We start from the raw sequence: 72,089 nt of genomic DNA on the forward strand, positions 1-72,089 counted from the left end.
TTTCATAGGGTTTCATTAATCATGTATGAGGTGTGGCCAAGGGCCAAACACCATTTTGTTCTAGGTTTCATATTTTAGTTCCACTTATAACATTTTAAGGCATTTTTGGCAGTTGAGAGGTCATATTTTGCATTCTCGACATTTTAAAGCCACAGACCATTGGAACGCTTCTTTAATGTCTTTTTACGTTTGCGTGCATGTCCACATTGCATAAAACTCTTGAGTTTCAACTTTGGAACTATTTTTGGGCAATTTTATAAGTTTTTATGCAAAAACCATGCGTTGGGGTATCATTTGAGGTTCCTTTCGTTTAAACTCGTTTGGATGCTAGTTTGAGTCCATAGGATGTTTTGAAATTTGTTCGGATCATGTAGAACGCATGTTGAACCCTAGGATTGGCCCAAGTACCATTTCCACACATTACAGTGTGTCGGTCGGCTGGTAAAACCCCATCAGCCGGCTGACAAAGCCATCGAGACATTCCAGTAGCTTTTTTTAGGATTTTAGGCGTTTCGGTCGGCTGACCATGGGGTTTTGGCCGGACGACGGTTGAGTTTCGGCCGGCTGAAGGTTACATTTCGGTCGACTGATTTTCTCTGAACCACCCCTTCTCAGCTTCTCTTGGACAGCCTTGTTGTTCCAACTTTGGAAGACCATATCTCTTTTATTTCTTATTCAAATTGGTTCATTCTTAAGTCTAAGTTCAAGAGCTTGAAGTTAGCTTTCCAACGGTACCAACCATTCATCAAAACTCCACCTGTAGTGAGAGTTATTCCATTTCTAGTAAGATAGTGTCGTGGTATGTCTTAAACGGGAAATGCCACTTTGTTTTAATTTCATATCTTTTCCGTCCGGGCTCAGAATCAGGCAATTCTTGAGTCTAACTTTGTCCATTTTTTGTTGTCTATCCAATGGTGTGCACGGTGGCACCCATTTCAGTGTGAAATGACCATTTTGCCCTTGGTTTATTTCTTTTCGAGTTGGGTATTCTTGTTTCATTTGCATAGCTCATTTGAGTTCTGTGGCTTCATGGGGAGTCATATTGGCACCTTAGGGGACGATGTACATCTCTCGAGGCCATTATTTTATCTTTTGCTTCCACATCTTGGACCCGGTTCGGGTCATCACAGGACACACTGGGTTGAAAAATTCAGGGTTGTCACAAAACATATTATGAGTAAAGTATAAATGTGATGACTTGGGAGAGTGTTTGTGGGTGTGTAGGTGAGCGAGGCATGGCAAGTTATAGATGCACAATTTATATTATTGGGTGTAAAAAAGATAAATGTTATATGTTAATTCAATACCTTTTTATAACACGTGTTTTAAAATCGTGATGGTCATGAACCCATCATAATTTCAAAATTAAATATGTTTATTCTGAAATAGTAACAATATGGGTGACCCCTGAGAAGTCTCTAATTCAAGGGAGCCAAAAGCGGAGCTGACCTAGCCGAAAACGTGGCCAACAGGACGTTAGGTCCCAAATTGGAGAGTGGTTACAAATATTGTGGTTGTTACAATAAAGCTAATATAAAGTTTTAACGAAATAATAATAACAATAACAATAATAATAATAATAATAATAATAATAATAATAATAATAATATAGTATGATTAATAATAGTAATAATCCACAAAGTTTTGAAAAAAAATAAGAACATAAGTTTTGAATTGAAATTGGAATTGAAAGCTTAGTATAGAACATACTTATAGCAGTATGAACTTTGAACTTGGACTTTGAATAACAAGATTGGAAAATAAAGATTGAAAAAACAAAGGAGAATACAAAATAAAATTCTGAATTCTGCTCTCTCTAATTGCCTCTGCCTTTGCTGGAGTTCCCTTGATATAGTTAAGGCTTGCCTGAAAAAAGGAACCGGATCTGAAAATCCTGGCTAATTTTCTTCTTTTAAGAATTTTTAATTTTGTTTATGCTGACATGTTATCTTAACCTTTGCTGATAATTTACTTTTTGTTATATATGTGTGGGGTCCACGACTTGATAATGTCATCAATGAAGACATTCATGTTGTGGTGTATGGAAGAAGCTTGTTTGTGTACACTGAAAGCCATAGTAAGGCTTGTATGGGAAGCCACGAATTGAATGCCTATAAATAGGCATTATATGTATGAACTGATGGTGTGCAATAAAAAAGGCAGCTCTCTCTCTCATTCTCTATTGTTCTCTCTCTTTATCTGTGTGCGTGTGTTAAACTTTCTCTCATCAATATTACTCTATATGCACACACATACATATTCATTTCACGTTATCAGCACGAGGCTCTGTCAACTGAGAAGAAAATTCTATTTTTCTTTTTCACTTCAAAGGGTAAGAAAAATAATTATGTATAGTAAACTGTTGTTGTTTAAATTTTACATATAAATAAAAATGTTGAGTCTGCAGTCTCGCAACTATTTATTTATTTATTTATATTAGAATATTTTTGTCCATTTTTAAGAAGTAAATTGCTGAGCCCGAAGTCTTGCAAATACTAAATTATTTAATTTGCAAACTCGAAGTTTTGCATATATTAATATACTCTTTGTGAGCTTAAGTTTCACAAATATTTGGTATTCTTTGCAAATCCGAAGTTTCGCAAAATTTGTTGGCCTGAAGTCCAAATGAATCTGAAATTCTTTGACCTGAAGTCATTTACACTGAGTACCCTTACAAATCTGAAGTTTTGCAAAACGCAGAAATAGAAATTATATGTGCCTTTTAGTGTAAACATGTTTTGTTTTTTGTTTTTTTTTTTTTGTTTTTTTGTTTTTTTGTTATTGTTTTGTTTACTGAAAGCACATGATTAACTTTTGATATTATATATTTACTGACAAATCATATTATAGTGACTGCAGTATTTTTATAATCTCAAATTGATTATTCTTTTTGTGAAATAATTCTAACTATGTTATTTTATCATTTATAGTTCATAATGTCAAATCTTACCAAGCTTGAATTTGTGGCACTTGATATCTCGGGCAAAAACTACTTGTCATAGATCCTTGATGCCGAGATCCACTTGGATGCCATGAATCTCGGTGAAACAATTAAGGAAGAAAATAAAGCGTTCCTGCAGGACCGCGCAAAAACCATGATTTTTCTTCGCCATCACCTACACGAGGAATTAAAAACAGAGTACCTCACGATTAAGGATCCACTTACAGTGTGGAAAAATCTGAAAGAACGATATGAGCATCAGAAAACTGTGATCCTTCCAAAAGCTCGCTATGACTGGATCGACCTGCGATTGCAGGATTTTAAAAGTGTAAGTGAATACAATTCAGCCTTATTTAAAATCAACTCACAATTGAAATTATGTGGAGAAAAAATCACTGATGATGATATGTTGGAAAAAACATACTCCACATTTCATGCTTCAAATGTGCTCCTGCAGCAGCAATATAGAGAGCGTAGATTTATCAAATATTCTGAGCTGATTTCTTATTTGTTGGTGGTTGAACAGAATAATGAGCTTTTGATGCAAAACCACCAGTCCCGTCCCATTGGATCTGTACCATTCCCAGAAGCGAATGTGTCATCATTTCACGGCCATGGACGTGAACATGGACTCAGACGTCGTGGTGGTCGTGGATATGGTCGTAATAAAAATAATTATAATAATCGTGGTGGTCATAATTCCTTATTGGTTCCCAGAAGGAACTCCACACCGTCCTACTAGAAGTGGAATTCAAATGCGACTAAGCAGGCAAAAGAAAAAGCTTTGCAGAACAAAGCTCCTGAGATATATGATGACATGCCTTGCTATAGATGTGGAATGAAAGGTCATTGGTCGTGTACCTGTCGTACGCCCAAACATCTAGTTGATCTTTACCGTGCCTTAATGAGTGATAAAGGAAAAGGAAAAGAAATTGAAATGAATTTTATGGATGACGACTTGCCTGTTGATATTACTCACCTTGATGTTTCTGACTTCTTTGCTGATCCTAGTGATAATATTAATTATTTGATTAGTGATGGAAATGTCCATACCAATTAATGCATCCTTCTCTAGCATGTTATCCCTTGTGTGTTTTAGCTTATCTGTATCAATATGTCTTTATTTAGGATGTACTAGTATGTTTTTATTTTGGTTATCTTGCATGTAAATCTAGTTTGTATTTCAAGTTTGAAGTAATGAAATATATATTTTGTGTATATGAAGAAGCATGGATCTGACTAAGGCATTGACTGTACCCAAGATAAATGATGAAGATATTTGTCTGGCAGACAGTGCAACAACGCATACTATACTCCAAAATAGAAAATATTTTTCAAGTATAACATTAGTTGAAACTCGTGTCAATACAATATTAGGTCCAGCAAATCTAATTGAAGGCTCCGGAAGAGCTATCACTGTGTTACCATGTGGAACACAATTGCATATTGATGATGCTCTATACTCTACCAAATCCAAAAGAAATTTATTAAGTTTTAAAGATATACGTCTCAACGATTATCATATTGAGACTATAAATGAACGGGGCGTTGAATATCTCTGTATTACATGCCAGAAGCATGTATTAGAAAAATTCCCTGCTTTATCTTCTGGATTATATTATACAAATATAAGAGTAATTGAGTCACGTGCAGTGACGCACCAGAAGTGCTCTGACCCAAATATTTTTATACTTTGGCATAATCGCCTTGGTCATCCTGGGTCAACAATGATGCGCCGAATCATTGAAAATTCACATGGTCATCCACTAAAGAACCAGAAGATTCTTTTAGCAAATGATTATCCTTGTACCGTTTGTTCACAGGGAAAATTAATAGTCAGACCATCACCTTCCAAGGTTGTCGTTGAATGCCCACCATTTTTACAACGAATTCAAGGGGATATATGTAGATCAATTCATCCAGCGTGTGGACCATTTCGGTATTTTATGGTCTTAATTGATGCATCAACACGGTGGTCACACGTAAATTTACTTTCTACTCGTAATGTTGAATTTGCTCGACTCCTTGCTCAAATAATCCGATTACGAGCACAATTTCCGGATTATCCAATCCAGACTATCTGTCTTGATAATGCCGGAGAATTTACATCTCAATCATTTGATGACTATTGCATGCCAATTGGCATTCTTATTGAATATCCTGTTGCACACACTCACACCCAAAATGGTCTTGCAGAATCTTTTATCAAACGTCTTCAGTTAATAGCTAGATCATTACTCATGAGAACTAAACTACCTGTTTCTGCTTGGGGGCATGTGATATTACATGCAACATCACTAGTTCGCATTAGACCAACTGCATAGCATAGTTTTTCACCACTACAACTTGTGATAGGTCAACAACCAAGTATCTCTCACTTACGAGTTTTTGGTTGCACTGTATATATTCCCATTGCACCCCCACAACGCACCAAAATGGGTTCTCAACGACGACTTGGTATTTATGTAGGTTTTGATTCTCCATCTATTATTAGATATCTTGAACCTATGACAGGTGATGTGTTTAAGGCGCGGTTTGCTGACTGTCATTTCGATGAGTCTGTTTTCCCTCCATTAGGGGGAGAAAAGAAAAAGCCAGAAGAGCAACGAGTTATTAATTGGAATGTCTCGACTTTATCTCATTTAGATTCTCGCACAAATCAATGTGAACTAGAAGTTCAAAGGATTATTCATTTGCAAAGTATTGCAAATCAATTACCCGATGCATTCACTGACACAAAGAAAGTGATGAAATCACATATACCAGTTGCAAATATTCCAGCAAGAATAGGTGTCCCTGAAGGATAGTCTGTCAGTGTTATTGTAAATGCATCTAAGACACGCCAGAAGTGTGGTAGACCAGTCGGTGCAAAAGACACTATTCCCCGAAAGAGGAAAACACAAGAGAAATCAAATAAAGAAATTGGCGCTCCTGAAGAGGTCACACTTACAAAAGGAACAACGAAAATGATTGATCAATCTAAACTTTATAAGCAAGTAGCCTCAGAAGATATGCATGCCCCAGAAGTGGCACATGCCTCGGAAGAGGCACTGGTACCTGAAAATAATGAGATCTTAATAAACTATAGAGAATTGTGGGATAGAAATACAATTATTATTAATGATATATTCCCCTTTGCAATTGCTCTTGATATTGCAGGTGCTAATGAGAACCATGAACCTCAAAACATCGAAGAGTGTCGATGTAGAAATGATTGGTCAAAATGGAAAGAAGCAATACAGGCAGAGCAAAACTCATTAGCAAAACGTAAAGTATTTGGACCTGTAGTCCAGACACCTGAAGATGTCATGCCTATAGGGTACAAATGGGTATTTGTAAGGAAATATAATGGGAAAAATGAAATTGTAAGATACAAAGCCCGACTTGTAGCCTAAGGTTTCTCACAAAGACCTGGTATTGATTATAAAGAGATATACTCTCTTGTGATGGATGCAATCACATTTCATTTTTTGATCAGTTTGACAGTCTCAAAAGCATTGGATATGCGTTTGATGGACGTGGTCACAGCTTATTTATATGGATCACTAGATAGTGACATATATATGAAAATCCCTGAAGGATTTAAAATGCCTTAAGCAAATAGCTTGAAACCACGTACCATGTATTCGATCAAGCTACAATGATCCTTGTACGGATTGAAACAATACGGAAGCATGTGGTACAATCGACTCAGCGATTATTTACTAAAAGAAGGATACCATGCATTTTCATCAAGAAATCAAAAATTGGATTTGCCATTATAGCTGTATATGTTGACGATCTAAATCTTGTGGGAACTCCTGAAGAGCTCACCACGGCTGCTAATTATTTAAAGAAAGAATTCGAAATGAAAGATCTTGGTAGAACAAAATTTTGTGTCGGCCTGCAGATCGAACATTTACCAAGTGGAATTCTTATCTATCAGTCAACATACACTGAAAAAGTCATGAAGAGCTTTTATATGGATAAAGCTTACCCCTTGAGTTCTCCAATGATTGTCCGATCACTTGATGTTAAGAAAGATCCTTTTCGTCCTTTGGAAGAAGGCGAAGAAGTTCTTGGTCCTGAAGTACCATATCTTAGTGCAATCGGTGCTTTAATATACCTTGCAAATTGTACCAGACCTGATATAGCTTTTGCAGTCAACTTACTAGCACGGTATAGTTCTGCACCAACTCGAAGACATTGGAATGGAGTCAAGCACATTATGCGTTACCTTCGGGGAACAACTGATATGGGGTTGTTTTATTCAAGAAAATCAAAGCCCCAGTTGATCGGATATGCAGATGCAGGTTATCTTTCTGATCCACATACAGCCCGATCACAAACAGGGTACTTGTTTACTTGTGGTGGTACTGCCATATCATGGCGATCTATAAAACAGACCATGACTGTAACTTCCTCAAATCACTCTGAGATACTCACAATTCATGAAGCAGGTAGAGAGTATGTTTGGTTGAGATCTGTTATACAGCATATTCGAGAATCATGTGGACTCTTCTCAATCAAAGATAGTCCAACAATATTATATGAAGATAATACAGCCTGTATTGCACAGGTAAGAGGATGATACATAAAAAGTGACAGAACCAAGCACATTTCACCAAAATTCTTTTCCACACACGAGCTCCAGAAGAGCCGTGATATCAATGTTCGGCAAATACGCTCTAGTGATAATCTAGCAGATTTATTCACTAAAGTGCTTCCAACTACAACATTCAAGAAGTTAGTGGACAACATTGGAATGCGTCAACTAAAGGATCTTCAGGATTGAACTAATGAGGGGGAGCAATTGATCAAAGAAATATTAGCATACTGTACTCTTTTTCCTTCGTCCAGGTTTTATCCCACTGGGTTTTTTTGACAAGGTTTTAATGAAACAGTTTTAATCTATGCAATACCATACACAAGAATACTGTACTCTTTTTCCTTCACTAGGGTTTTGTCCCACTGGATTTTTCTTAGTAAGGTTTTAATGAGGCATATTCTTAGTGTAGTTTTGTGAACCCCAATGGGGAGTGTTATATATGTGTGGGGTCCACGACTTGATACTGTCATCAATGAAGACATTCATGTTGTGGCGTATGGAAGAAGCTTGTATGAGGCTTGTTTGTGTACACTGAAAGCCATAATAAGGCTTGTATGGGAAGTCACGAATTGAATGCCTATAAATAGGCATTTTATGTATGAACTGATGTGTGCAATAAAAAAGGCAGCTCTCTCTCTCACTCTCTCTCATTCTCTCTCTCTCTATCTTTGTGTGTGTGTTAAACTTTCTCTCATCAATATTACTCTATATAAACACACATACATATTCATTTCACATTTGTCTTCTTTATTTTTCTTTATTTACTAATTTCTTTTTTTTGGTGATATTTTGAAAGTTGTACAGTAGTATTTCTTTGTGAATTGATGTATCACTCTTGTATTCTTGTCTTTTTTGAAAAAATAAAAATATTGTCATGTGGTTGTGTTTTTATCTTGTCATGCTTATCTTATGTTGGGATTCATGATCATGTAGTTTGATTAATGTCAATTGGATTGTGTGTGTTTGGGTCAGCTTCTAACTAAATTTGGGTCAAGAAAATTACACTACTTAGTTTGAAAAAGGTTAAGAAAGAAATTTGGGTCAAGAAGTTAATGGTCTCCACATTTTCTCATCATATATGGTGATAATGAACCAACTGCTCAACAAACACAAAGTTGAGACTCACCTAATAATTTGTAAGAATCCCAAGTTACATATTGCTGTACATCAATCGGTAAGTCGATTCCTAAACTGTTTTTCAAGTATATAACATCGTTATGCATTTTCATAAATTAACTGATTTTATTAATTTACATAGATACATCCAAATTTATTGTATCACCGTTGCGACCGAGATCGCCACCTAGTGCTATTATATGTATATACTCTATATCACAACATGTATAGATATTGGGTCCCTCCATTAGAAGCCAAAAGGCTATGTTCACACTCCACCAGAATTACAGATGTCTTGAGAAGGACATGTTTGACTCTTGGGAGTTTTTATGATTTGAGATTACACCATAAAAGAAGATATTCGGTGGCCAAAACGAGTGTCCAAACAGGATTGCATGTGATGTAATCATTCACAGCTAGCATTTTAGGAGTAGTAGTAATTAAACACGCAAAGGGTCTGCTAAACTTGGTGGGTTTGGCAACTACTTCTATATTTTAGGGTATGTTTTAGGTGTATCCCAACTTTCATAGGAACATAAAATCCCTTATTTTTGGAGATATATCTTCAAAATTGTACAAGAAGTTATAATAAATTTCAATTTACATATATATATATATATATATATATATACATATATATATATTCCATTCAAGAATATTTGATATTAGTGGTTAAAAGGTGGAGACGGTGCAAGACTTGAACACAATATTTTAGAACATTTTTTGCTGTTAAAATATTCTTTTGTATAAAATTTACGGTATGATGTGTAAATTTTTTTTTTTCATAAACTGCCACATCTTCAATGTGTAAAATTATTGTATATTTTACACAACTTTTTTATACAACTCTTTCTTTCTCGTTCTATTAATGAATCAACCCTATATTAAGTAGGTTTGTAAAAATTATGTGGCATTCATGTATAATATTGATTGGTTTTTATTATGGATATATTTTTACGCAAAAGGTATAAAATAACCACCAGACCTAAAAATAAATAATCTAAATTTTTTGTGTAAATCTATTATGATACATCATATTTACACAAATAAATAAATAAATAACACAACAGTTGGAAATGCTCTTAGACAAGAAGAGCAACTCAATAACTCGAGCAATATAGCACTTGCCAATTTACATATATTCAAAGAGGGATTAAATGAATCTAGCAATTTAAATGTAACTCCATCCAAAATTAACCTTAATAAAAGGGTAGGATAAGTATTCCACAACCAGACTTAAATAGAATTTTGACACTCTATTTTATGGTTGTCGACATGTGTTTGGAGGGGATTATTGTTATTGGATGTAAAATAAATTCTCCAAATTTATTCAAAGTGTCATTTATTCAAGTTAATTTTTTGGAAAAAGAATTTGAAAAAGACATTAGGGTTTGGATTAATTTACTTTATATATAAGAAACTAAAATTTTCAAAAATTCATTCAAATTGAGTGGATGTTGATATGTTAAGTGGGTAAGTTAAAATTCCACTTGATTTTTTAAAAAATGAAAAATAAAATTGTCATGGATTAATTAGAAACTTTGGACTTTGACCTAAGTTCAATTTTGGAACTCTAACTACTATTTGAGGGTTTTTTTTTTTTTTTTAATTTTTTTTTAAACCTTGGCATAGATTTAATGAGTTGTTGATATGTTAAATGGGAAAGCAAAACGTTCGATTAATTAGAATTTTGGAACTTAAAAAATGTTATTTGAGTTTTTAACATTGACAAAAAAAAGCCCACACTCAATTTTGCACCTATGAGGCCACAAAAACTTTGACATAGATGCTCTGTTTGTTTCGAAGTAATTTTTCTTTTTTTAGGTAATATACATATATATATATATATATATATATATATTTATTTATTTATTTTCATCTGTGTTTGTATATATATATATATATTTATTTATTTATTTTCATCTGTGTTTGACAAAAGTTTAGGTGGAGTCTATCAAGTGATACGTGTAAAATAACTTGCAAAAAAGTAACTAATAAATTATTTTTGTTAAATTTTAATAATTTTTTCCTTTATAAATATTTTACGACAATTAAACATAAAAAAAAAAAATGGGTACAAACAAATGACTCCTTTATCCGTAATGAAAAGTGATAAAGTACTACTAAGTTACAAACTCACAATGACATTTAATAGTTTATTAGAAGATTAAAAGTTTATTAGGTCGATCATTAATTTTTGTATAATTATACTTTTATTGAAAGAACAACAATCATATAAACTTCAACATTCAACTACTCCGTAAGGTGTCGGCAAGTTCACAATTTTTCAAATATCAGCGGGAGATGGACACATAAGAAATAGTATTACAGTACTATTGTATTTTTTCCTCCTAAAATAAAAAATAAAAATAAAATCAGAATAAAATCTCAATTGACTTAAAGCATTTTCAATCGTTGTATGTGTGTGTATATATATATATTTGTGTAATTCTGATGTGTCATAATGGATTTACATAAAAAAATTTAGATTAATTATTTTTAGTTTTAAAGTTGTTTTATACCTTTTTGTGTAAAAATATATTCCCAATAACAACTAACTCGTGTTATGTATGGACTTCACATAATTTTTATAAAACTACTTAATATAGGTTGATTCATTAATGGAATAAGAAAGAGAAAAGAGAAAGGAAATATGCTGATGTGGCTATGTAAAAAGATTGTATAAAATAAATAACAATTTTACACATTGATGAAGAGCATCTCCAGCCGTTTGTTAAAATATTCTTTTATGTAAAATATACACTGCCATGTATAATGTCAATCAATTAATCAATGTCATGTCTAGATCCCACATAATTTTTACAAACCTACTAGATATTGGAAAGAAAAAGAGAGAGGAGAAAGGAAACATCATACGTGACCGTGTATATTTTACATAAAAGAGTATTTTAACAAACTACTGGAGATGCTCTAAGATATATTGCCACGTCAACAATGTATAAAATTATTGTGTATTTTATACAACCTTTTTACATAGTTATATCTACATATTTCATTTCTCTTTCATCTTTTTCATTACATTAACTAATTAGCTTTATATTAAGTAGGTTTGTAAAAATTATGTGAGATCCAGACATGACACTGTTGGGTTGTTATTGAGAGATATATTTTTACATAAAATGTATAAAATAACCACTGGAGGTAAAAATAAATAATCTAAATTTTTTATTTATTTTTATTATGACAGAGCAGATTTAAAAATATATATATAAACACAACGGTTGAAGATGCCTTTTAAGAGACTGTTGGAGGTAAAAAAAAAAAAATTTACACATTATAGGTAACAATGTATATTTTATATAAAAGACTGTTTTAACATATTGCTGGAGATGCTCTGGTATTAAGAGTGAGAGTTGATGACATAATGAAATAAATATGTCATGTGTGAAATTTGTAAAAAATTAAATGTGATGACCATCAATTAAACCATCAAATATACTAAATGAAATGAATCTCATTAAAAAAAACCCACGAAAAAGACCATCTCCATTTGATGTATAAGATTCCGAAAAAATAAATAAATAAATAAATAATAAAAAATAAAAAAATAAATTGATGTATAAGATGACTTGTCATGTACCAGAACTAAAATATCATAAAGAGTATTTTATTCGATGAATCAAATTGAATAGTCACGCGATAAAATGCCTAAAAACATTAAATTCCTCGTGATTTTCTTCTTAATTGATATTAAAATTAAAATTTAAAACTTCCAGTGGTAGTACCGTAAATTTGAAGAGAATTTAAGGGCATTATTGGAATTGAAATTTCAAAAAATCAATGAACTTAGCTGGTGTGAACACACAAAGTCCATCGGAATGAACGGGGAAGTGAATGATTCTCTGCAACCGACAATTGCAATTGATATTTGCAACTGCCAATTAAAACATTCTGTAAAATATGAGCTATCATATATATATATATATATATATATATATATATGTATGTATATATTAAATACAATATTGACATATTAAATACAATATTTATATAATCAATGAATCAACACAAATCAAACTTGTATAAGTTGGCTAGTTTAGTATATATATATATTTTTGGGGTCTCAATTGGTATTTCAATAAGAAATAAGAATCAATTAAAAGTTGACTCAATTCCAATCAATCTTAAATCAATTTACATTGAATATAGTTTACCTCAACCCTTTTTTTAAAACTTTTTTTTTTGAGTTAAAACTACCTTTATTTTTGTTGGTGCCTACGGGTTAGGAATTAAAAAGGCAAAAGAGAAAAAAAAAAAAAAAAAAAAAATCAATAGACTTTTTATCCTTTATATTAAGTGTCTAAAATAGGCAAATATCTGTAAATATTCGACTCTATTCAATCTTTTTTTTAATTTTTTTATTTTTTATATTGAACTTTTTAATTCAAAAAAATTATTATCAATAAACTTTTATCTCCTATAAGTACTATAATACTGATCAAGGCTTTGTAGTCCAGGGATATATCCTCTATCTCTCAAAGTGAATGACAAGGGTTCGAGTCACCAAATGAATGAATTAAATGTGTAAGTGGTGGGCACGTTTCTTGCCAATAATAATAATAAAAAATACTTATAAGTACTAATATTTAGCCATATTGTAAGATGTTGTACTTATCCTACAGCTCTAAATTCATATATATTCTCATAAGTTTTTTATGAATTACAATTTTGTTAGGTTATTATTCATATGAATTTTAATGCTAAAAAATATTATAATTACACAAAACAAATTGAAAAAAGTATTTGTTATAAAACTCAAAAAAACGAAAATAAAAAGAAGTAGAAAAATTTTTCCTAGTGTATTTGATTATTACAAAAAATTTCAAAGAAAAATTATGAAAATTCACAATTTTATGATTTGAATACCATGAATGAAAACTAGGGAAAAAAAAAAAAAATTACCATGAATGATGAATCTTACCATAAAATTATAAGGGCATTATTGTAAGTTCATAAAATATTCTCAAAAAATCAAATTCGTTCTATGTTTTTTATTTTTAGAAAGTTTCTATAAAAAAATTAGGTGGTTAAGATAAGTAATTTTCTCTCAAAAATTTCCTTTTCCTCCTAAAAAAAACTTCTAAATTGTTCACAAAAAAATTATTTCCTTATTTTCTCCAAATTAATGAGAGAAAAGAAGATTGTAGTGATCTCGAAAGGTTTCAACCGCAGAGAACCACAGCTCTGGAACCGTGTCCCTAACCGAGTGCCGACCCCCTAAATTCCTGAAATGACCTTTAAATACCCAACTTTCCGCCCTCTCAAACACTCTCTCTCTCCAGTCTCTCTCTCTGCATCGACTTGTACGAAAAATATAAGCAAAAATCCAAGGAAACATTCCATATCAAATTCCTCTATAATTTTCAACATTCTCATTGTACTATATACTATATATAAAATCACATAAATACATATACATATATATATATATATGTATGGGGTTTGGCTTGTCTGTTGGATTGCCGGCGGTCAAGTGAATTTGAAGCGATTTGGCTATGATCCAAGGGCTCTGTTTTCTGACTTTCAGCTGAGTTTTTGAAGGTTTGTATTTGGTCTCTGCTTTTTAATTCTACAGAGAGAGAGAGAGAGTATTGTCTATTGCGTCATTATCATAAAAATTAAAGCTTTTAAAAATTTGAGAGACTTGGTCCCATCTCAGATATAACTGCCAATAAAGATTTGAGACTGTTGTGAAAAACATACTCATACATACACTTATTTGTTTGTGTCTGTGTGTGTGTGTGTATATATATATATATATCTGTTTCTGATGTTCTATACAAGTTATCTGAAGCCGTTTAGTGTTATTTTTATTATTTTATTATTGCTTAAGGATTAGTAAACGAGTATGGTGATTTGTTTATATTGTATGTTAGTGTAGCAGATACGTCTTATATGTGAAGAAGAAGTCTCTGGGTGTTTGTTTATCTGCGATTTTCTTGTGTTTTTTGCTCTGTTTGGTGCTCGGGAAAGTTTGGGTTGTTAAAATGGTGCTTGATAACCTTCGTGTGTGCATCTCGAGATTATAGGTACCCTTTTGATTGCTTTATACTGTATTTGAACCATTTTAGACTTTAGTTGTGTTTTGGTGGGAAAAAGTTGTGCTTTTAGGTGCAAAAGCAGCCTTTTCTGATTTCATATTGAGAATTTTAGTGTGTGTGTGAGAGAGGGGGAGAGGAGTAAATATGAGGAAAAGATTCTAGAGAAAGGGAGAGGGTTTTATCAGGATTTTTGTTCTTTTGATCTGCCCAAAAAATGTGTCCTTATTCCAATTTCAAAATTTCTCAATAGAGTCTCACTTTGCATTTAGGATAAAATATTAGCTTACAGCATAATTGTAGAACAAGAGAGTTTGAGGATTGGAAATTGAACTTTTTTGAAATATTGACTTTGGTATCTGTAACAATTTTGCTGATAAGAGTTCTTCATTTTTGTTTTCCTCTGAAATTTCAGGTTCTGGTAATATATATTCTCTTATACAAATTGACAAGATAGTTCAATCCCCCGGAACCACAAGGGGGCATGGCTTCAAATAGTTCCGGTGCTGGTGATTTATATCCTCCCAAAGTGACTTATGGGAGGAGGACTACATCTGGAAGATATGTCAACTATTCGGGAGATGATACGGATAGTACTACCAGCGGTTTCCACAATTACACGGTGCAAATCCCGCTTACACCCGATAATCAACCTATGGATCAACCTATGGATCGATCCATTTCCCAGAGGGTTGAGGAGCAGTATGTGTCGAGTTCTCTATTTACTGGTGGGTTTAATAACCTTACTCGTGCCCATTTGATGGATAAGGTGATTGAGTCCGGAACTAGCCATCCCCAGATGGCAGGTGCAAAAGGGTCTTTGTGTGCTATACAGGGTTGTGATGGGAAGGTGATGAGTGATGAGCGCGGTGGAGATATACTCCCGTGTGAATGTGATTTCAAGATATGCAGGGATTGTTATGTTGATGCTGTGAAAACTGGTGATGCGATTTGTCAGGGATGTAAAGAGCCTTACAAGGCCACAGATTTGGATGAGAATGCTGTAGATAATAGAGGGCCTCTACCTCTGCCATCCAATGTGGGGACGTCGAAGATGGAGAGGAGGTTGTCATTAATGAAGTCGACATCAAAGTCGACATTCAAGAGAAGCCAGGCGGGAGATTTTGATCATAACCGATGGTTGTTTGAGACAAAGGGGACTTATGGTTATGGAAATGCCATATGGCCGAAGAATGACGGAATTGAGAACGGAAAAGATGATGGGGTTGGTGAGCCTTCAGAACTTCTCAGCAAGCCATGGAGGCCCCTCACTCGCAAGCTGAAGATATCTGCTGCTGTTATTAGCCCATATCGGTATGATCGCTTACCATGATCTTTTATCTGCTGTTGCTTTAGGTTAATAAATATAGCCTGTTATCTTCTTTGTTCTGGAACATAGAAACCCAATGAAACTTTGGGCCTAACTGTTATCAAATATCAATGCATTTGTTTCTTCTTAGTGTTTGGAATATTTTATTTTTTACTTGTCATATTACTGCAAGGCAGCATATTAGTATGATTGAGACGGGAAGGTTCCCGTTCCCGGCTGTACATCAGAAAAAATAGATTTAGTGTTTCGCAAGAGGAATTATATTTCTTTACTCAGATCTCTCAATTGGTCGTTCTATTTCTGGGCTGCTGGGCTGCAACTTATACAATCATTGGAAATACAGTCCATTTATGCTTGATATATCTAACCCTTGTAGTAATAATGTATGATGATACTTGATCCATTGTTTATATACAACAGTCAAATGACACTTGTGGTGTTAATTGTTGCCTTAATAATTTATGTAGTAACAATGTTGTTATATATACTCTTGAGACAAAGATGTATCCTATGCTGATTCAGAGATTACACTTTACATATCCTCTGTGTCTGACATACTGACATGCTTTTGTTAGATAATACTTATTTTAGGTCTGTGGTAGTAACAACTTTGACATGATCATGTTCCACTGTTTTCCTCATTGTCTAATTAGTTCATTTAAATAGTCAATATGTGTTTCTAATAGTCAAAGGCAATAATTTTTACATATTGTGGATAATGTTATTTAGAGAAAACATAACATGTAATTATTCTTATTTTTTTAGCAAAAAATGGTGTAAAGGTTGTCATTTACGTTATAGTAATATTTTTTTTGGGAGTGATTTAACCAGAAATGACAGTGTGGGATTGTTGTGTCTATCCTACATTGTTTCATTTATATTATTGTGTCTTCTTATAGCTGTGTTAATAAAAATCCTCTTTTTAATTTTTTTTCAAGTTTTATTGTTTTGGTTGGGTAAATACTCACACAGATACCCACCCACACACACACATACAATGGCCCCATTATGAGGCTCAAACCTCACCTCCGCTCTGGGGATGCCAAGTCTAAATTTCTCTTGAATCTTGGTATAAATTGATTTTACTTATGTGAAGTAACGCACTTGATTAGATACATTAGGCTAGTTCCAGAATAATATCAATAGATTTTGAAGCATTTCTGTCTGGCTTTGTACAGTGTTATCGAATTTTCGATTCATAGTGAGATGTTGTGACACTAAATTAAGAAATTTCACAACCTTGTCTACTATTGTCAGAAATTTATTCTTTGTTTTTCTCCAATGTGCATTCAGGCTCCTAATCTTAGTTCGGGTAGCTGTTCTTGGATTATTTCTTGCATGGAGAATCAGCCACCCCAATGATGACGCAATATGGCTATGGTTTATGTCAATTGTGTGTGAGATTTGGTTTGCCTTCTCTTGGCTGCTTGACCAGCTTCCCAAGTTATGCCCTGTTAACCGAGCTACTGACCTAAATATTTTGAAAGAGAAGTTTGAAACACCGAGGCCAAACAACCCTACTGGGAAATCCGATCTTCCAGGTGTAGACATATTTGTTTCTACTGCAGATCCAGAGAAAGAGCCACCTCTTGTCACAGCAAACACCATTCTTTCTATTCTAGCGGCTGATTACCCTGTTGAAAAGCTTTCTTGTTATGTTTCTGATGATGGAGGTGCCCTTCTAACCTTTGAAGCCATGGCGGAAGCTGCAAGTTTTGCCAACATGTGGGTTCCATTTTGCAGAAAGCATGATATTGAGTTGAGGAACCCAGAATCTTATTTCAATTTGAAGAGAGATCCTTATAAAAACAGGGTGCGTCCAGATTTTGTCAAGGATCGTAGACGGGTAAAGCGTGAGTATGATGAGTTCAAGGTTCGGACCAATGCCCTTCCTGATTCAATCCGGCGCCGTTCTGATGCCTACAATGCTCGAGAGGAAATCAAGGCTATGAAGCTGCAGAGAGAGAATGACAATGATGAACCATTGGAAAATTTGAAGCTCCCTAAAGCTACATGGATGGCAGATGGAACTCATTGGCCTGGCACTTGGGTTGTTTCTGCTCCCGAGCACTCTAGGGGTGATCATGCAGGAATCATACAGGTACTAACATAGAGAAATTGTCCTTAATTACTGCTTTTAGTGAGTCTATCATGATATTGAATCAAATAAGTAGACCTGGTTCCAGGTAGTTGATTTTTCTAAACTTCTTTATCTGTTAAATTGTTATAATGACCTTTTAAGTGTTCCATCTTATAAAATTGCAAGCAACTATGGGTATTGGTCTTATTTTTTGAACCTGATCGAGCAAAGTATGAGATATGTCATATTTATTGCACCATACATATTCAAATGTTAGCATGGTGTATATTAAAATCAAATCATTATCTTATAAGTGTTTTCCCGAAAAGTTTATATTCTGTGTTAACTTCTTATGTATCTTTTAAGAAATTGTTTTTTAAATCAGATATCGAGTCCTAGAGGACCTTGAATGCAAAATCTGCACTTTAAATACAGTGGATAGCTTAAAACAGATTATAAGGCTATTACTAGGCCCAGGAACTCTAGATTAGTGACCTTTATTCTGCTATACGTGTGTACCCTCCACTAATGGTGGCTTACGTAGGATGGTCCTTCTCACCCGGATATGCTGTCTATCTGGAAGCAGGTTTGAGACCTTCTGTCATCTGTTAATAACAAATAAGTGGATTAAATATTTTTTAATTTTTTGTCTCTTCTTGTACTTTCTCAATGGTGTTGTAGCTTGTCTTTATCCAATATATATTTTTTTGTGTACTTAGATGTTTTGTGAGCTAAATGCAGGCGTAATTTGGTTTCTGTATGGTGGTGAGTTTAGCTGACTAGCAACGTGGTTCTATAAAATGCAGGTGATGTTGAAACCACCTAGTGATGAACCACTTTGTGGCACAGCAGGGGAAACCAATCCTATTGATCTGACAGAAGTTGACATTCGTCTTCCTTTGCTGGTTTATGTATCTCGTGAAAAACGCCCTGGCTATGATCACAACAAGAAGGCTGGGGCTATGAATGCCTTGGTTCGAGCCTCAGCAATCATGTCCAATGGTCCCTTTATTCTTAACCTTGACTGTGACCATTACATTTACAATTCCCGGGCAATAAGAGAAGGCATGTGTTTTATGATGGACCGCGGTGGTGACCGAATTTGTTATGTCCAGTTTCCTCAGAGATTCGAAGGAATTGATCCATCTGATCGTTATGCCAATCACAACACAGTTTTCTTTGATGTGAACATGCGTGCCCTTGATGGGCTGCAGGGTCCGGTTTATGTCGGTACTGGATGCCTCTTCCGCAGGACTGCCATTTATGGTTTTGATCCGCCCCGGTCAAAAGAATACCATTCTAGTTGCTGCAGTTGTTGCTTTTCTCGTCCCAGAAAGTCCGCAGCGGTCACTTCTGCTCCTGAAGATAACAGATCACTTAGAATGGGAGATTCTGATGATGAGGAAATGACCCTCTCTCTCATTCCTAAAAAGTTTGGGAACTCAACTTTTCTTCTTGATTCAATCCCCGTGGCCGAATTCCAAGGCCGACCACTTGCTGATCACCCTGCAGTGAAGAATGGACGCCCTCCTGGTGCTCTTACCATTCCTCGGGAGCTTCTTGATGCGTCGACAGTTGCTGAAGCAATTGGTGTTATCTCATGCTGGTATGAAGACAAAACCGAATGGGGCAGTCGCGTTGGATGGATTTATGGATCCGTAACTGAAGATGTGGTGACAGGGTATAGAATGCACAATCGAGGATGGAGATCTATCTATTGTGTGACCAAAAGGGATGCCTTTCGTGGGACTGCTCCAATTAACATGACCGATAGGCTCCATCAGGTCCTCCGGTGGGCCACCGGTTCTGTTGAGATATTCTTCTCTCGCAATAATGCTCTTTTAGCTAGTCCTAAGATGAAGTTTTTACAGAGGATTGCTTACCTCAATGTTGGTATTTATCCATTCACATCCATTTTTCTCATTGTTTACTGCTTCCTTCCAGCACTTTCCCTATTCTCCGGACAGTTCATCGTCCAGACTCTGAACGTAACCTTCCTTTCCTACCTCCTAGTCCTCACCTTGTCTCTTTGCATGCTAGCCGTGCTCGAGATCAAGTGGTCCGGCATTGCACTTGAAGAGTGGTGGCGAAATGAGCAATTCTGGTTAATTGGAGGCACGAGTGCCCATCTTGCTGCCGTGCTCCAGGGTCTACTGAAGGTGATTGCCGGGATTGAAATCTCGTTTACCCTGACATCAAAGTCAGCTGGTGAAGATGTTGATGATGAATTCGTGGATCTGTATATCATCAAATGGTCGTCCCTGATGATACCGCCAATTGTAATCATTATGACAAACTTGATTGGAATCGCGGTTGGTTTTAGCAGAACCATATACAGCACTATACCACAATGGAGTCGCTTGTTGGGCGGAGTGTTCTTCAGCTTCTGGGTTCTGGCTCATCTTTACCCTTTCGCGAAAGGGCTTATGGGAAGGCGAGGGAGGACCCCCACAATTGTGTACGTCTGGTCCGGCCTTATCGCTATCACTATATCCCTACTTTGGGTTGCTATCAACCCTCCATCAGGTAATTCTCAAATTGGAGGGTCATTTCAGTTCCCTTGATGTTTGTCGAATGTTGCCGCAATCTCATACCTTATACTTGCACAGATTAAGCCCTGTTTAGTTTCTAGTTTAAGTTGTGTTTTTCTCCAGCAACTTGTTAGAAAAGATGGATCAGGGCCTTGAGTTCGATATGAATTCATTCATTGTTTATCCTCTTTCTTTCTGAATTTGGATGTTTATAATAGAAGGAATCCACATACATTCTTTGTAATTTTTAGGGACATGGCATCAGATCAAAGATGATTACTTCAACATATGTCCTTTCTGAGTGTTTTTTTTTTTTTTTTTTTTTTTTTTTTTTTTTTTTTTTTTTTTGTTTCAGCTGTTGTTTTCTGTCCTTGCTTGAAATTGTTATCGCAATAAGTGTAAAACCTAAGTCATACAATTCTTCTCAATGAGTGTCGCTCTCACGCTCCGAGTGTACTCTAGTTTTGACACTCTGCACATACTCTTGCTCCCATCCTCACAACTCAATACTCGAGAATTGAGTTCTCATATTGAAATACAGAATTCGAATGGATGGAGAGGGGGAGAGAGGGATAACCCTTTCTTAGGAAAGAGAATGTGTTTTTCTCATTTTTTGTTTGGTTGAATGAAATGGATAATAGAAAGGATGAATGAGTTGATGCTTTTTAAATTTTTTTCCTCTCAATTAGAAGGAAATGAAAGTATTTAAATTATTTTAATAACAAAGTGATTTTGTAAATAAATGAAGGCTTTTTTCTTTTCCTCTTTTCCTTTGTCCAATTTTGGATGGATGAAAAAACACGGGGTAAGGAGGAATAGTTACTTCCGCGCTACATTTCCTTTCTTCCAACCAATCCATATTTAAAACAATGAAAGTATCTTTCATTCTTCCTCTTTTCCATCCTTCCAACCAACACAAAACAAATCATTGGATGTAATGTTGCTCAAAATCAATAATTTATACTAGTATATTTTAATACTAAAAGTGAATAAGTCGGAGAAATATTTTAATAATAATACCTATAGCATGTTGAACTAGTCCATATTGTAGTCTACTTGACTTCACTTTCATCCTTTTATAATCCCTTTAGATTTAAAGTCATTATCCTTTCATATAGTAATATATAAATGTTGTACTAGTCCATATATATATATATATATATATATATATCCCAAAGATTAAGCAATTGTATAAATATAAATAGGTAATTAAAAGATGGGCCTGGCACTCCAAATTTTTTTTTATTTTTTAGATGGGCCTTTATCCGAACTAAACCATACTCTGGCAAAAAACCCCAATAGGCAGAAACAGAAGCAAGGAACAGGCCCAGCCCAAAAACAAATACCTTACTTTGACAAACTAACTGCGTTTATTCTTTACGAGTATTGGATGTCTAACTAATGAATATCAATATATCAAGAGTAATGATATTTAGACCGAATATTTACAGTGAATTGTCTAATGAAATAATTTTTTATTTTTTATTTATACTAAATATAACTAAGTGGAGTGAATTGTCTAACCAAATAATTTTTAATTTGTTATTTTATATTTATACCAAATATAACTAAGTGAGGGATTTACTTTCTTATTTATTACATAATTGACCAATTAAAAGAGTAAGTCTAACAATTCACTGTAAATCCATGAATCATTTTTCATATATTAATTAGTTGAAAATACCTTTTAAAATCAATATATTAATAAGTGAAATAAATTTCATAAAATAATACATTTTTGTTAACTGTGCATACCAATGATGTATCAATTTCATAATGTATTTTTTATTAACTGTGTCTATCAATGATGTGACATTCCCAACACGCTATATATCTTTTATTTTTTTACCATTACAAAGTTTTAAAAATCTAACTTTTAATCCTCCCTTTTAAAATTATACATGATAACCACAATTTATTTTTACATACCATTAATAGAAATATATTTTGCAACATTTGTTTAATAAAAATGTATATAGAGCTATGCTAGCAACAGTAGACATATTCGACTGTTGACAATTTTAATTGGCCCACGTAAGAATGGGCACATGAGGTTATTTTTCTTTTCTTTAATTATCTTGTTTTAAGACACACACTTTGGAAAAAGAGTTTTGACTTATTGAACCGCTTATTGCCTTTTTCCTTTCCCTTTAACCGGTCACTACAATTTCTTTTTTTTTTTTTCTCATCTGATAAAAACAACATTAGCCTTTTTTCTTTCCTTTTAACCGGTCATTGCATTTTCCTTTTTTTTCTCATATGATGAAAATAACCTTGAAGAAGACAATCGTCACCAAACTAACTAATGTGCTACTGTAATTTTATTAGAATTCATAATGTCGATTGTCACGGTATTTCTATTGGATTGAGTTTGGTAATGATGAGAAAAAAATAACAAAGAGAGAATAAAAAAAGAAAAGTATAGTGACCAGTTAAAGGGAAAGGAAAAAGACAATAAGCAGTTGAATAAGTCAAAACTCTTTTTTTTTTCAGAGTGAATATTAAAACAAGGTAATTAAAAACAATAATAATAATAACCCCATATGCCCACTCTTACGTGGGTCAATTAAAATTGTCGAAATGTATACTTTTGGGTTAAAGAGAAAGACAGAGAATTGTCCATTGTCCATAAAGATATCAATATTTGTTTATACTACTATTTACAGAATTGGGTAATTGTCCACGTAAGGACATCAATCTTCTCAATCAATGCCCTAAATCACGCCGTTCCGTGCCAATCACGTGAAAAAAGGTCCCCTCTACTGGGTCCCACACGGCGCCTACTATGGCCCACACAAAACATTTGGAATTTTGGAACATGCTCGCACGAAACCGGATTTTCATAATGGCAATGAGTATGGTTTGCATGCCCATGTGACCTGTCACGTGATCTTCTGCGAGTGACGACAACACATTAGAGTTAGAGATGATTAGGCCAACTAACTGTGGCCTAAAAGAACTAATATTAAATTATGCTTGTTGAAAAAATGATTGAAATGAAATGAGTGAAGAGATCCCACATTAAATTGGGTGCTAGTTCCATTTAAAGGTACCAGAGTAGTCGAATTCTTGATCGATTGTGACGTCATATACCTATACGAAAGTGTCTAGGTTGGGTACCGAGTCTCTCGTCATTAGAGTGGACAGATGGGCAAGATTAGCCAATTACGTCGAAAATATTACAAATTTGAGTAGGGGACTAGGAAACACATATACGATTACGAAATATAAATACGACACGATATGAATGCCATGATACGATAAATCTTAAAAAAAAAAAAAAAGATACAGGTATACGACAATACAATCTTTAATAATTTTAATTTTTTTATATATATAAAAATTAATTTTTGGTCAAATTTTTTTTAAAAATATTACGATTCTAAATGCAATCATTAATATATAACATAAAAGTTTGTTTTACAACACAAGAAACAAGCGTCTCTAATTATCACTTAATAAAAATCGAACATTTCTTAACAATTATACTGTGTTATTATTGTTGAAAAAGTTACATTTTAATGTTCAAACTTATAGAAAATGTGTTAAGAAGTGTCTAAAAAGTGTCGAATACGCAGTCGAAATACCTAAGAAGTATATGAGATTGAGAAGTATCGGATACGTGTTATAAATTAATATATGTATTATAAAATTATGGATATTTTTAAGAAGTATCGGACACGTATTCGTGAATATCCATAAAGTATCGGACACGTATTCATGAATATTCATAAAGTATCGATATCTAATATGTATCCGATATGGTACGTTACTTTCTTAAAAGTATACATGCTTCCTAAGTATTCTCATCCCATTTGGGGCATGATGCTCCAGTTCTGGGCCACTTTAGTGCTTTCATCAACTTGGGAGCTGCCCTTTCCATTTTTGATCACCCGGTTGCCTGGGCTCCAGGGTTTCCAGCCTAAGCAGAGTGAGTCCTCCAGTAGCACCCCACAACAGTTTGGTTGGGCATTAATGTCTTTTTATAGTTGTATTAGACCTTTTCACACTTGTTTAGCATGCTGCATTGTATTGATCATCACATAATTCAGGTGCATTGCTAAGTTTTATAGTTTCAGTAGGAGGTTCTGTGCATGGTGTGGATCCGGATCCGGACCTAAATCCGGATCCGATTGAAAGGGTCTTGGGATAAGGTTAAATGTTAATACTATCTAAAAAAATTTAAATTTTTAGATCGAACCGTAAAACACCAACATGTGACATTAGTCATATCTACAGACGGGTTTGGCATTGTTGTAGCTTATGACAATTTATTTATTTATTTAATGTAAATCTATTAAAAATGGTGTTGTCTCTGATAAATCAAATAGTGTGTTGTGACATAACATGCAAAGCGTTTTTCATAAATATTATGTTTTCGTAAACACTCTCTTTCTACAAATTTCTTACTTCCACTTTGAAAAAGTTAGCTTTAAATAAAAGTCTTCTAAGCCAAAATTCTTCCGATTTAAAGTACTATATATATATATATATATCAAATACATCTAAAAGAGATTTTTCAGATTAAACATACTTTATTTCATTTTCAGGTTTAAACTTGGAGTACATTAAAATACAAAATGCACTACTATGGGGAAAAACTAATTTATAGTGTTATTTTGCACAAAAAAAAACTTTATTTATAAATATTTTATAATTTGTTAGGCTATGTTTGGTACGTGAAAAAGAAAATAAAAAAAGAGAATAAAATTAGTTAAGAGAGAAAAAAATAATAATAAGAGAATAATGATAATCATGTATTTGATTGATTAATGAAGAAAATAAAAATGATACTAATCATATTTGAATAAAGAAAAAAAATGAATTTACCCTTTTTCATCCAAGAGGGAATGATAGTTGATAATTGATGACCAATCTCGGAGTAATTTCTGGTGGAGTTGGGAATCTTTACTTGGACTTTAGTGATCAGAGTCTCCAGGGTGGAAAATTTATAGGGAAAGGTCCAAACCATTTCATCTTGCTTAAACATTGTCTGTGGGACCTTAGTATTTGTAAGGGCATTTGGCCTGGGGTATAACTTTTCTATCCTTAAAAAGGAGGGAGGAGTTTGGATGTGGGCAAAAGAATATGGGTGTGTTCCGTTATATGAAATTAAAGTATTAGAATTGATATCGGAATTAGAATCGGTGAAATTTAAAATAATTTTGGTTTAATTTTTTTAGTTATTTTTTTCAAATTTTATCAATTTCAATTCCAAAAGTCGACTTCCATGTAACCGAATACACCCTATATGTATTTGTTTTACCATTCGGGAAAAAAAAAAAAAAAAAAAAAAAAAACCAAGTATTTTTAGTCCGCCAATTCAAGCTGCTTCATCTAGCTAACTAATCTAAGGTAATTTTTATTTTTTATTTTTATTTTTTTTTATTATTATTATTTTTTCCCTTCCCTTCTGATAATGATGTTATCGAGCCTTTTAGGGCATTTTATAAATCACTACTGGGTGAACACGTACAATTCCCTGTACCACCTGTATAGGATAATTATCTAAAAATTTGTTGATATGGCTCTAAAGAGACTAGAATGATGTCGAGTTTTTTAAAACCTCTCATAATTCATCATCAGAATACGTATAATTTTCAGTCACACATGCATCGAACAATTATCGAGCAAATTCCCAGCCATGGCTACACAAGGATTCAAATGTAGGACACATTTTAGGAGTACGCCAATGCCCCCACCTCTTATGCAAAATATGAATTAATCCCTTAAATGGTGGTGAGAGTTAGTTTGCATTCAATTAATGTGATTAAATTGAATCTAGGAGCTTATAAGGAATAGGAAGATTTGACTCTTTATTATAGCACACACTTGTGGTGGTTTGTGTGTGCCATACATAGGTCTTGCCCTTATCTATTATTATGATTTTTTTCCTAACATAGTACACAATTTTGTGGTCGTTGTGTAGTTATGTTGAAACTTGAAAGGGTATTTATTTATTTATTTTGTTTATTATTTTTTTTTTTCGGAAAGTATTGTTTTTTTGTTTTTGTTCGAAAGGGTAGGTTGATCAGCAACTGAAAAATCATTCCATTAATCAAGGAACAGATGAAACTGTATAAAATAAAAAGAAATAAATAAAACCGAAATAAAATCAACACATGGATAGTTGTTCATTGCATTTTTTTTAATTTCATTAATTAAATGACATTGATTCTTTTAAAGAATCATGTAATAATCACTTCATTCAATGAATGGGGCTGAGTAATTATGGAAGTTTTTAGGTTTTATGGGGATATTAAATTTAAATTTTCATTTTTATTTTTATAATGTTTTGGACTCTTAGGATGTTTTTGAAATTGAAAATACGAACTATGAATCTTCTTCATATTTGTCATTTTTATTTATTTAGGAGTATTTTGAATTCTCTCATCTTCAAATAAATCTATTAAAAAAAAAAAAAAACACAAGATATCTATTTTGTAGCATGGATACGGACGTAGGATACAAATACGACATGAACACGGCTGCATAATAATATACGTAGTAATTTTTTATTATTATACATCTATTCAGCAATAGTATTCTAAAACTTTAATTCATTATAATTTCTATACTAAGATTTATTCCGAAATGAATTAGAAAATAAAATTATGTCATTATTGTAATAATTTTTAAATCATATCGGCAAAGTGTCAGGAAGTGTCCAAATTAATAAAATTAATTTTTATTTATGGACACATATATGAATTATCGACAAATATTCATGGAGTGTCGGTGATCGGTAGGACATGAGTAAGGCTCATTCACAGAAGTGTCTGTGCTTCATAGGTTAGCTACAATAACATTTGAGGTATATAAAAAGTAAAAACTCATTATTTTAAAAGATAAATTGTTTTAATTAAAATAGAGGGAGAATAAAAAAAACATAATTATACAGCTATCGTTATACTGTATTGTAAGAAATTAAGAATATATTTATCTAAACAATTAATTAACCAATTATAGTTTTTCTTTCGGAAATAAAAAAAAAAAAAAAAAGTTTAAAAAAGAGTTAAAAAGAGTAGACATGTTAAAGTACCACCAAGTCCAAACCCCCATAAATCTCCGCATTTCCGCCCATTCAGACTCTCTCTCTCTCTCTCTCTCTCTCTCTCCTCTTTCTCTCTCCTCCCATATCAAGTATCCACCACATCGACTTGTCCGAAAATCTGTACAAATCAATATAAACATGCACATAACGAAGCCTTAAATCAATGGTTTTCAATATTTCCATTGTACTAAGTACCATAAAAAGAGTCTAATTACGAAAATTTACTATCAAAGCTCTCATTTCTTTCTCTCTCTACATATATCACTCTCATATATATATACATGTGTGTGTATATATTCCCTGAAAATAGGGTTTGGCTTGTGGGTTGAATGGCGGCTTTGGAAGCGAGTTTGGAGCAGTTCTGGCATTGATTGGTGTTGTCTGATTAGTGACTTCTTTCTGAGAATTTTGAGGTTTGTACTCAACTCTCTGTTCTGAATTTTAGAGAGAGAAAGAACGAGAGAGAGATAGTTTTCTTTTGTTTATCTGCTATTTTATTGTGTTTTGGATCTGTTTGGTGTTCGGGAAAAGTTGGTTCTGGAAATGGTGCTTGATGACCTTCATTGTTGTTGTTTGTGCATCTATGGACTCTTGATTACTTTATTTTTTCAACTGTTTTAGTTGTGTTTTGGTGGGAAAATAGTTGAGATCTTAGCTACAAAACAGCTATTACTGATTCATAGTGTGTGTGTGTGTGAGAGAGAGGGGGGGAAATGGAGGGGCAAGTGCTCTAGAGAGAGACAGGAAAAGATGCTGTTTTGTCACATATTTTGTTCTTTTGATCTGCCAAAAAATGTATACATTTCCCAATTTCATTTTTTCTCAAATTTTATTAATTGATTTTTTACTTTGCATTTGAATTACTGAATTTCAAATGATGATCAGATGGTAAGATCAAATATTATGTCAGATAGAGATAATCATAGCTAGGAGAGAGAGGGAGAGAGAGAGAGAGAGTAGAGATTGAACTATTTTGAACACTGTCTTTGGTTTTATCAAACAATTTTGGTGATAGGCTTCTCTGCTTTTCTTTTCCTCTGTGAAATTTCAGGCTCTGGTGATTATATATTCTCTAGTACAAATTTTACTATCATGTCTTCAAGATCTTTCAATGTCGGAGAACCACAGCAGGGCAAGGTGGTTTTTGCAAGGAGGACTTCATCTGGAAGGTATGCCAACTATTCGAGAGACGATCTCGATAGTGAGATAGGCAGTGGCGAGTTCATGAATTACACGGTGCAAATCCCGGCTACACCTGATAATCAACCTATGGATCCCTCCGTCTCGCAGAGGGTTGAGGAGCAATATGTGTCGAATTCTCTCTTTACTGGTGGATTTAACAGTGCTACTCGTGCCCATTTGATGGATAAGGTGAGTGAGTCTGGAACTAGTCATCCTCAGATGGCAGGTGCAAGAGGGTCTTCCTGTGCATTGCCCGGTTGTGATGGGAAGGTGATGAGTGATGAGCGCGGCGAAGATATCCTCCCGTGTGAATGTGATTTCAAGATATGCAGGGATTGCTACGTTGATGCTGTGAAAGCTGGTGATGGGATTTGCCCGGGATGTAAAGACCCTTATAAGGCAACAGATTTGGATGAGAAGGCTGTAGATAATGGAAGGCATCCTCTACCTCTGCCATCCAGTGTTGGGATGTCAAAGATGGAGAGGAGGTTGTCGTTGATGAAGTCGACAAAGTCAGTGTTGAGGAGAAGTCAGACAGGGGATTTTGATCATAACAGATGGTTGTTTGAGACAAAGGGAACTTATGGGTATGGGAATGCTATATGGCCTAAGGATGGGGGATTTGAGAACGTTAAAAATGATGGGGTTGGTGAGCCTTCAGAATTTCTCAACAAGCCATGGAGGCCTCTCACTCGCAAGCTGAAGATACCTGCTGCAGTTCTCAGCCCATATCGGTACGATCACTTGCATTGATCATTGTTATGCTATTAGGTTTATAATCTTCGCCTGTTCTCTTCTTTGTTTTGGATCATAGCAACCCAGTCAGATTTTTTGCCCAATGGTTATCAAATTTCAAGAGAGTTGTTTCTATTTAGTTTCGTATAGTTTAATTTCTTTTTGAAATTGTCACATTACTGCTAGAAAACATGATAGTATGATAAATTTTCGGAAGGTTCCTGGCTGTACATCAAAGAAGAATTATGAAATGAATCATATAATGCATTTAAGAAGCATTATATATGTCTTTATCTAACCCCCCCAAATTCTTATGATATATGTATTCCTTATAGCTGTTAGTAAAAAAACATAGCCTGCTTAAGCTATGTCGAAATATCTCTTAGGTATAAATTGAATTTACTTTTGTGCTGTGACGTAACATGCTTGACTAGACACATTCAGCTAGTTCCAAAATTGTATCAGATTCAGAAGAATTTCTGCCCGACTGACTGTGTTTTTAAAATTTTGATTTATTGACGTTCTTCATCAGATTTCGTGACACTAAACACAAAGTAGTGTCATGACCTTGTCTATAATCATCACAAGTTTTTGTAAGCTGAAATTTTTTATTTGTTTGCTGCACTATTCCTTCAGGCTCTTAATCTTTGTTCGGCTTGTTGTTCTTGGATTATTTCTTGCATGGAGAGTAAGCCACCCCAATGATGATGCACGTTGGCTATGGTTTATGTCAATTGTCTGTGAGATTTGGTTTGCCTTCTCTTGGCTGCTTGACCAGCTTCCCAAGTTTTGCCCTGTTAATCGTGCTACAGACCTTAATGTTTTGAAAGAGAAGTTTGAAACACCCAGTCCCAACAACCCTACTGGGAAATCTGATCTTCCAGGTGTGGATATATTTGTTTCTACTGCAGATCCAGAGAAAGAGCCACCTCTTGTCACTGCAAACACCATTCTTTCTATTCTAGCGGCTGATTACCCTGTTGAAAAGCTTTCTTGTTATGTTTCTGATGATGGAGGTGCCCTTCTAACCTTTGAAGCCATGGCGGAAGCCGCAAGTTTTGCCAACATGTGGGTTCCATTTTGCCGAAAACATGATATCGAGCTGAGGAACCCAGAATCTTATTTCAATTTGAAGAGAGATCCTTATAAAAATAAGGTGCGTTCAGATTTTGTCAGGGATCGTAGACGGGTAAAGCGTGAGTATGATGAGTACAAGGTTCGGATCAATGCCCTTCCTGAATCAATCCGGCGTCGTTCTGATGCCTATAATGCTAGAGAGGAAATCAAAGCTATGAAGCTAGAGAGAGAGAACAACAACGATGAACTGTTGGAAAAAGTGAAGCTCCCAAAAGCTACATGGATGGCAGATGGAACTCATTGGCCTGGCACTTGGATGGTCTCCGCTCCCGAGCACTCTAGGGGTGATCATGCAGGAATCATACAGGTACTAATTTAGAGAAATTTATCCTTAATCAGGGCCTGTAATGAATCTTATATGGTATCAGATTAAAACAGATTAAGACTATTAGTAGGATGGATAGAAGTTACTGGCCCTTGCACCCCAGAACAGCAACTTCTATTCTTCTGTAGGCCTGCCTTCTATCATCTGTTAGTTACAGATAGGGTGTCAATGTGCTGAACGCAGCAGATACTGTGACTGACCAAGCTGCACTTGGTGTATTTTGTGTCCACTTTCTCGGAAGCTTACTTAGCCTCTTCTCTTAGACTAACAAAAACTTACTTAGCCTGTTCTTTTATTCCAACAGAAGTTATTTGAACACACTGATAATCATATTCATGGACACTTGCAGGCACCGTAGTGCGGCATATAGCCACAAACCCTCTAATTTTTTTCCTCCTTTTACTTTGTCAATCGGCAATCCCTTTGTCGGACATCTTTATCATTTATTTTTTGTGTGTATTTGGTGTTTGGAAGCTTAACTCAGGCATAAATTAGGATGTCTATGGTGGTGTGTTTCATAACAACATGGTTCTGTAATCTGCAGGTGATGTTGAAACCACCTAGTGATGAACCACTTTGTGGCACAGCAGGGGAAACCAATCCAATTGATCTGACAGAAGTTGACATTCGGCTTCCTTTGCTGGTTTATGTTTCTCGTGAAAAACGCCCTGGCTATGATCACAACAAGAAGGCTGGGGCAATGAATGCCTTGGTTCGAGCCTCAGCAATCATGTCCAATGGTCCCTTTATTCTTAACCTTGATTGTGACCATTACATTTACAATTGCCGGGCAATACGAGAAGGCATGTGTTTCATGATGGACCGTGGTGGTGACCGAATTTGTTATGTCCAGTTTCCTCAGAGATTCGAAGGAATTGATCCATCTGATCGTTATGCCAATCACAACACTGTTTTCTTTGATGTTAACATGCGTGCCCTTGATGGGCTTCAGGGTCCCGTTTATGTGGGTACTGGATGCCTCTTCCGCAGGATAGCCATTTATGGTTTTGACCCACCACGGTCAAAAGAATACCAGAATGGTTGTTGCAGCTGTTGCTTTGCTCGTCGCAAAAAGTCTGTAAGTGTTGCTTCTGCTCCTGAAGTGAACAGATCACTTAGAATGGGAGATTCTGATGATGAGGAAATGAATCTCTCTCTGATTCCTAAAAAGTTTGGGAACTCAACTTTTCTTCTTGAATCGATCCCAGTGACTGAATTCCAAGGCCGACCACTTGCTGATCACCCTGCTGTGAAGAATGGACGTCCTCCTGGTGCTCTTACCATTCCTCGGGAGCTTCTTGATGCGTCAACAGTTGCTGAAGCAATTGGTGTGATCTCATGCTGGTATGAAGAGAAAACTGAATGGGGCGGTCGTATTGGATGGATTTATGGATCTGTAACTGAAGATGTGGTGACAGGATATAGGATGCACAATCGGGGATGGAGATCCATTTATTGTGTGACCAAGAGGGATGCCTTTCGTGGGACTGCTCCAATTAATATGACTGATCGGCTCCACCAGGTCCTTCGGTGGGCCACCGGTTCTGTTGAGATATTCTTCTCTCGGAATAATGCTCTTTTGGCTAGTCCTAAGATGAAGTTTTTACAGAGGATTGCTTACCTCAATGTTGGCATCTACCCCTTCACATCTATTTTTCTCATTGTTTACTGCTTCCTTCCAGCACTCTCTCTATTCTCTGGTCAGTTCATCGTCCAGACCCTGAATGTAACCTTCCTTACATACCTCCTAGTCATCACATTGACTCTTTGCATGCTAGCCGTGCTCGAGATCAAGTGGTCTGGCATTGCACTGGAAGACTGGTGGCGAAATGAGCAATTCTGGTTAATTGGAGGCACAAGTGCCCATCTTGCTGCTGTGCTCCAGGGTTTACTGAAGGTCATTGCCGGTATTGAGATATCATTCACTTTGACCTCAAAGTCTGCTGGTGATGATGCTGATGATGAATTTGCGGATCTATACGTCATCAAATGGACGTCCCTGATGATACCTCCTATTACAATCATGATTACAAACTTGATTGCAATCGCAGTTGGGGTTAGCAGAACGATATATAGCACTATACCACAGTGGAGTCGTTTGATAGGAGGTGTGTTCTTCAGCTTCTGGGTCTTGGCTCATCTTTACCCCTTTGCAAAAGGGCTCATGGGAAGGCGAGGGAGGACCCCGACGATCGTGTTTGTTTGGTCAGGGTTAATTGCAATTACTATATCTCTCCTCTGGGTGGCAATCAACCCCCCATCAGGTAATTCTCAAATTGGAGGGTCGTTCCAGTTCCCATGATGTTTCATTGTCTAGTCAATAGTAGTCTCATTCCTCATTCATGCATAGATGGAGCCCCATTTAATTTCAAGTTTCAGCTGTCTTTTTTCTCCAGCAACTTGTTAGAAAGATGGACATGCCTTTGAGTGGTTTATGAATTCATTTCTTCTTCATCCTCCATTTTTGTTTGACTTGGTATGTTTGTAGCAGGAGGACTTTCATACATTTGTTTCAATTTTAGAGCCATAGCATTAGATATAAAAGCTGATTAGTTTCACATCTGTGCTTTCAGATATATAAATATATATATTTGTTCTGGTGGTGGTTGTTGTCTCGGCTGTTATTTTCATTGTGTGTTAGTGAAAGGGTCCAAGGACGACTTCAATTAGGCACTAATATTGGAGAACTGAGTTCTGACATCATTGTTGTGCATAAAATTACATGAATCTCATCCTCCCTAGGCCGTACTCTACTCTTTTATGCATTTTTTATACACTTATATTAATTAATATTTCTAATATTCAAACGTTAATCTGCCCAAAGTTTTCTCCAAATTTGAGCTTTCAAATGCTTTGTAACAACTTTCTGTTGATTACATCAAGTGCTTTTGCTGTTGAAACTGAGATGTCATTTCTTCAGTAGAATGCATTGTACTGGAGATATTTCCTATGGAAATTAGTGATCAGGGTATGGGACAAAAACTGATTTGGCTCATAGATTTACACTCTAGGGTCATATATATATGTGTGTGTGTATATTATATATAGTTGGAAAGTGAGAATTTTTGTTTTTCTGATTCTATACTTCAAGGAGTTATTGCCCATTTAGTAGTGCCGTGTTTAGTTGCTATCGTTGAGTTTGGAACCCTGAACAGACTGTCGGTGATTAGCCGGAGAAAGGTGAGGATGATGTTGTCATCATTCCTCTTATGCCCTGATTGACACACATGCCACAATGGCCGGGACAATGGATCGCGATCCCGCGAGGGTGAGCTAACTCCAAAAAACCATGCTTTAGTAATGTGTTAACTGTCAAGCTTAATGTGGAGTTGGACTTCTATCTAATCTCTAAAGAAACTAATTTTATTTAGAGAGATTTGCCATAAGGGTGATGCATACAACTATCTATATTGAATCTAGTTTCTAATTTATACATACAACTAAATGAGTCTTGTATCTAATTCAATGAACAGAGAGCATCATGGACAAAAATCAACTAACATGTGACCTACACATGATGACCACAGCAGAACTCAACCCAATCCACTAGTTTCTTTCTTTTTTTCTTTGTTGAAATGGTTAGTTATCGTTATTGTTTCAAAAGTAGGATGGGTTGTTCAACTAACAACAACCAGAAATTGTTTCATTCTTGACATTTACTTAGGCCATATAAGTTATACACTATCATATTAGTTATTAACTAGAGCCCTTTTTTTTATTTTTTTTATTTTTATTTTTATTTTTATTTTTTTTGCTTTGCTACAAGAATTTTTATTTTATTTTTTTTATCTTGACAAACTAAGGGGAGGGGGACCTAAACATGGGCACACCAGGGGAGTTGGGCGCTCTGCTAATTAGGTCACTGGGTAATGTTTGTTTTTTTGACAAGAATGCCCTATATAGGGAAATCTTATGCACGACCATCCTTGAGCTTTGAATTCTGTACCACCTTGTTCATATATAAAGGCAAAGGCTTTTACTTTTACATTTATGTTGCATTCTCTGATTTGAATTTGGATTTGGAATTAGAGGAAATTTAGTTTAAAACTGACTTGGTTTGTTTTGCAATGATGCATACCATATTCAATGAGAAGCCTATTCTTACATTAAAATCTTGATAACTTTATTATTTTTCATTTCTCCACAAATATAAGATTAGGGTTTCATCATTGGATGATGAAGAGAAATCCTGTATTTTTTAGATAATCAATCTACCCTCAAAATTTTTGAATTTTTATGCTGAAACCCTAAGTTTTTTAAAATTTAGGTTGACCTCAAACTTTTTATTTTTATTTCCCTCATTGTTTATTCAGTCTACTTTTTTCGACTTGAATAACATTTACTAGTTTGAAACTAGCTGCACTCACCAAAATCGAAGTGGAACCTTTTCAAGCTTGTAAGACCATGCATTCAAGTGGAATCCACAAGACTTATCTTTTGGATCAATACTTTGCTAAAACAATTTTTTTTTTTTTTGAAAATAATATTATATATAAATACTATGAAATATATACATATGTGTGTGTATATATATATAAACCTTAGGAAATGTATGAAATAATCCCTTCCAAAAAGACAATATGTATGAATACTATGAAATAGCAGCAAGTATTCAAATGAAAACACAAAAGCAAAACCTAGCTAGTTTGTAACAGTAAAACCTGAAAACTCATTATCTTATATACTATCATAATCTGATTACATGAAGTCTCCGTAAAATAATAATTAACAAAATAACTGAACCAACACCAAACCATACCATATATATACGCGTTTCATGCACTAGTCAAATATCCGCCTTCAGCCTACCGCCACCACCGCCACCATCACCGGAAACAACCACCCGTCTCAGCTGCGACGAGCTACCGCTGCCACCACCGCCACCACCGCCGGGAATCACCGGACTACGCCGTGACGAACCGCCGCTCCTCCGCTGGAGGTGGGTCCGGGGTTTCTTCCCAAACTTAATTCTCAACGCCTTCTTCAGCCTCCCGGTCACCTTAAACAGCTTCTTCTCTGTCGGGACAATGACACACTCCGGCAAGGGCACCGGGTACCGGACGCTGTCGTAGCAGTATGAATAGTACATGTACTTCTCCCGGAACCGCTTCATGGCGGAGCGCTGCCGCGGGGTGATGTTGGCGTAGTTGGCGGCCTCCAGCTTGGAGGCGTTCTCGCGGCAGCCTGCGGCAGAGACGGTTTGCATGATGGGGTTGATTTTGCAGCCTTGGAGGACGAGGTCCTTGAACTCCGAGACGAAGGGCTCGTACTCGTAGTTGACTCGGTATTTGCCGCCGTCCGTGGCCCAGCTGGAGGCGTCCCAGATGGTGGCGTAGAGTGACATCGGCTTTGCCGGGTAGTCGCTCCCCATTTCCTCGCTGTGAACCACCTCCCTTATTGGAACGTCATCTACGTAAAATCTGTAGATTGCAGAGGGAGTGTGTCAATGGAGGCTAAGAAGTGAAGGGTGAAGTAGAAAATGGCAAATATGTATATTCATGCTTTCATGTAAACATTTTCAAGAAAGAAATTTTAGAAAAATGTAAATATAATTAAGATATTTAGAAATATTAATAATATTTTTTGCTAATTTTATGATTAAAAATGAAAAAATAATAATAAATAAACAATGTCTTTCTATTAAGGTTAAGGACGAATTAGTCACAAAGGAAAAAGTTCCGAAGGTTTTTACAGTTGGTTAATGGAAGAAGGCTCCTTGAAAACAAAGTTTAAACTTGAAGAGAGGTCGGTGTAATAATTATAGCTAATTTGACTTGTGTGTGTAATTAGAGCAAACTTTAGAAGGTGCAATTGTAATTAATCTTAATTCTTGGATAAATTACACCAACCTCCTGTGCTGAATGTCTACAATACATGGATGTAATTATAGCTAATTTTGACCGGTCTGTGTAATTAGGGCAAATTTTAGAGGGTGCGATTGTAATTAATCTTAATTTTTGGATTAATTACCTGTGTTGAATGTCTACATTACATGGACATTTCTTATGATTTCAAAAATAGCATTGCTTTGTCAGTGTTGAATTTAACCTGAAAGTATTAAATGAAAATTATACTGCCGGTACTTTTATTATTGTTTACCATTATAATATATGAACAAAAATATATTTTCAAACTTTTTACGGACAAAATTGGATTTCAAGTACATTCAAGCATGACTAGATGGTGTTTAAGAGTTAGTAATTAATGAAAATAGGAGAACAATAATCAAATCTAGAAACATAAGACGGGACACTGGGAGCACTATCTCTTTTATCATTCGAACAATACCCCGCCTAAATGTTTTAATTATATGTACTACTTTTTTAACCAACGCACACAATTTAAAGCTAGCTGCAATCAACTAATATTAGGGCAAGTCATTGTCAATAACAATTGAGTACACGACTCTAAAGATGATAAAGTCACTTTTCTATGTGTTATAATTACCATTATTCAAGAATGTCACTTCTATGCTTCTTTATACCCCCATGAGTACAAATCCTTCCAAGGTGGTCCTCTATCTCTCTTGCACATTCCTTTTGGTGCAAATCAATTCTAAAATGATGGTAAAATTAAAAATGAAAAATGAAAGGGAAGTAAATCCCATACAAATTTGAAAAATATGTGGTCCGGAAAAAACGAAACTACCACTTGACCTAATATGATGTGTCCATATTTTGAGTTCGAGTTCTTTTTCAAAGTCTGTTGTCATATTTTCGGAGGAAATTAGTCTCAACCAAAGGACAGAACACTATTTTTGTTTAAAATAATAATAATCCTAAATGGTGAGAGTCCAGTAGCCAAAAGCATCACCAGCTTACGCTCTGACCCGAGTAGCATGGGGCACGTGAAATCCCGTGTGAATCAGCAAGGACCACCTTGCAAGGCTAAATACTCCTGGGTGACCGATAGCGAAGTAGTACCGTGAGGGAAGGGTGAAAAGAACCCTCATCGGGGAGTGAAATAGAACATGAAACCTCTAGTACAGAATGTTCAAAAATCCTCTTGATGTTAAAACAAAAGAACTCCTACATATTTTAAATTAAGCAAATAGGGCAATTTGTCAATTTGAAGATTGAAATACTTAAAATGCCCTTAACACAAAATAAAAAATTCTAATTTCAATTTTTCTCTCCTTTGTCTTATTAAGGGTATTTTGAAGTTTTTATAAAAAACATTGGTCGAAATTGACCGGGAAAAATTACACATATTTTTAAACGATACAGATTTATATACATATACTAAATTGTTGTAATTTTTTTTTTTTTTTTCTTTTTGCATTTTACCTAATAATGATAATAAAAAAATGTTATGGCTATGAAAGTTGTCACAAACCAAATTAAGATGCGTGGAGAAACTTCTTCCCATCTCTATCTCCATCTCTATCTCTATTTCTATCTCTGTCTCTCTAGTTAGGTCAAAAAGGTGTGGACATGAAAAGTCGTTTATACACAACAAGTTTATACTTGACATTCATGGGTACCAAAAATATTTCTAGAAAAAGAAAAAGGAGAATGAAAAGCAAAAAATCATATAATGATCATATATATATATATATATATGCTTACTTACATGATGTTCTTGGAGGTCCAGAGAATGCTGTATCTATGAAACTCCTTGCTTGGATCAAACCACAGATAGTACCTCTCTTCTCTCCCACGACTCGTGCTTCCATTTCCATAAAAATTCGTCTGAAACCTCCATGGCATTCCTTGTCTGTTACCTAAGAATTCAATGTCCAATTCATCGTGCCCTTTCGGTCCAAAAAAATCTGTATTCGATGTCTGCACCAAAAAATTTATAGTAATAGTTATTGTGTTTAAGAGTACTTAATTGAAGTCTTTAAATTAAAATAAAAAAATAAAAAACTAAAATTTTCAAAAATTTCTTCAATTGAACGTCTTATAAAAATAAATTTTTTATTTTATTTTATTAAATTGTTATTGTTAATTAAACCAGACACAAACAAGGCGCAAATCTACAAGTCCAAAATCCCTCCCGTAAGTAAAAAAAAAAAAAAAAAAAAAAAAAAAAAAAAAAAAATGGTGAACTTTTCGTATCATTAATCTTGCTATTTTCTTATCTATTGGGAAAGTAATAATGCCACTCTATTATATTCGTTCTTTGGTAAAAGTAATTGTTTTGTGAAAAATTGTCGCGTTTTGATTAGCCAAAGGAAACTTCCCTTATAAGGTAATATAAACACAAATATCAAAATAAAGTGGTGGCTGGTGGGACCCAATATTGTGGGGTCCACTATTCCGATTTGAAAAATGGACGATTCACAGTGCCACACGATATAAGCCATACTTGTGTTGTATTGTGCCAAATTCTAACACGTCCTAACGTGGCACAAAACTGATTTTGATTAGTATACCAAATTTTCAATTTTATTCTGAGATGTGTTATCTAATGAAAGGTTAGATGCATCTCTTGCACGGTGGAATAAATACAGAAATTTTTTTCTCTCGTTTCGTGCACCTGTAATGTACAAATTGGATTGTTCATTATCAACCCGACATGTGTAATATACGGCTCTCATTTCTTGGATGGGGCAACAGACACATCGAATTATTCATTACCAACCCAACATGTATAATATATTGTTCATATTTCTTACATGGTGCAATAGATATATCCAACCGTTCATTACCATCCTGACATGTATAATAATACGGTGTATATAATATACAAGAGGACATGTGTGTTAAGGAAGGTTGTAACTTCATTTGACATTCAAGACAAAACTACTCAAATTTAATTTAAAAAAAAAACTCGATTCATAAACATAAAAGTATGCATACCGTCGTGTAACACACATGTCCAGCCTAAGTGTTAGGTCAGGCTCGCCCCCATATATTCGGTGTTTTTTATTTCGGTCTTAAATCATTTTTCAAATATATAAGATGTAAGGGAAATATATATATATATATATATATATATAAAAGATGTAAACTAAAAAAACTTACATAAAAGGCTACAACGATGCCGGCGGAGTAATTGGACGGTAACTTGATGTTCGCGCTGAACAAACCATAGTTGTAATAATCGGTCGAAATAAATCCAGACCCTGAAATTTATATTTAATTTCATTATCAATATATATATATATATATCAATCAAAAACTATACACACAAATAAATATATATATATATACATATATATATATATATATATATATATATATATACCTGAATGGCGGTTGAGGAGGAGACTGACTTTCTTGTCATCCGGTGATCGGTGGATATTGAAGTCGCTGAACAGAGGGCTGTAACCTTCCCCAAACGTAGTGGTGGTCAGATTGAAACCTTCTGCAATATTGATGTCGACACACAGCAAGAGAGAGAAAAAGAGGAGAGAGAAGGGCATTAGCAGCAGCGTTCTAGAGAGGGAGTAATATTGTCTAACACTCCTATGATGAATATGATCCACCTCCATTTGATTTTTTTTTCTCACCACTCTCCTTTTTAATTTTTAATCTCCTTTTTATGGTTTATAATTTTTTTTTTTTTTTTCTCTCTCCTCCGCCACTCACTCTTCCTCTCTTTCTTTCTACACAAGCTTTTATATATATTCTTCTTCCCGATACTAATTAACATGCAATGGAAGGAAGAGAGAGAATGGTCTTACAAGTAAAGGTAGAGAGAGAATGGTCTCACTGTGCATTTACCAAATTACCCTTCACTTGTTAGGAAATCACGGACTTTACCATTGTTAGGCAGAGAATCCAAGTTTGGTGCATGTTACACGGTTTTGATGTTGGTGGGAGGAATGCATGCCTTTGGATCTATTGACTCAAAATTGCTAAAAGGCAAAAAATGTATATTTTCTTTATGAAAGGTCTTTGAATTTTAGACCATTCACTAGTATGTATATAGAATTTGACAGGTTGAAGTTTGATCAATTTTGATTGTTGAGTTGTTTTTAAAGTTTAATCTAAGGTGAGGAAACCTTATTTGTTATATAGAGTTTTAAGAACATTTTCATAAGGTTCGTGTTAAGGCCAACCTTACATTGTAGTTATGAATTGACCCTGATACCATTCGTTCTAACCTCGCATTACAATTAGGGATTGACTCTGATATCATCTGTCAAGACTCAATTTAGGTTGTGTAAATATTGTCCGTTTTACATTCTCTTATCCGTTCAGATCAGATGAATCACCTTGTAAGTGTCAACAATTTTTTCCAAGCGATGTGAGACGTAATCCATCTCATACTAACATGACATAATATGAAAGATTAATTGGACATACCAAACAAAACTATAAGAGAAAGGAAGTGAACAACTAGTTGGTGTCAATTTGATATAATACATAGGGAGAGTAGGGTTGTCACAAGTGTTAAGAGGGAACAGTTTGGTAAAACTAGTGGCAATTAATGGGTATTATTGTCCATCCAAATAAGAAAGAATGTGAACGCGTGTGGGGTTATTGTGTAATTCTACGGGGAATTTAAGGGCATTTATGGAATGTTCCGGACTCTGCTTTCGTAACGGTAAAAAAGGTGGAAAGCTTCATCGCTTAAGGCCGAAAAACCGCGTCCGAGACTAACGGCGGATTGTTCAACGCCACGCTGGCGTTAACATGACCTCTTGTTTTTCTCTCTCTAAAAAGATATATAAACACGCATATATATACATATATATAGAGAGAGAGAGAGAGAGAGACGCATACACACATTTACATACACTCTATAGACTAGGACCAGATATATTCTCCTTCAAGTCCTTTCAGATTCATGCGGTGAAACCTTAAAAATTTAAACGTATACTACTTGGGTTTTGTTTGGACAGGACATCTCTATTGTTAAGGGATTGTTTGGATAGGGTGTTACTTGCATAGGCTCGTTGGTACTCTTTTATTTTTGGTTCCACTTTTAACGGACTCTTTTATTTTTGGTTCCACTTTTATCGAACGTTACACAGAGAGTTTTTGAGTCAAATAATTAATGCCTTCCATTCCATAGTTGTTCTTTCGTTAGGTCTATTTGGTAACAGTTTCTGTTTTTTTAATGTGGAATGTATTCAATAGTGATTGGAAGAATAGTCGGTAGGTAAAATTTGTTTCCATATTGGGTAGAATGAGTTTTTTTTTTTTTAAAATACTGTTCATTCATACAGTGTTTTGCTACAGTGCGAACACATTAGGAAACATCAAATTGGTGTTTTCGATTTGGGCATCTTTTCAGAAACAAACGAACTGTTTTGGTGTTTTGCTTTGCTACAACACACCACCCGTAACAAAAAAAACGAAACAAAATTAGTTGGCAAACAGGCCCTTAGATAGGATCATTGCTACTGTTTTGTTTTTAGTTCCAATTTTGTTGGATGTTCCATAAGCAATGCTTTTGAAAAGGATGCCATGATAGTTGTGATAGTCATCTTGCCTTAATCCTGCATAAATAGGACTAACAATGATCATCCAATAAGATTGTTTTGTTAGATGTTATAGGGGAAAAAACAGGAGGTAAACAGTACCATAAGGTAGAAATATATATATATTTTGATAATTGGGGTGTTGGGGACTTTTGCTCAACAAATTCACGAGACCCGTGCAAAGCGACCCCCTCTACACGAATCGGATAAAGCTCGGTCTATATCCGCGGCCGTAACTCCTAAAGAATTGATCGCACTTGAAAAAATTCGAACATAAAACTTAATACTTCACGAGGCACTAAGTCCTAGGGATTCACCATTGGAGCCAACCCCTTGGGATTATAAGAGAAATATATTTAATAGCACACAATATATGCAATATGTAGAAGTGTTACAAGGAGGTCTTCTCCGACATCATATCCTTATGGAAAAGTGATCGAGTATATACTGATTGAGTGTTAGCATTACCTAATTACTTTAAGCTTTTGGGTCAGACTGCGAAACATGTCAAACCACGGAGCACTTGGTCCGTTACAGTTGGTAGAGACGGAGCAAGTCCTTGATCCGGTGCTAGTTCTTTAGTTATCTGGAAATGCATAGAAACATGATGAATATAAGATCTTCTCCAGAAAGAGGTCAAGGTAAGGATCGGTTGGCCAACAACTCATATCTTCAAAATACAGAAAGCAAAAAAAGTTTTCCTAAAAAATCAGACACTGGAGTAAATTTCAACTTCTTCTTCTTTCTGGTAGTTAAGAAATAAACGCATCAATTATTATCCCACTCGGGACTCGAACACTCAACATCCCATTAAAAGATGAAATTTTTACCAGAAATTTCATCTTAGAAATAGATTGAATACAAAAAAATACAATGTACTAAAAATTCACAAAGTCAATCTGCAAATACCATTCCAAACAAAATCCGAACGCCAAACCCTACTGACGTCAAAGCAATTTGCTGGCCATTTGTGTGTACATGAGTGCGCTGTGTGAGCGCATTTGCTTGTAAATGCAACTTCACCAAAGAGAAGACTTTGTTATGTTGAAGGTATATATACTGTTATGAACATTGATATCTTGTTTGATCATGTTTGTCCATGACGAAAAAATGGACATAAAAATGCCGGATTAGCAGGATTTCAACATTTACAAAACTAAAAACAAATGGTTATAAACCACACCCCCTCACAAAAGAAACTCACCTCTAGCTTTTTATGAAGTTGTACTTGGATTCAACATAGCCTTCTGCATCCCATAAAAATGATCCAAATGCAACCGCCTCCAATACCAGCATCGTCAATCCAGAGAATGTGACAGCAACAACTTCATCATTAGACGTGTCAAGGGATCCATCCTGGGCAATCCTAATATCAGGCCTCCCAAACAGTGCCTGAGTTTGCTTTTCAATCAAAGAAACAGCTTCCTTGGATCTTATGGTTGCGTATCTCTGAAGTGTCTCTGCATCCAGATACATCACATAAGATCTCAACCTATACGACTTTTCCTCGCCAGAATCCATTAAGCTCTCTCCGTCTCCATCGTCAGGTGGGATCCGTATCAATGAATCTGGATCCCAGAGCTGGTTTGCTGGTGCTGGATCGTCAAATCTCATCTGGTTTTTCTTTATACGCTCAGGAAGGGTGTTCATGGATCTCTCGAGTTGAAATCTCTCGTCAACTCTTCTCAGGAAATACCCATACATAATGGAAGCAGCATACAGTTTTCCAAGTTTGATTTTGCTGATCTCAACAATGGTATCCAGGGGTCCCACGACCGGCTCCCCGATGACAATAGATAAGTGGCTCTGTATCATCTCAAATGCTTCAGCAGAGTGCACAGATTCAAGTTTCTGTTCTTGATTTGGCCAAAAATCTACCCTGCCAATAGGATCTGAGGTTGCCAATATTTTTGGGATCATTGAAATTCCATTGTCTACAAATTTCTGTACAATCAAGCAGTATATTATCTCCTCCAATGCCTTGCGCCTTTCCTTCTCCTTGACCTCAGCTATTCTCCTGAAATTAAGTGTGATAACCGAATTATCATTTTCATTCAGCCAGCAGTTATATCATTTAGCAAGCAAAGTATCAAACAGATGAGAGAAGACCACTTCTTATGAAATCCTGTTGCTAAACATGAAGCACGCAAAAGCATACTAAATCGTTTTTTTAATTTTGAATGGGAGAAGCAGAATTGACAGGATTGACAAACAGTTGAACAACTGGTGTGAGCAATGCACCAACATACACTGCAGAATGTGGTATCACTGACCCTAATGTTCCCATTGTTCAGACAAGTGCTCTTCCAACCCAGTAAACTAGAAAGTTAACGAAAGAATTAGTCAATTGTGAATAAAGCCTCTCGTCTTTACTCCAACTCTCCAACTACCAGCTTAACTTTCTTCATTTTATATAAACTTTTATTCTTTTGTTAGTTCATCCAACTTTCTGTTATGCTAGATTTATGAGGACTCCTAGGAGTTGATGTCAGGTTCGGCTCCCTCCCCATTAAATACTTTAAAATTTATCTTAATTTACCCCTCAATATCGCCACATCAGCACCAAAGCATGGGGACCACTATTTAATTAGTCGCTTATATTAACCGCTATACCAAAAAATAACCTCATATATGATTATTAACCATTCACTACAATCAAACATATAACAGTTTCCAACAGTGTAAAATCATTTGGACAGGCTGCAAAAGAGTATACAATGTCTTTAGCCCACTGATCAGACATTTAGTTAAGTTTGTTGCTCTGGTCAGTGGAAACTATCAGAGGTGTCCAAGACCAGATTCCATTTTTCTAGATAATTTCTGCTACCAGCATAATAACGCGGTCTAGCTTTTCAATAGATATTTTACTGAAACATGAAGGTGCTGAATTTTATTTCTGTCGATAAGTCTACGGAGAAATGGTCCAAGCAGAAGGTGACAAACTGTCACACAAGAACTTCATTAATGATGCAATTTGTCTCACTAATCCATGTTAAAATCTCTAAATAAGTGAAGTATTAGAATGCTACATGTACACCTTTTTCCCTCTCAAATAGTAATGACATCTATAAATAATATGAATTTGTTCACATTAACCAATACTTTAATACGTTTAACTTCCCGATGCAAAAAAAAAACTGCTGAGAAATGATGTACTATTACCGCTACAAGGACACTAAGGGAAAAGTATTTAAAAATAGGTGAAGTGTTAGATTGTGTTAGATACACTTTCTCCCTCTAATTTAGTTAACTACATCTACCTAAGGACAACTAGCTACGGGAAACATGAATGCACAATAGAATCTTTCACATGAAAAAAAACAAAAATGTATTTAAAGTAAAAACAGAACAGCATTTCACGTGAGTTGACACGGTTAACCTCTCCATGCATACCACTGGTGAGAAATGATGTACCACTACAAGGACATGAATGAGAGATTCGGAATAACTCAACAGATCCAGAAGTCTTGGTAGATTCGAGTAAAATTGTTTTCAAACACAAAGAAGTTCAAAATCCAATCTTAATTCTACCCTGACTTGATTAAATATGTCCATGAAGGCTCAATCCTTTGTAAGTAAAATGTTGCGGAGCTGGTGACCCGATAAAGTTTGTCTATATATCCATAATTTGCATATATTCATGTGATGAAGTATGATAGCTTGCAGAAACTACGCACTTCAGCACACTGCAGGCATCTTTTCATTTTCTCCTATATTTACACAATGTGATATAATTTGTCGCTATGCAAGTGATACTTCAACTTTAGGATCTTTACTAGCATGCACACGTCAATTTTCAATGTTGTATAACATGTTATGTTACGCATACAAAACCAACAATGGATTCACCGTGGAGTACGTTTGTGTAACAGATTAAAAAACAATAGCTAGAACTAGTATTCTAGTACTACCATAGAAGCCAAATCATTTTTTTTAATAAGTATCATAGCAGCCAAATCATGAGTACCAATTATAACCAATACTGTAAGTTACTAAGAATTGAAGAGTCAAAAAATCCAAAATAAAAAGAATATTGTAACCCCAAGTAATTGGGAAAAGTCTTTGGTGGTGGTGGTGGTTCTTACAAGAATATGGAATGTTAAAAGATCCCACAAGAGTATGGTGAAAAGTTTCCACCATGACACAACTCTATACATGTTTATCAATCATAAAACGTTATTATACATGAAAGAGCCATCACTTCATGTAATGATCAAAACTCAAGCTAAGTGTATCAACATGGTTTTGAGTTTGAGGTAGCCATTTAATCCAGAAAAAAGCAGGAAATTAGGTTTGTATTTGCCCATCCTTCTCAAAACTATGCACTAGCAGAAACAGCATTGGATGGTGGCCTTTTTATCATTATCATGAAAATTTTAATGGAGCATACATAAATCCAAACTTAGCCAAAACCTAAATCAAGTTTTAAACCCCCAACATAAGCCAACCTAAACCAATCACAGAAATCCAAAACTTTTACACTAGGGGCAAGGTAGGCTGCTCATAAAGTTCTCTTATTGATCCCAAATCCTATATAAAGATTAAACACATTTATTTTTTTGATAAGTAAAGATTAAACAAATTTCTGTACCACATATATACTATATGGTGCTTGTTTGCTTCAGTTATTTGGAAAAAATTCTGAATCACTTCATAAAAATAAAAATAAAAAATAAATCACAAAACTAAAATAGATAATTATCTTATATTAGGTTTTTTTTTTTATCACTCTAATTTCATATAACAAGATCCGATAATCTGTTAGCCAAACGAGTTTTCAGACTATTTTTTGTTGTTTCTAATCTTTGAGAATAGCAACCTATCGGTCATAGTTATCCAAACATCTCACTCTTTGTATGTCAGTCATACTTTTTGCCCTGCACAGAATAGATCTTTCTTATATGCACAAAAAACGTATAATAACAACAAAAGCCTTTCCCAGCTACAGAAAAACGTACAAACAAAATGATACTATGTAATAAATCTGAATTATAGAATTGCAGTGCAGAATAGATTGGGTTTATGCTTAAAGAAAGAGAGATATTGGATTAGATGTGAGCATGGCCATTATGCCCAGTGCCTCAATAAAAGACCAGTCCACCTTATGTGAGGATGAACAGTTTTTAAGCATAAGCAAACCCATTGTTAGGATGAGATTATGCTGGCAACAAGAGAATTTTTAAGTAGAGAGAAGAGATATCAACAAGTTGACAACAGTCTAGATGCAATTCCAGTGGCATAAGGGAAAAGAAAAAGAAAAAAGAAAGAAAAGATGAGAGAAACAATAAAAATGTTCATAGGCAATCACACCAGAAATCTGAGATGAAATCATGCCTCATGTTGGGGGAACATTCATTTTAAAAGGAAAAGTACATAGTAAAGAGAGAGATAGGATCACAACTGCTTATTTTTATCTCCCATTGTTATAACCGCAAAAAGGAAAATATGGAATACAAATATTTGCATTTCCGGTTCCAGTCCCCTAGTTTGTGGACATTTCATTAACATGGAACTTATGCAATGCTGGCCTTTCACTATAAATCTGATGATTTTAAGAGACTAAAAATCGAAGATATGTCCTATTTGTGTACTGTGTCGATCTCAAAAAGTGACAGTTCATTGGTATACCAAAATAAATGCAGAATAGAAGAAAAAAGAGAGGAAATGTGCAAGTTTTCTTAAGGTATGTTCCCTATAATAGAGTTATAACCTCTATTACATGTACTCTTCTGAATGCATGGATAGCCCATGTCAAATACATGGTGCACGGACATGAGTAGAAGATATTGTGTTTGATGTCTCTGGTCGGACATACATCCAGCAATCATGTTCAATAATTCAAGTTTACCATATAGCTGTGCATGAACTTTCATTATATTATTTTTGTTGAATGGTTGCTTCAGAATGTGCAGAAATTTTCAAGTGGAACACTGTTACATAAAAACAGAAACCCAAAGGGCCATACAACCAAGGGCTTATCCCAAGTGGTATTACCATCTCCTTCCATATGGAAGGTTAAGAATTCAAATCCCCAATGGGGTAAATGGGAGTGCGAGTCATTTACAACCCAAAAAAAGAAAAGGAGAATGATTGTGTAGCTACTGAAATGGAGGCAAATCATATATATGCATACATACATAGACATACACATCTATGGAAACGAAAGAACTTACTTGTAGAGGAGGAGATCTTGTGATGAAAGTTTAGCTTCTTCTCTCTGGGCATCTCTATCAGTCTGAAGGTTCTCAAGTTGTTGATCAATGGCTGCAGGGAGCAAATGTGGATGGGTTTGCAAAATTTGTGCCAAAAGCTGACCAACAGGGGATTCAAATCCAAGAGGAGCAATGGGCACCAAATTGTCACCGGAATTCCCTGATGCCCTCACTGTTAAACCTCTTGCTAGGGACTTGAATGACCTGATTCCAAATTTTGGAAAGGAGTATGAAGGACAACTCTACAAAATAAATGAGATTGTGAGTAACACATAAATGAGCATCGCAAAGGCATGAATTCAAAAGTTCCAGAAATATCAGTCCCTTCAAGAGGAGTAGAGCGGCGGCGAGCAAGCAGGTGAAGTATAATCAGAAAGCCAAAAGCTTTTCGTTAGGTCCAAAAGCTTCTGTCAAAGCAAAAGATCTGATCCAACATACCCAAATGAATTTGACTTTACTCTTTTTGTTTCCGAAACAACTCTCATCAACTAGTTTCATTCAAAAAATCTTCCGAATTTCATTTTATTGAAATAAAAAATCAATATCAACTTTACCAAATACGTTCATTAGGCTCCACTAACTGGAGTTACTATTTTCTGAGGACGCCAATAAGGAAAGAACTGCTGTTCAAAATTTAAATTCTTTTCACTTCTAACATTTTCCCTCAGCAATCAATCAAAGAATACAGAATTTGAAAGACAGAAGGTTGAATTTGACAAAGCATTTTTTGAGCATCAGCCTCTCATGCATATCATTAATGTTGGATCCAAGCATTTTACTTGCTAAACTCAACATGCTTATTGAGATTTGAGTACTCATTCAGTTACAGTTACTTTATTAATTCTTAGATAATCGCCGTATCACATATGCAACAAGTAGATACATATATTGGCCCATTTACAACAAGCTTATCTTATAAAACAGTGAATCACCATCAACCACAATATGCAAACCAGATATTCATTGCACATTATTAACTAACTCAATTACAATACAAACTAGTGTAGAAAATCCAAATTAATACATAAAAGAATTTCATTTCTGAATATGAGAAGTACATTAAGCAATTTACTGGAGAGAAAAAAAGTACAATAAGCATCCATCAATAAGGTTCAAAAGGATTATAGTACTGCCTCTCGTATCTAAGCTTGTAATATTATTAGAATGACTTAATTCTCTTTTAAGCCACCAAAAGTCCTAAACCTTTTTCGGGCCACCTGGACACAATATTTTTAGGGGAAAAAAAATCCATTGTTGGAGTTGAAAAAAAGAATGAAAATACTTAAAAGAATTTGGCTTAAATTAAGTTAAAGAGGGGACCAAAAACATCAAAATGAAATATTATGTTCTCAATTTTCTTTCTAAGTTTTGTTCTGATATGCTGCCAGTAAAATAAAACTTTTTCCACAAGCAGCATTAAGCCTCTTAGAAGTCAATAAATTTTTTAAGTTGATCCTTTCTTTTACATTAGTGTACTTCAAGGCATTTCATTTGTCAAAACAAATTTATATCAATGAGAACTCATACACAATATCTACCTTCAGAAAAGAGCATTATTATTTTTTTTTAATTTTTTTTTTTTCAAATGTAGGTATATTAAATGTAAAACCCTTCTCTTTTCCAGTCAAAGCTACTAAATTGACCAAGCACAAGGTGTGCGAAAAACATTCACTTTTATTCAGAAAACATGTTCAGAACTCATATTTTGAGTGCTGAATCCAATTTATCAGGCCCCTTGGATTTAAATTTATTGTGGTTTTGTTCTCCCAAAAAAAAAAAAAAAAAAAAAAGGTTCATTTTCTGAATTCTATCGCAAATGCTTGTATTCCACTCTCAATTCGCTCTATGAATTCGTTATCTCGGGTTCCAAACTACTTCAATATCTAATAAGGTTCGGATTTTTAACATCATTTCGTTTCCTACAGTTTCTCGGCAACCAAGCAAAGCCTCCCGAACCCCAAACAAATAAAGACAATACAAAAACATGCTCATTTATATACATACATATATATGTGTGTGTGTGTTACAAGGAGATGAAAACTTACTCTGATGATTCCAGAAGAAAGAAATAGCTTTGAATCGGAGAATGTGTGAAAATGCCTCAATTCCGGGGACTTGAAGCCGCCGGTGGAGGGACTAACTACCGATACGTCCGCTATGACTCCAGAAATTTGCATACTTCTTCTTCAAGTCCAAGGCTACTAGGCTAGGGTTTTGAAAGCTAAATTTTAGAGAGAAATACTTAGATAGAGAGAGAGAGGGGGAGTCTGGTAGTAAAAAGCAGAGATTTCCCATTTTTTGCGATTTATTGGTGGTAGACTTGTAAATTTCGATTTTTTTGGGAGAAGATGACGTGGCAGACTTTTATTCAAATTTTAGGCTAATCCAATCCTACAGGATATTAATTAATCAACATTTATTTTCTTATTAATAGATATACATTTGCTTAATGTTTAGAATGAGACTTGATTTTTCTTATAACTAATAACCTCTTTTAATTTATAAGGACTTGAAAACGTATGCATTGACTAATGATTTAATTGTATAATACCATATTCGTTACAATAGAGGATTTTGATCGACTCCTTAAAAACACATATATGAAATTTCAAAATTAAATAATAAGTAAGAACTAGGAATTAAGGCCATTGATGTGATCTATAACAAAATATCAAAGTGAAATTGTAAAACCACTTGTTTTTATTACTGATTAATTTTGAAAAACTAACGAGTTATGCTACAAAAAAAAAAAAAAAAAAAAAAAAAAAAAAAAAAAAAAAAAAAAAAAACCTACAGTATAAGTTGATTAAATTATTTGTTATTTATTTATTAGTAAAGTATGTATGAAAAGTAGTGTTCTATAACTTTTCAAGAAAAAAAATAAAATTATTTTCAAAATTAGTAAGGCTAACAAGTGGACCACCTAAATGAGTTAGCGAGACCTACACGTGACTTATATCATTTAATGGTTAATTTATCTAAATAATTTGTGTATTTGCGATTACAAGAAAGAGTATCTTCTCGCTGGTTTATTTATTTGTTTTTTAATTTTGTAATTAAAAAATATGTGTGCATTGGACTTTATTTGCCATGTTCTAATCTGCAGTTGAGCACCATAATGAGTATAAACAATGTGTCTTTCTAGTTGAAATAAAAGTGATTAAAACACATTTATATTCTAGTTTTAGATGGAAAGAACAATATTTCTCTAGAATTGCATTAATGCTATCCTGATCCTATTGATGTCACCCTTCGTGAACTTACTTATTACTACTATTAAAAAAAAAAAAGGGGGCGTAAATCGTACACCAGGTGTAAGTACTCTATATTGGATTGGTCGATATTTGAAATAGGACAATTATTATGGGACAATTAAAAATAGAAAGATGAACAACTCATATGAGACACAGAGAGCACGTTTTAATCGCACCACGACGAGCATAAACTATTCAACAATAATTAAATAATACCGTGTCCATTCTAAATTCAAAATAAAGGAGAGGAAAATTAAACAAGAAATTATACATGTTTTAAATTCAAGTTGAACATTTTATCATTTGAAGATGCAAATAATTTTCTCTCTCTATTTAGACAGAATCTCATTACATTTTCAATTAAAAAAAATCTCCCCCTCGCTCTCCCCCCCCCCCGCCCCCCCACTCTCTTCACTGCCTTTTTATAAGCAATTACAAGCGTTGCTGGACTACCAGTTTTGGGCCTTCTTTCTAATGGGCTTGGCCTTCTTCGATGGATCCTCCGGGCTCGGCCCATTCTGCGGTGCTTCTGTATGGGCTGAATTCAATAGTTTGACCCGATACCATGTCCGCGGATCATATCCGGCCCATATTCCTTCTAGTATCCTCAACTGCCCCCATAATTACTCCCTAATTAATTAGGGGGTAATTGCTAGAAGCTGCTGATCATGACTTATCGCCTCGAGAAGATCTCTTGGCAAAATGGATGGTTGGATTCGGGAATCGATGCTCCGAGATTCAAAAAAAACTCCTCGATTTCCCGAATCCTTGGTCTTCGGGCCCACCTTGTCTTTATAAGCCTCAGGGATGCTACGTCAATCTTCTTTACCGTCTCTTCCGAATCAAATCTTCTCCTGCGATTTCTTGCAAAAGTTCCTTTTTTCAGCGACCTTGCAGTACTCTTTGACGTTTTCACTCTCTGAGGTTAGTTTTGTTTGCCTTTCTCTTTCGGAAAACCTCTTTTTCTCCCTTAAAATCTTCATTCATTCTCACCATGACTATAGATCTAGATGTTCTTCGCATGAGACTTCATCTTTCTGACAATATACAAATTAGAAAATTGCCCTAAAGAGGTGGATATTAGAACTGGTGCTGGCCTTATTCCCGGCGAGGTTCTATTTTCCCATCTTTATCTTAACCTCATTAGGTTCCCTCTGCATCCCTTCTTTAACTATGTTTTTAATAAACTGAAACTTTCCCCTTTGCAAGTAAACCCAAATTTCCTTAGGGTTTTATCTGTTATGTTGCTTCTGAACCGTGATAGAGGTATAGATCTGGACCTCGTAGATCTTCTCCTCTGTTACAAGGTTAGCAAAATCCGAATTGATGAATCGTTTTACCACTTCTACCCAATTGAGAAGAGGTCCATTTGCAAAGATAAAATCAAATCTAAGAAGGGTTGGAGGAAAAATATAATTGGGATTAGGGGAGCCTGGTTTTCTCCAGCCGCAGAGGATTTCCCTATCCCGAACGCTTTTGGAGAGTGTTCTGTCTCTTCATATAAAAAATACAAAATCCATAAGAGTGACTGTCCTTGCGAGGTTTACGTTCCTCGCTTTTGTACTTTCTTATGCCGTTCCTTAGGCATTCCTTGTGATGATTTGAGCTACGGTGTTTGCAGGGATAGGGATAACTATTTGAAGAAGTACGTTTTGACCAACATTCCCTCTTGCTCGGATTTCCTTACCTCAGACAACCTTTTTGCTCTCTTAGCCCTTGGCAAGACAATGAGTCAGCTCCAGATCCCTTCATTCGGTAGGAAGAAAGCTGCCCCCAGGACCGTTGTTGCCCCTGCAACAACTTCTTCTCTAGTTTCAATATCTTCCTCTGCCACTATTTCTGATACCACTCCTTCCACCGATCCGAACGTGACAGCTACCGACCCGATCTCCAACACTACGACTATCAATCCGAATGTGACCCCTTCTGTCAGCAACCTTCCCAGCTCTGCTACTGCTACCGCTCGGTAAAAAACGAGAGGAAAAAGGCATCAGCCTGATAGTGCTCTCAGCCTTGATGACGTTCCTCTGTCACAGAGGGTTAGGCCTTTTGGCCGAGTGTCCGTACACCCTCTGACTAGGCCTCCTACCCCCTCTGGTTATACCTCTGTCAATGCCTCTGCCTCTGTAATAGCACCATGGAACCCTCACTTTATTCGAACGGACGGATCGTCTGTAAAGCCGGACGAGACCATGTTCAAGGACGGTCAGACCGCTATGGCATACTACAGGAGCATGTAGACTCCTAAGGACATTGAGGTAGCCAAGGGTCTGTCTCAAAAGGAAGTGTTCAGCCGGTTCCCCTTATCTGCCATGGAGGTAACTTCTGTCCCTCAGTCAATGAATCTTTACATAGTCTTTACATTCGATTTCTTCTGACCATTTACTCGGCTTAATCAGTTATCATGTATATCTCTACAGACCCTATACGAGATGATGGCCATGCAGAAACAGGTTGAGCTGGTAAATGCCAAGGTTCATATGCTCTCTGACAACCTTGGTGCAGCTAACAAGGAGAACGATGCTTTAGGTGCTCAGAATACCGAGCTGATGGTTCAGCTCAACAAAGTTGAGAAGGAGAGGGACGCTCTGAAAAAGGAGACGGACTCCCTTCAAGACGAAAAGAACGCTCTGCAACTTGAGAAGAGTGTCTGGCATACCGAGCAAGAATCTCTTAAGGCTGAGAAGGAAGAACTTCAGCGCCTTCTGAGTGATAAGCAATCCGCTCGGATGGCCTTTGAGAAAAGAGCTCTAGAGGAGCGTGATGCTTTACCCTCAGCACCATCAGCAAGGTAAATGGTGGTATGCTGGCTTTACACGCTCAGGGTTGGGGCCCTCAGATATGCTCAGGGGTTCCGAGAGGGTTATATTGATCTTTTTCCAGTTGAAGATCAGACCGGTTCTACCCCTGATGAGGTTGACAAAGAGCTAGAGATTGATCCTTCGGGTGTTTATGTCGATCCAGACTCCACCCCTACTGAGGGCATATTTGATGAATGCCAAGAGATTGCCTCTTCCAGGGTTATCCCTACTCCCTCTACTGCTCAACCTCTAGGCGTTCTTCCTCTGTCCACCGTGGCTCCCTCCGCTATTGCTGCTGAGGATGAGCCTCGGCAAAATGATTCTTCCAATGCCAATGAGGATAGAACTTAGTAGAATGATTATGTCATTCAGTTTGATTCTCCTCCTTGTGAGGACGGAACCGCCAACAGTGATGTGGGGACCGTTCAACACCATCAAGAAGCTGACGGGGCAAATGCTTCCAGTTAGAACTTTTCTGATGTACCGACCTCCTTCCTTTTGCATTTTTGTCGTCTGTATACCTCACTTTTTGTAACTCTGAAAATTCATTATTAATGAGATGGCTGACTTTTGATTGAACTCTTGCCATAAATCCCTTTACATAATGATTTAATGCTATCTGATCAGATTTTTCTCTGTATGTTAGTGGTTGGCATTCGGCTAGCGTACCACTTTGCCACACATTATTATTATATTTTTATTATTTTTTTTTGGCAAGTTTTTGGCGTTCGGCTCATAGTGCCAGCTGCCACTTACTTTGCTGAGTGGTTGGCGTTCGGCTAGAATGCCATTTGCCACTTTCACTCTTTTATTATTTGGCAAGTTTTTGGCGTTCGGCTCATAGTGCCAGCTGCCACTTACTTTGCTAAGTGGTTGGCGCTCGGCTAGTATGCCATTTGCCACTTTCACTCTTTTATTTTTTGGCAAGTTTTTGGCGTTCGGCTCATAGTGCCAGCTGCCATTTACTTTGTTGAGTGGTTGGCGCTCGGCTAGAATGCCACTTGCCACTTTCACTTTTTTTATTTTTTGGAAAGTTTTTGGCGTTCGGCTCATAGTGCCAACTGCCACTTACTTTGCTGAGTGGTTGGCGCTCGGCTAGAATGCCACTTGCCACTTTCACTCTTTTATTTTTTAGCAAGTTTTTGGCGTTCGGCTCATAGTGCCAGCTGCCATTTACTTTGCTAAGTGGTTGGCGCTCGTTTAGAATACCACTTGCCACTTTCACTCTTTTATTTTTTGGCAAGTTTTTGGCGTTCGGCTTATCGTGCCAATTGCCACTCACTTTGCTGTTTCCATAAACTCGACTTTTTAAAAGAAGATAGTTTTTTATAAATTTCGGAATTCTGTACAACTGAAAGTGAGTAACGCCAGAATTAGAACTTTAAACTTTCTACATATAATACCTTTTTAAAGACGTAACATTCCATGGCTTGTTAACCAACCTTCCGGCCATGGTCTCTAGTATATATGCCCCCTTCCCTATGACCTCTACAATTCTATATGGTCTTTCCCAAGGTGACATCATCTTTTTAACCATTCCTACCTTCTTCTTCAAAACCAAATCGCCAAGTGCGAAATCTCTATGCTTCACCCTTTTGTTATGGCTGCTAGCCAGTGTCTGTTGATAGGATGTAAGCCTTATTGCCACAACATCTCTCTTTTCCTCTAACATATCAAGGTTAAATCTCAGCATTTTGTCATTCTGTTCCTGATTCCATGCTAAGCTTCGGACAGTCGGAACCAAATATTCAACCGGTATGACTGCCTTCGGTTCCGTATGCCATGGCGAATGGGTTTTCCCCGGTCGGCCGTCTAGGGGTCGTTCTGTAAGCCCATAGGACGTTTGGGAGTTCGTCCAGCCACTTCCCTTTATGGTCTTCCAGCTTCTTCTTGATACAAGCGAAAATTGTTCTATTTGTAATTTCTGGTTGTCCATTGGCCTGGGGATGACTTATTGCTGCCAATTTTTGGTTAATTCCATATTCTTTCAGCAATTCTCTAACTTGCTTGCTGTCGAGATTGGTCCCATTATCCATAACGATTGACCTCGGGACACCAAAATGGCAAATAATATTACTCCAGATGAAGCGTCTTACATGAGTGTTATGCTCGATATGGCTCTGCTTCTACCAATTTGGTAAAGTAATCTGTTGCCAGCAATACATACTTGTTCTGAGCTCTTGTAGTTGGCAGAGGACCAACCACATCCATCCCCCATTGTGCGAAAGGCTATGGTGTGGCCATTACGTGCAAGTCCTCAGGTGGTTGGTGGATCAGTGGTCTGAACCTTTGGCACTTATCGCACCTTCTGGAGAATTCTTCCGCATCTCGTGATATGTTCGGCCAGAGGTACCCTTGCGTCATTGCTTTGTGCTCTAAAGATCTTCCCCCTGAATGATTTCCACATACACTTTCATGAATAGCTCACAGTATCTGCTGAGCCTCTGTGGGGGTGACGCACTTTAAGTACGGCCCAGAAAAAGACCTCCTGTATAACTGGTTATACACTATGGCGTACTTTGCAGCATTCGATTTGATTTTCCTAGCCTTATCTCTTTGCTCAGGTAGAGTACCATCCCGAATGTAAGTTATGATCGGATCAATCCAACTTGGCTCATATGGAATAACATTCACTTGCCATGGATCTGGGGCCGAAGGTTCTTCAAAAATGGATGGCTGGTTCAGTATTCCTACTGGAATCACCCTTGCCAATGTTTCTCCAGAACCCGAAGCACTACATGCTAGCCGATCGGCATCTTCGTTATGCTCTCTCGGTATTTGGATGAATTCAATTTTTTCAAAGTTTTTGGCTTCTCGCATAATAGCAGAATGATATGTTTCTATCGTTTCATCCTTGGTTTTATATTCGCTATTCACCTGCCGAATAATTAACTGCGAGTCACTAAAGACAGTCAAATTCCTAACCTTCAGCTCCTTGGTGAGATTAAGTCCTGCCAGCAGTGCCTCATAGTCCACTTCATTGTTGATGGCTCTGAATTCAAGCCGGAGCGCTTGACTTAGGGACGTGCCTTCTGGTGTCAGTTTGACTCCAATGCCTGCCCCCATCTGATTTGAGGATCCATCGACAAAAAGTTTCCACAAGCAACCATGAAGGTCTTCCTCCATGTCTTTTGAATCACATTCTAGTAAAAAATTTGCCACTGTTTGCCCTTTGACTGCCGTTCTGGGTTCATATGTTATGTCAAATGAGTTTAACTCTATGGCCCACTTCGTCATCCTTCCTAAGAGGTCTGGCTTGTGCAGGATTATTCTGATAGGGAAAGTGGTTAGAACGATGATAGGATGGGATTCAAAATAATGTCTGTGCTTTCTTTTCGTATGTTCTAGCGAGAGTATCACCCGCTCAGCCTTTGAATAACGTCGTTTGGCCTCAGTCATCGTTTTTGCTAACATAGAACACTGGATATTGCTTCCCCTCTTTACAATGGATCAGAACGCCACTTGTCGCGATGCTGGATACCCCGAGGTATAAAAATAGCTTCTCTCCTGGTTCCGGAGTTGACAGGACCTGAAGGTTCTACATATATTCTTTCAAACCAGTTAATGCTCGGCGTTGTTCATCCCCCCAAACTTGTCTCCCATGGCTTCGTATTGTGTCAAAAAAATGGGTTGCAGCGATCTAACAATTTGGAAATAAACCGGCTCAATGCAGCGATCCGTCCTGTAAGTGTTTGTATTTCTTTGATTGTCGTCGGCTCGGCATTCTTAGTCAGAGCTTTTGCTTGGGCAGGGCTAGCTTCTATGCCTCTATGATTAACCACGTATCCCAGGAATTGACCAGAACTCACGCCAAATGAGCACTTGGTTGGATTGAGCTTCATTACATATTGTCTGAACACATCAAATACGTCTTGTAGATGTTTTTGATGGTCAACTTTCTTATTACTTTTTACTACCATGTCATCAATGTAAGCTTCCACGGTCTTCCCTATTTGACCCTTGAAAATTTTGCTAATAAGCCTTTGGTAAGTTGCTCCGGCGTTCTTCAGTCCGAATGGCATAACTTTGTAGCAATAGGTCCCCGTTCTCGGTAACGAAAGAAGTTTTCTCTTCATCAGTAGAGTCCATGGGGATCTGATTATAACCTGAATAAGCTTCCAAAAAGGTTAAACGCTCATACCCAATAGTAGCATCCATCATTTGATCAATTTTTAGCAGCGGAAAGCTATCCTTCGGACAGCCTTTGTTCAAATTGGTGAAATCAATGCACACTCGCCATTTCCCATTCTTCTTCTGCACAACAACAACGTTTGACAACTAGTCAGGATAGTACACTTCTCTTATAAATCCCGCATCAAGCAGCCTATCAACCTCATCGGCTATGATCCGGTTACGCTTTGGAGCGAACCTTCGCTACTTTTGCTTTACAGGTCTTGCATTGGGATTAACATTCAAAGCGTGACAGGATACGGAAGGATTGATTCCAGGCATGTCTAGGTGGCTCCATTCAAATACATCGGCGTTCTGAGACAAGAAATCAACTAACTCCTGTTTCTCCTCCTTAACAAGTCGTACCCCCACTCTAGTTATTCATTCTGGTCAGAACCGATCAATCTGTACATCAACTAGGGGTTCTTCGGTCAAGTCTACTGGCTCCTCCTCCCCATTCTAGTTGGGGGGAGGCTCCTATAATTATTATCTCGGGCTTGCCGAACGGATGGGTGCTTTTCCTTTTCCAGCATACTTCAACGTTACTGAATAACATTTCTTAGCTGTAACCTGGTCCCCATGAATGTCAATCACCTTGGTTCCGTCTGGCCCCAGGCATCTCATTACTTGGTGCAGAGTGGAAGGAACACCTTGAACTCTGTGGATCCACCCTCTGCCCATCAAAAGGTTGTAAGAGGGATAAATCTTGACAACTACAAAGGTCTCCATCAGAACCCTCTCTACAGCATGCACTGCTACCTCCACTGTACCGATGGGCTCCACTCATTTTCCATCAAATCCTAGCAAAGGATTCCCAGTGGGCTTGAGCCGGTCTGGCTTGATCTCGAGCCGATCGAATGTGTCCATTGGCATGACGTTCGCATTACTTCCAGGATCAATCAGAACTCTGCGTATTAAACATTCGGCCACTGTCAAACTAATGACTAATGGGTCCTCATGAGGGATCTGAACACGCAACAGATCTGTTTTGTCAAACTTTATCTGTGTTGATGCGCTCTGTTGGTGCAGAGTGTTTACACTGCCTATCCTCCTCTTCATATGCGCCTGGCGGAGCCGTGCTCGAAGCAGTTCATCTGACTTTTCACGTTCAGGCCGGCCATGAATTGCATTGATTATTCGAACTGGTTGCGAGTTGTAAGAGTTCGGCTTCTGATTCCTCTTCACTTGCTCCGCCGGTCGGCTCTGCTCTGCCGCCAGGCCTTGAATATAACCTGTGAACTCCCCTCTGGCTATCAACATCTCCACCTGCCTCCTTAAATTCCTGCATTCGTTAGTCTGATGGCTAAAGTCAGAATGGAAAGCGCAATGCTTAGACTTATCTCTCTGCTCCAGGGGTTGTCTGATAGGTAAAGGAGGTCAGAACTTATCTTTGTTTTCTTGGTACAGCCTTGCTAGAGTTACTTTCAATGGAGTGACCAATTCCTCTTCCCTAGGCCTTTTTTCTGCTGTCCAAGGGATTTGCCGCTGCGATGGAGCTGGTTTTTGCCTGATCTTGGCTTTGAACTTTTCCTCCGTTGATATAATTGACATTTTCCTCGCATTAGTTGCCTCTTCCTCTTCCAAACGGACAAATCCGTCAGCTCTTTTGTTCAGCTCGTCCATGGTCTGTGGCGTGTTCACCACCAGACTTGTGTGGAACGGGGTCCCACGAATCATGGACAGCTTGAATGCTTAAACCGCCGTAGACGGATGGCACTCGATCACCATGCTATTGGTTAAATTGAATCTAGTAAGAAAGGGTTGGAGGCGTTCATCTTCATACTGCCGCATCGTGAACAAACTGGAGATATCTTTTGTTGGACGCTTATTCCCATAGTACTGGCTAATGAACCGATCGCAAAGGCTTCGGAAGCTATCAATCGATCCCCTCGGTAAGTTTTTGAACCAATTAAGCGCTGGTCCAGCTAAGCTTGTTGGAGAACATTTGCACATTAATGAGTTATTCTCCGTGTTCAGAGCCATTTTCAATTAGATATGATACACATGATCGATCGGGAAAGTAGTTCTGTCAAACAGGATGAAAACTGGCATGGAGAATTTCCTCGGACTCGGAGCATTCAGAATTTCATCGGTAAACGGCGAGTCAACCGTCCGAGCTGCTGAACGAAGGGCCTCATTCTCTCTATGGAACCTTGCGGCAGCTCTCTAATTCGTAGATCTCCTTTCTGAGCTTCGGTAGTCTAACGTAGCCATTGAAGGTCGATAAAGCGAATCGGACGATCTTTCCTCCATGTATTCCTTCTGCCAGATCGGTGTGGCTTTGTGAGGTCTAAACTCCACAGCTTTTTCTTTGTTGAACCTCTCCTGATTCGGATCAAAAGTCATTATCGCGTTTTGCCTGATTTGCTCACGCCGTGGATCTAAGTGAATTGAGCCTTCTCGATTATCAAAACGGCGAGGATTTGGTGACAAATCGTCCGGCCTAACCTCCTCGTGACGAGGATTTAGCAGGTTGTTCTCTTCCTCTTAACCTTGACGCACAACAACAGATGCATAACCTCTTCACCCGCCGGAGGCGGTTGTAGAACCGCCGGAGCTTCTTGGCGCTGCATTCCAGCTTTCAGCTCTGCATTCTCTCTCCTAAGAACTTCGATTATGTTCATCAACTCATCAAGCTTTATCTGCTGGACATTCTCCACCGGATTAGACCTCTCGCATCCTATCATGATTCCGGAGTGAAGCAAAGGCATGAATTACAAGATCTTAATCAGATCTGAGCTTTACCGATGCAAATCTCGTCGGATTTGGACTCTGATTCACTGAATCGCGATCACAGCTCGCTAGATCCGAGCTTTTCTAGCTTCTAACTCACCGGATCTAGCTGCCATCAAGCAAATCTCAGCTACGTTATTCCGACGCAGACACGTCAAAACCAATAGTAATCAAGAATTCCTTCAGAAAAAACTACAATCTCTCCGATATAGATTCAATTTCTAGAAATCTTGCTTCGTCTTCACGGATCAGTTTGAATTAACATGACATTGATCAAGCATGAATGAATGTTCTTCATCATTTCCCATAGACGGCGCCAATTGAAGATGCAAAGAATTTTCTCGCTCTATTTGGACAGAATCTCATTACATTTTCAATTAAAAAAAATCTCCCCCCCCCCTTTCACTCTCTTCACTGCCTTTTTATAGGCAATTACAAGTGCTGTTGGACTACCAGTTTTGGGCCTTCTTTCCAATGGGCTTGGCCTTCTTCGATGGATCCTCCGGGCTCGGCCCATTCTGTGGTGCTTCTGTATGGGCTGAATTCAATCGTTTGACCCGATGCCATGTCCGCGGATCATATCCGGCCCATATTTCTTCTGGTATCCTCATCATTGTATGGATGAGATAGTGAATCATAATGATGTCGGCCAGTATTATTCAAAATTATATTCAAAATTGTCTTTATTCTAATCTAGCATACTAAGCACATCATTAGAGTAATTATTATTGAACGGTCATTTATAAGGAAGGAACAATTCTAATCAACTATAAAATTAATTTCTTTCTATCCCCACTTCCCAAAATTAATGTAGCCAATTTCACATATTTTATTTTAATTAGTTATTCATTTAAACTAAACTTTCAATCCAAATGAATCACAGCCATTGAATGAGTGGAACTCACTCGTCACGTTGGTCGCACGAATTCCTTTTTCCATTTCTTTAGATGGCCCATCACAAATACCACCATCTTTGGATAGCAAATTCCCCCAATCCGGCGAGAATTTTCAATCAATCAATCAATGTATGTTAAGGCAAGATCAAATGCAAATAACGTTATGTGATCTATAACAAAATCAAAGTGAAATTGTGTAACCACTTGTTTTCTTACTGATTTCATCATAGGTTGATAGTACCCTTTATTCCATAGCAGCACACTAACTATATATATATATATATATATATATATATATATTCACTTCTGTTTGTCGTAGGTTGGATCTAAACAACGACAGCTACATTTTAGGGGTTCTCTTTCAATCCTGCCAACCATTTTTCATTAGTTTCCTTCACGTAATGTACATGTAATACCTATTGGAAACGGAACATACAAAATAGAAACTTTGGGTGAAATTTTGAGTAGGTCCTGCTAAGAATTTCTTACGGTTTTATAGATGAACACGTTCCTTTTCGCAAGAAAATGAACGTGGTATACTTACTTTCTCAAATCCGTTTCTGGGTGAATGAAAAAATTAGCTCCAAAGTAAGGTATTTGCTAAGTTAAATGGGTATGCAAAATGTGGGAAGTGGTTATCCCTCATTGAATAAAAAGTGAATTTAATAAGAGTATATATAGCCGAAGTTTGGAATTTAGTTTTGGGCCTAAAAGCACCCAAGTTTTTAATTCGTGAACTCATATGGGATATAGAGAGCACGTCTTAATCGCACCACGGCGAGCATAAACTATTCAACAATAATAAAATAATACCGTGTCCATTTTAAATTCCAAATAAAGGAGAGGAAAATTAAACAAGAAATTATAGATGCTTTAAATTCAAGTTGAACGTTTTATCATTGTATGGAGGAGTTAGCGAATCCTAGTGATGTTGGCCAGTATTATTCAAAAGCAGAGATTCACTTCTGCTAGTCGTAGGTTGGATCTAAACAACGACGGCTACATTTTAGGGGTTCTCCTTCGATCCTGCCAACCATTTTTCATTAGTTACCTTCATGTAATGTACATGTAATACCTATTGGAAACGGAACATACAAAATAGAAACTTTGGGCAAAATTTTGAGTTGGTCCTGCTAAGAATTTATTACGGATCTATAAACGAATACGTTCCTTTTCACAAGGAGATGAATGTGATATATTTACTTTCTCAAATAAGTTTCCGGGTGAATGAAAAATTAGCTCCAAAGTAAGGTGTCTGATAAGTTAATTGGGTATGCAAAATGTGGGAAGTGTTTATCACACATTGAATAAAAAGTGAAACTAATAAGAGTATATATAGCCGAAGTTTGGGATTTAAGTTTTGGGCCCAAAAGCACCCAAGTTTTTAAGAGGGGGAGGACGACCTTGGCAAGCTTGGGTCCAAACCATTTACCATGCACGCCACCCACCCAGTTCGGTCCGGGCTTGGGCATGATTGTGGAATTCGGTTTAATTTTTTATTAAATGGAATGTTGAACTGGGTGATGTTATTTGGGTTTAATTTTATTTTGGGTTGGGCTTACTCCGGTAGGTTTCACTTTTTTGAATTGGGTTGGGTTTAAGAATGGTCGTGTCAAGTCCATCCGATTGTTGCACCTGGTGTGAACCAGTGCACCTCATATGCATATGTGCTTTTTGGTGATGGTTTAGGCTGAACCATTATGTCCTGTGGTTGTTCGGGTTAACCAAAAAGGCACCTGCATGTCTATAAATACCCCAATTGGGTCATTTGTAAAACACACCAAAACTTAGAATTCTTCTTTCTATTTCTGAGTTTCCCTCTCCTCATTTCTTCTTCTCACTTCTTTGCATACACATAGTGTTAGTGTGTGAGTGAGTCCGGTCTAAAAGAAAGAGTACTACACCGAATCGGATATATTATTTAGTATAATGTACTTTATCAAAAAATATATATATATTATTTTTCATAATATTTAAATAGTAATACTATAATATATGATACAATATATACATTTTTGGACAACAATACATACTCACGTAATAAATGTTTGTGTGTGTGTGTGTGTATATATATATAAAGAGAGAAAGAGAGACTAACCAGATGCAGTGAGCAAGTGGATGACCAAGAAAATGATCTTGAGAGAAGCCTTCTCCACGTGGTTAGTTAAGTTAGGTGGTAGACAAAAATTGGAAAAGTAATGATTTTTCTTTGCAGTGTAAATATTTGAGCTTCCAAGGGGTTGTATATATAGGAGAGAAAATGATTGATTTTGATATTTCTAAATTTATAAGTTGACTAAATTACTTGGTTAATTATTAATTAATAATAAAGTGGTATGATAAGTGGGGTCGATAACAATATTAAAAATGGACATTTTTGTTAAAGTGTTTCTCAATTTCATCATAGTGCTTTATTTGAGGTGGAAAAATCTTTAGTTAAGGCGGACCTATGAAGAGATTATTGTTCGAGGTGGAGCACGTACGTGAAGACATATTTTGATCATGTGTTGATTACGTGATGAATTGGGGTGTTGAAAGTTGCCGATTTTGGCTTATCTTTGGCTAGTGCCAAAGTTGAACCGGTTCAACGTACGCGTGTAGTTATTTGGCTTTGGCTACTGCCAAAGTTGATCAGTTCAAATGGAGTTGGACTAGTTCAACTTGGACAATGAGTTATTGGAATTAACGAAAAACAATTTCCTAATTAGTTTTGGAAGCCAGAAGACTTGGGTGAAAAAGCGGAAGATTTGGGAAAGAAGTTATTTATCTATTTTAGAGTTGGAGACTGGTATGATAATTTCTTGTAGGCAAGTTAATCATTGTTGAACAAGGGTTTGGGTTTGAAGACATTATAAATATATTTGGGTATGAGAGATTTAGAGATATAAAGAAAATTGTAGAGAGAAAAAGAGAGTTGAGATTGTCAGAGAGAAAAGAGTGTGTAATCAAGTTTTGAAGTAAAGTTAGTTTTTCTTCGCCCTTGGACTAGGCAATTTTCCAAACCACTTAAATCTCGTTTTATGTTTGTGTGTGATTTTTTATCTGTTATATTTGCCAATTGTGTGTGTGAAACCCTAACAATTTTATCATTGTATGAGATGGTTGTGAGGAGAAGAATCCTACTAAGTAGACAAGTATTTTTATAAATTATTGAAAAGTCATTTATATGGTAGGAACAATTTTACTCTTGTATTAAATTAATTCCTTTCTTTTCCCCACTTTCCAAAATTAGGAAAATGAAATAAGATTGAGAGGAAAATAAAACATAAAATTTATTAATATTTTAAATTCAAAATTAACATTTAATTATTGTACCAGATTCGTGGGGAGGAGGAAAATTCTAGTGAGTAAGCTGGCAACCATTATTCTAAATGACCTTCATTCCAATCCAGCTTACCAAACACAGCCTCACAGAGTAATTATTGAAAGGTAATTTATATAGCCTTAGGCAAGTATTATTCTAGATTATCTTCATTCCTTTGATAAATAAGTTGTTTTCTCATTTATTATTTTTTATATTTTATAATTAAAGACGATCATCTCAGCGCATTAGAATGAAACATCTACTTGCTAGTGAATATGAAAGTATATATTGACTCAAACCCCAGTGAATATGAAAGTATTTGACTCAAACCGTGACTCGGTTAGAAGTAATTTTGTCTCTAAAAACTTGCAGCAATGAAAGTAGAATCAGACGCTAAAATTCCAAATTTGTCCTTGATAAGATTTCACAAATATCAATCAGTCATGTAAAAAAGACAGTTTCTTGCTACCATTCAAACACTAAACATGGAAAACGCTTCGCTAAAGAAGGTTTTCTTGGTCATGTTCTTGGTTCGGTTAGTCTCTCTATTTCCCATATGTTATGCACAATTGCATCTTAGCAAACTTGGTTCTTATATTATCTTTGAATAAGTAATGCAAAGATTGAGTTAGTGTAACCACAACACCACTTATGTTGCATTTGAGAGCAGCAAATCGATGCCCTAAACTAAATTTTGTTCAATTAGAAATTATATTATCTTTGAATACGTAATGCAAAGATTGAGTTAGTGCAACCACAACACCACTTATGTTGCGTTTGAGAGCAGCAAATCGATGCCCTAAACTAAATTTTGTCCAATTAGAAATTCAAAACGCCCATTTAGACATTTTCTCTCTTTATAATTTCTAGGTCCACTTGTCTAATTAATTAAAAATGGTTGGCAAGATCGATTTAAGAAAGGGTATCCAGTCATGTACTAAAAATGAGGGCTTATTTATTTAAAGTGGAAAATTAAATGGTTTATAACTTGAAAAAATAATTCAAAAGTAGGATTTTTTGGTCATAATAAAAATTTATAGAAATTATTTATTTTTTATAGAGAAAAGTAAGATTTAATGGTAATTTTCATAATAAACTATGATAAAAGAGTTTATATGTATTTTCATTCATTAAATCAAGTTTTAGGTGATTTTTTTGTACTCAACTTGACAACAGATGAGATCGCAAGCTCACCATGAAAAGTACTGCCACTATCGTGTCATTCTCTAATTAAATAGAGTATTTACTTAGTAGTGTTCAACTGGAGAGCAAAGAGCAGCAGTATACATACTTTTAATTTTAGACTATTCTAATCTGACAATATTAGTTTATCAACATTTATTTTCTTGTTAGTAGATTTACATTTCCTAAATATTTAGAACGTGGCTTGATTTTTCTTATAACCAATCACCTCTTTTAATTTATAAATTATAAGCTCTTGAAAATGCTTGAGATCCCCTACAACACAATTCAACATTATTATTAATAACGATTTAATTGTGTCGAGTGCGCTACAATACCATATTTGTTACAACAGAGGATCTTGATCGACTCCTTGAAAACACAGACATAAAATTTTAGTAAAAGTTGATAAGGAAGAACTATGAATTAAGGCCATGATCAATGAAATTGTAATTACTTCTTTTATTACTGATTAATTGATTTTATCATACATTGACAGTAACCTTTATTCCATAGCAGCACAACAACTATATATATATATATCATCTTATAAATTCACTTCTTGTCCGGCCTCTTGCAGGTTGGCGACTTGTTTAGGATGGCAGATGCATTGGTGATTCTTACATATAGCAGAAAGCGGGCATTTACAAGGAACATGGCGGCAGTCCTCATTTTTGGTACGTTTTAGAGAAGAATCTCCTTCAACTCCTGCCAACCATTTTTCATTAGTTACTTTTATGTAATGTATATGAATTTAGTATAGTGTAATACCTACTCACATAATACATGTGTTTGTGTGTGTATATATTTATATATAGATAGAGATAGACTTACCAGATAAAGTGAGCAAGAGGATGACAAAGAAAACGATCTTGAGAGAAGCCTTCTCCATGTGTTTAGGTTGGGCGGTAGCTAAAAACAGGAAATTAAAGGTAATGGTTTTTCTTTGCAGCGTAAATAGTTGAGCTTCAAAAGGTTGCATTTAAGGGAGAGGAAATGACATGTTATTTCTGAAATTATTTAATGAAAAACTAATGAGTTATGCGGCTACAAAAAAAAAAAAAAACTATTGTATAAGTTGATTAAATTATTTGTTATTTATTTATTAGCGAAGTTTGTATGAAAAGTGGGGTTCGATAACTTTTTAAAAAAATTAAAATTATTTTCAAAATTAGTAAGCCTAACAAGTGGACCACCTAAATGAATTAGTGAGGTCCACAGGTGACTTATGTCATTTAATGGTTAATTTATCTAAACAATTTGTGTATTTGTGATTAGACCAAAGAGAGAGTACCTACTCAATAGTCTATTTATTTATTTTTTAATTTGGTAATTAAAGAATATGTATGCATTGGACCTTATTTGCCATGTTCTAATCTGCAGTTGGGCACCATGATGAGTATAAACAATGTGTCTTTCTTGTTGAAATAAAAGAAATTAAAACACATTTACTTTCTTGTTCTAGATGGAAAGAACAATATTTCTATAGAATTGCATTAATGCCATCCTAGTCCTCACTTTCAATATTGATGTCACCCTTGGTGAAGTTACTTATTACTATTAAGAAGAAAAAAAAAATAGAGTGCGCAAATCCATGTACACCATGTGTAAATACCCTATAGTGCATTGATTGATATTTGAAATAGGACAATTATTATGGAACAACTAAAAATAAAAGATGGACAACTCATATTGCACCATGGCGAGTATAAACTATTCAACAAAAATAAAATAATACCGTGTCCATTTTAAATTCAAAATAGAGGAGAGGAAATTTAAACAAGAAATTCTAGATACTTGAAATTCAAGATGAACATGTTATCATTGTATGGAGGAGATAGCGAATCCCAGTGGGCCAGTATTATTCTAAATTATCTTCATTGTAATCCAGCATTCCAAACATAGCATTAGAGCAATTATTATTGAAAGGTCATTTCTAAGGAAGGAACAACTCTACTCAATTATAAAATTAATTTCTTTCTTATTCCCACTTCCCAAAATTAATGTAGCCAATTTCACATATTTTATTTTAATTAGTTATTCACTTAAACTAACCTTTCAATCCAAATGAATTACAGCCATTGGATGAGTGGAACTCACTCGTCACGTTGGTCTCACGGATTCCTTCTTCCACCTCCTCAAATGGCCCATCACAAATACCACCATCTAGGGATGGCAAATTCCCCCGATCCAGTGAGAATTTTCAATCAATCAATCAATGTACGTTAAGGTCATGTTCAAATGCAAATAACGTCATGTGATGTATAACAAAATCAAAGTGAAATTGTCTAACCACTTGTTTTATTACTGATTTCATCCTAGGTTGACAGTACCCTTTATTCCATAGTTGCGCACGAACTATACATACATACATACATATATATATATATATATATATATATATATATGTATGTATATATATGTATATATACACATATATTCCCTTCTGCTTGTTGCGGGTTGGATCTAAACAACGACAGCTACATTTTAGGGGTTTTTATTCAATCCTACCAACCATTTTTCTTTAGTTACGTTCATGTAATGTACATGTAATACCTATTGGAAATGGAAAATACAACAAAGAAATTTTGGGCAAAATTTTGAGCAGGTCCTGTTAAGAATTTCTTACGGATTTATAGACGAACACATTCCTTTTCGCAAAGAGATGAATGTGGTATATTTACTTTTTCAAATCTGTTTCCGGGTGAAAGAAAAATTAGCTTCAAAGTAAGACATTTGATAAATTAAATGGGTATGCAAAATGTGGGAAGTGGTTATCCCACATTGAATAAAAAGTGAAACTAATAAGAGTATATATAGCCGAAGTTTGGAAGTTAGTTTTGGGCCCAAAGGCACCCAAGTTTTTAAGAATGGACCTAGCTAGGCAAGCTTGGCTCCAAACCATTTACCACACATGCCACCCGCCAAGTCCGGTCCAAGCTTGGGTATGATTGTGAAATCCAGTTTGATTTTTTATTAAACGGAATGTTGAACTGAGCCTTGGCATTTGTGTTTAATTTTATTTTGGGCTGGGCTTACTCTGGTAGTTTTCACTTTTTTTAATTGGGTTAGGCTTACGAATGGTTGTGTCTAGTCCATCCAATGCTTGCACGTGGTGTGAACTAGTGCACCTCATATGAATAGGTGCTTTTTGGTGATGGTTCAGGCTGAACCATTGTGTCCTGTGGCTGTTCGGGTCAAGCGAAAAGGCACCTGTATGCTTATAAATAGCCCCCTTAGGTCATTTGTAAAACACACCAAAACTCAGAATTCTTCTTTCAATTTCTGAGATTTCCTCTCATTTTTTCTTCTTCTCATTTCTTTGCATGCACATAGTGTTAATGTGTGAGTGAGTCCGGTTTGAAAGAAAGCGTACTACACCGAGCCGGTTCGCCCATTTCTCAAGTTTGCAGTGCTACTATCGAAGAAAAAAAAGTCGTTGTTTCCTGAAAGACAGATGCTACCGAGTCCATCAGCACCATAACGGAGCAAATCTGTCTTAAAGATATAAAATCAAATTCTAGCCTCGACTTATTATCAGGTTCCTTTATATATATAGTTCGATTTTATTATTATGCTAATATATAATAATATATTATTTAGTATAATATACTTTATCACAATATATATATATATATATATTATTTTTCATAATATTTTTATAGTAATACTATAGTATATGATACAATATATACATTTTTTGGACAACAATACCTACTCATGTAATAAATGTGTGTGTGTGTGTGTGTGTATAAAGAGAGAGAGACTAACCAGATGTAGTGAGCAAGAGGATGACCAAGAAAACAATCTTGAGAGAAGCCTTCTCCATGTGTTTAGTTAGGATGGGTGGTAGCCAAAAACAGGGAAAGTAAATGGTTTTTCTTTGTAGTGTAAATAGTTGAGCTCCGTATATCGCAGAGGAAATAAATAATGTTGCTATTTCATGTAGAGACTGGTTCCTTTTTGTTCCATTTTTATAGATTTTCTTTTTTCATTATTTTATTTTATTTTTCCGTGTTCAAGTTTTGTCCATTCGGGTTGAGTTGAGTGCTCGGGAATAGTTCCCGACACTTCCTTCATTTTATATTTACCTTGTCCTTGTTTTTGCTCATCCTTTATCATTTTAGGGTTATTTGTATAATTAAGTTTTGAGAACATTTTCATTTGCTGGGGGGTCTTTTTGAAAATATCTTTTGAAGATATTTTTTCCTAGGGTTTCTGAGAAAGTATCTATTAGAAGATATTTTTTTTGGGTCATTTGTGCGAATATCTTTTGAGATATTTTTTGTGGAGGGGCTTTTGTACAATTCATGAAAATTAATGCCAAGTGTCTTGTTTTGGGCTTGGATCCTCGTATAGGATTCATTTTTTTTTTTGCATTTTAACGAGTCGCGCACTCTTAGAAATTCACTCCGGTCATTTTTTCCCGTTTTAGGGTTTTCGACTCTAGGAGTCGTTGTTCTTGCTCAGGGTATATCTTTCTGCTTGGGACTCATTTCTTGACGTCGTTTCTTTCGTTATTCATCATTTTTCATATAGGTGCTTTTTCGTTTACGGTCTTATTCTATTTGAGCGTGTGTTGATGATTTTTACTTTTCGGGGCCGCGCGGGGTCCGTTCGGGGAGATATTTTAGAAATTCTATAAATATGTGAGGAGATAGAAAATATCCGATTTCCTCTCTCCCTCTCATGGCTATGGTAGCCTCTTTTTCTTTTCTTTTCTCCTTCTCTATCTCTCCTCCATTTAGTCTTCTTCCCCTTTGATTCTTCCTTGGCCATAGAACACTTTTATGTCGGCCTTAGCAAGGCCTTCGTTTCCATCCGATTGGATTTCCGTTTTGGCCATTTTTTAGTTTTGATTTTGAGCTCGAATTTGGATTTGGGTGTTGCCGCAAGAGGACTTTTCGTTCTCCTCGTTGTCCCCATCATAACCCCGAAGTTTCATCGCATTCGGAACGATTCCATTTTGGTGTCATTTGAGATTTTCATCTCAAATTGAGGTAGGGGGTGTAGTATATTTGTAACCTTTGATTTTCATTGTATTTTGGGGTTTACCATATATAATATGCATGTTGCGTGAGT

At 36.0% G+C, this 72,089-nt stretch overlaps 4 protein-coding genes and 1 pseudogene across 4 annotated transcripts; 3 read left to right on the forward strand and 2 right to left on the reverse strand.

The window, feature by feature from the left end:
- The first annotated feature begins 3,032 nt into the window (after positions 1-3,032).
- Positions 3,033-3,683, forward strand: LOC132305146 (uncharacterized). The gene has a single exon (XM_059802827.1). The coding sequence runs from the start codon at positions 3,033-3,035 to the stop codon at positions 3,681-3,683; it is 651 nt and encodes a 216-aa protein (XP_059658810.1).
- Positions 3,684-15,130: 11,447 nt separating this feature from the next.
- Positions 15,131-21,336, forward strand: LOC132303590 (cellulose synthase-like protein D3). Its single transcript, XM_059800912.1, has 3 exons — positions 15,131-16,018; positions 17,328-18,135; positions 18,921-21,336. The coding sequence occupies exons 1-3, from the start codon at positions 15,189-15,191 to the stop codon at positions 20,676-20,678; spliced, it is 3,396 nt and encodes a 1,131-aa protein (XP_059656895.1). The 5' UTR covers positions 15,131-15,188; the 3' UTR covers positions 20,679-21,336.
- Positions 21,337-27,446: 6,110 nt separating this feature from the next.
- LOC132303591 (cellulose synthase-like protein D3) lies at positions 27,447-33,676 on the forward strand (annotated as a pseudogene).
- A 2,047-nt stretch (positions 33,677-35,723) lies between these two features.
- On the reverse strand, positions 35,724-40,660 carry LOC132303593 (probable xyloglucan endotransglucosylase/hydrolase protein 30). Its single transcript, XM_059800915.1, has 4 exons — positions 40,271-40,660; positions 40,048-40,148; positions 38,651-38,862; positions 35,724-36,498 (listed from the first exon to the last, which is right to left on the reverse strand). The coding sequence occupies exons 1-4, from the start codon at positions 40,515-40,517 to the stop codon at positions 35,865-35,867; spliced, it is 1,194 nt and encodes a 397-aa protein (XP_059656898.1). The 5' UTR covers positions 40,518-40,660; the 3' UTR covers positions 35,724-35,864.
- Positions 40,661-43,473: 2,813 nt separating this feature from the next.
- Positions 43,474-50,955, reverse strand: LOC132303592 (UV-B-induced protein At3g17800, chloroplastic). The gene is made up of 3 exons (XM_059800913.1): positions 50,713-50,955; positions 48,629-48,909; positions 43,474-44,472 (listed from the first exon to the last, which is right to left on the reverse strand). The coding sequence occupies exons 1-3, from the start codon at positions 50,842-50,844 to the stop codon at positions 43,662-43,664; spliced, it is 1,224 nt and encodes a 407-aa protein (XP_059656896.1). The 5' UTR covers positions 50,845-50,955; the 3' UTR covers positions 43,474-43,661.
- Between the last annotated feature and the right edge of the window lie 21,134 nt (positions 50,956-72,089).

This window comes from Cornus florida, unplaced genomic scaffold (assembly GCF_030987335.1).
Source record: "Cornus florida cultivar Cherokee Brave unplaced genomic scaffold, ASM3098733v1 CherokeeBrave_3.0.0_Hap2_Chr04, whole genome shotgun sequence".
NCBI classification, from domain to species: Eukaryota; Viridiplantae; Streptophyta; class Magnoliopsida; order Cornales; family Cornaceae; genus Cornus; species Cornus florida.

What these genes read in the sequence shown, in the direction of transcription:
- LOC132303590 (XM_059800912.1), top strand. Translation starts at nt 15,189, where the DNA reads ATGGCTTCAAATAGTTCCGGTGCTGGTGATTTATATCCTCCCAAAGTG. An exon ending in GCTGTTATTAGCCCATATCG is followed by an intron (nt 16,019 to 17,327) that starts GTATGATCGCTT and finishes ATGTGCATTCAG; the next exon opens with GCTCCTAATCTTAGTTCGGG. An exon ending in ATCATGCAGGAATCATACAG is followed by an intron (nt 18,136 to 18,920) that starts GTACTAACATAG and finishes TATAAAATGCAG; the next exon opens with GTGATGTTGAAACCACCTAG.
- LOC132305146 (XM_059802827.1), top strand. Translation starts at nt 3,033, where the DNA reads ATGAATCTCGGTGAAACAATTAAGGAAGAAAATAAAGCGTTCCTGCAG.
- LOC132303592 (XM_059800913.1), bottom strand. Translation starts at nt 50,844, where the DNA reads ATGCAAATTTCTGGAGTCATAGCGGACGTATCGGTAGTTAGTCCCTCC. An exon ending in TTTCTTCTGGAATCATCAGA is followed by an intron (nt 48,910 to 50,712) that starts GTAAGTTTTCAT and finishes TTTATTTTGTAG; the next exon opens with AGTTGTCCTTCATACTCCTT. An exon ending in CAAGATCTCCTCCTCTACAA is followed by an intron (nt 44,473 to 48,628) that starts GTAAGTTCTTTC and finishes ACTTAATTTCAG; the next exon opens with GAGAATAGCTGAGGTCAAGG.
- LOC132303593 (XM_059800915.1), bottom strand. Translation starts at nt 40,517, where the DNA reads ATGGAGGTGGATCATATTCATCATAGGAGTGTTAGACAATATTACTCC. An exon ending in CCTCCTCAACCGCCATTCAG is followed by an intron (nt 40,149 to 40,270) that starts GTATATATATAT and finishes TATAAATTTCAG; the next exon opens with GGTCTGGATTTATTTCGACC. An exon ending in TGGACCTCCAAGAACATCAT is followed by an intron (nt 36,499 to 38,650) that starts GTAAGTAAGCAT and finishes TGCAATCTACAG; the next exon opens with ATTTTACGTAGATGACGTTC.